This window comes from Apium graveolens, chromosome 1 (genome assembly GCF_009905375.1).
Source record: "Apium graveolens cultivar Ventura chromosome 1, ASM990537v1, whole genome shotgun sequence".
Taxonomy (NCBI): Eukaryota; Viridiplantae; Streptophyta; class Magnoliopsida; order Apiales; family Apiaceae; genus Apium; species Apium graveolens.
The window spans coordinates 111830119-111902207 of NC_133647.1; the positions used below are offsets into that span (position 1 = coordinate 111830119).

The 72089-nt window shown below is 36.7% G+C and overlaps 2 protein-coding genes and 1 pseudogene across 7 annotated transcripts; 2 read left to right on the plus strand and 1 right to left on the minus strand.

Moving 5' to 3' along the window:
- Nucleotides 1-14791: 14791 nt before the first annotated feature.
- LOC141665873 (inorganic pyrophosphatase TTM2-like) lies at nt 14792-18169 on the plus strand. Of its 6 annotated transcripts, none has more exons than XR_012552146.1 (5): nt 14792-14940; nt 15016-16069; nt 16273-16396; nt 16489-16749; nt 17893-18169. XR_012552146.1 is itself a non-coding variant. In XM_074471856.1 (5 exons), exons 1-4 carry the CDS (start codon nt 15219-15221, stop codon nt 16501-16503), a joined length of 270 nt encoding a protein of 89 aa, XP_074327957.1. In that variant the 5' UTR covers nt 14792-15218; the 3' UTR covers nt 16504-16749; nt 17893-18169. The 6 variants fall into 6 exon arrangements, 3 of the variants coding, with proteins under 3 accessions (XP_074327957.1, XP_074327965.1, XP_074327962.1); XR_012552147.1 differs by having other exon boundaries at nt 15059-16069; XM_074471856.1 differs by having other exon boundaries at nt 14792-15242; nt 15963-16069.
- A 35079-nt stretch (nt 18170-53248) lies between these two features.
- LOC141700510 (cyclase-like protein 4) lies at nt 53249-54490 on the plus strand. The gene is made up of 4 exons (XM_074504274.1): nt 53249-53353; nt 53555-53644; nt 54001-54103; nt 54402-54490. Exons 1-4 carry the CDS (start codon nt 53249-53251, stop codon nt 54488-54490), a joined length of 387 nt encoding a protein of 128 aa, XP_074360375.1.
- A 202-nt stretch (nt 54491-54692) lies between these two features.
- On the minus strand, nt 54693-59087 carry LOC141700601 (glucan endo-1,3-beta-glucosidase 8-like; annotated as a pseudogene).
- Nucleotides 59088-72089: the final 13002 nt, after the last annotated feature.

Genomic DNA, 72089 nt, shown 5'->3' on the forward strand with positions numbered 1-72089 from the left:
ATTGTCTTACTAGTTCATTCATTTGTCATACCGATAGTTCTACTACACCATATATGGCCTATCGCAACGCCCCTTTTCAAGAATGTTACCTAATATGTTACCATAGATATGGTACTTGTAATAACCCCCAAAATTTTGAACTTTTTGTAACCCTTGTGAATAGTGTTTTAGCTGAATGAGAAAACTTTTCATGCCACACTATGTAGGGATTCTGTTATGCATTTTCTGAGATTTTATTAGTACTCTACATGGTATATAAGTGTATGTAAAGATCACCAGAATCCAATTCCGAACACTTTGATTTTTCCCGGAAATCCACTAGATACGGAAAGAATTGAGTATAAGGTAACAGGATAAAAAGGATTTAAATTAAAGGATTATAAGAGAGGATCATAAAAGAAATATAATATATTGAGAAAGGTTAAGGGAACCTAAGTAATAAGATTCCGGGTATGATCCCTCAAACGATAAACGAAAATAAAAATTAAGCGAACCGTATAACAGATCAGCGGTCATTAGGCAAACAATTAGGAAGTTAATCAAAGTGATTAGAGAGGATGATGTCACCCAACCAATGAGAAGAGGACAAGGAGGGAAAGATGACATCATAGCATGACATAAGCATGACATGGGAAGGAAGGAAATGTGGTGGAATATTAACCACACAAAATCAAGGTTAAAAAGGTAATTAACTAAAACAAAAAAAAAACCAAATCAACCAAGCCAAACAAATCATTTTCATCAAAACACAAAATCATTTATCTCATTCAACCAAGAACTTGCTCTCGGCTTTTCCACTGTTTAAAGAAAGAAATTTTCAAAATTCAAGTTCAAGGCTTCCTAAATTGGTAAGATAATTCCCTAGTCATCCTTATGCATAGTTATGGCTATATCATGAGTTTAAGCACCCCATTCATTCTCAATCTTCTTCAATAAATCAATGAAGAAGACAATGAATAGTGATTTCAAGGTTTTAACTTGATTTTTTCTTGCTTTTCCTTTAAGATCCAAGCTTTCTTAAGACTCCTCAAGGCATCCTAAGGCTTCCTAGCTACTCACACCACTTCAAGGAAGGTATATCATCTCCAAACCCTAGATTCCTATGTATAATAAGATGATTTTGATTATTATGGTGATATAGTAGCTTAATGCTTGTGGTTTAGAGTTTGGGTTGGAGTGGTAGTGAATTGGAATGGTGAATCTTGTTGTTTTGGTTAAAAGAACTTAAGTATAGTTAAATTCAAGCTTAAGCATAAGTATAAATGTTAATATTGAATTGCTTGGGGCTGTTGTAATGTAGTTTAGATGGAGGTTTGATTGGGTTGTGGGTTGAGGTTGAATTGTGATGGTTTTGAATGGTTTAAATTTGGGAAATCGCGTAAACATAGCCGTCGTAATGTCCGATTTACTTTAGACTGATTTTGTTCATAACATTAGGACCCGAGAACCACCTGCTAGATGTTGACCATTGCCATGTTTAGATAGATCATGTTACGAGCTTCGTTTTGATATGTAGTTCGTTTGATTCCGATATACGGTTTAGGAGAAACGACCGTTTTAAGTAACGGCGTCTCGCGAACGAAACTTTTCCCCTCGCCTTACTTTGAAACATAGGTTAAAGACCAAAAAGGGTTAATTAATGTATGAAACAATTATGGTAAGAGTGTTAGGCAGTTGGTAAGACACTCGCGAAGGAATCGCCTTAAAACTCGTAATGGTTAAATTATTAAAAATGGTGGAGCCGAGGGTACTCGAGTGACTTAAGAGAATCGGTAAGCGCAAAACGAGCGTTAGAGTCTAAGTTAGTTAAAGTATAGATTTACAAGTGACTTTGGTTTAATTCCAACTTACTTGTTGTTTATAGGTTACCAGACTCGTCCCGAGCCTTTTATCACCCCCAGTCGCTCAGGCAAGTTTTCTAACCGTTATACTGTTGTTGTGATGTATATGTGTATATGCATGATCTTGCGATAAATGCATATTTGTTATTAGCAAATTCTTGCGAAATATTGTAGCATGTAATATGGTATATATGCATGCCTGTTTCGTATTCTTGCCATATATATCTGTTGATTCAGTTGATAATACCTATGCTAGAGAATAGCGGTAATTTGCATATACCCTTAGTATAGGGACCCAAAGGTGAAAACGTTTTCTAAAACCGGGAGTCGAGGATCCCGAGTAGATTTTATATATATATATTTATATATATATGGTTATAGTTTTCCAAACTATTAATCGAATAAGATTTATTCGATAACTTTAACTTTATTATATTATTGAATATTATTTCGAATATTCATTCGAGGGTTTATGACTCCTTTTATTTTATTAATTGAATATTACTTGAATATTCATTTGAGGATGTATGACTCTGTTATTTTATTTAATGAATATTATTTATAATATTCATTCGAGGAATTATGACTCCGCTTATTATTTAATAATATTCTTTAATTTATTAAAGAATATTGTTTCGATAATCAAACTTATTTTCGATTATTCAAATAAAGATAGTACTTTTGTATAAGTATATCTTTGATTATTAAATTTTCATTCAAGTAAGAGTTTTTAAAACTTCTACTTCAATGGTTTTGATAAAGATTATTCTTTATGGGAATATTATTTAAACAATAATATTCAGTTATTTCTTTTTTATTGAGACTGATTTACTTCATTAAATCAGCATTATTCCAAACACTCTTTAAAGGGTTTTCAAGTCTTTAAAATGATTTTCAAAAGTTAGAGCGGATCCCAAAACTTATTTTTATATTTAAGATCTTCCTTTTAAAAAGGAGATTTAAATACTCGCTCAAAACCTGGGGAATCCGGTTCGGTGGTGTGTTTTATATTCGCAACAAGGTTGCTGTCTTGATAAAAGAGTTTTTGATTACTTACCCAATATTCAGGAAGTAAAATTCTTGGAACAAGTTAATCCATTAACAGGCATCTCCTGGGAAATATCGGTGAGTTTCCCTTTCCAACTAGATACGACTTCTTGGTGGAGCCGTATCAACAAGTTTCTACTTGGGGAAAGTGGGGACGAGCTTTACGTTTCAGAGTCATGGATTTCATCTGAACTAGGAGTGGCGTAAGTGGCCAAGTAGCGCCGGCCCAGCCTTATTATTATATTGGCCCAAATGGCCTGGAAGTTCCGCTAAGGCGGTCCATTCCTTAGGAGTTCAGTGTTCGGTTGACAAGTAAATCCGACAGGTTCTCCTCTACATGTAGAAAATGGTGGGGTTGTACTACTACGACTGATCATCGTAAGTGGTCTTCCTGGCGCGGCAGACTCCCGTAATGAGTTCATCATCCATTTGGATAATTCTGCAACACTACCCGTAGCATTTCGATCGAAAGGATACTAATGGGTGGTTGCCGAAGCATTGACAGGGTCAAACAGTTTTATTGGTGTATCCATTGAATGAAGTATCTCGTAACTTTATTTCTTTTCAAAATATTTCAAAGATCAAATATTTTCAAGTTTTAATTGTGGTCTCATCTATGGGATGACCTCTTGAATCTTATTATACTTTGAACAGTAGTAGTTCAAGTAGATTTCTAAAAATGGTATAAGTATAGTGAAGTAATTGGTAACTTCATCTTCTTTTAAAACTTATATCCAGTAAGTAATTACCTTACACATGATAAAGGATTCTAGTAAGTATCCATTTAGATACTTGTATTATTGTTATCACTATATATATTATCTTGCGAGCTGTAAGGCTCACTCTTGCTTTATTTCTTCATCACACAACAATAGTTAGGAAAGATGGCAAGACTCCAGCAGACCCAGCGCAAGCGCGTGGGAAGCGTTCCGCGTCTTCCCGTTGATGTTGTAGCTGCTATAGCTGTAGAGGTAGATCTATTGGTAGATCAGGAATTCTACTTTTGAGAATCAATTATGTATAATTATAACTTGTGGCAAATAATGGCAATTAACTGTAAATTTATCAAGTAATCATTTTGGGTTGTAATAACTTTTAATTGTGGATTCAAGGACTTGTACTTATTTCAATTTCATCTCTGAGACTATAACGGGTTGTGGTGTGTGTTAGTGTGGGGTCACAGCATAGGGTTATTTATTATTAATTAAGTGAAGTGATATTGTGGAAAGAAAGACCGTGACGACCCGGATCCCTGACCCCGGATCTGGGGGTGTTACAGAAATGGTATCAGAGCTAAGCGTTATAAACCTCAGAGATGATGCGACGATATAATAACAAACTCACAAAGATAATAAGAACTCTTGCCAAGTTCATGGTCGGACTACTTAAAGTAGTGCTGACAGTTAAAACCCTTACGGGAACCCTTATAAGTATCATGATAGTAACTTAGCTCGTTTAATGTGTAGGCGCCTGAGATAGAGGACCCTGAGATGTTCGAGCGTGAGCATGATGAGGCACTGCTAGATGTTGAGGATCAGGAGGAGCCTCAGATGGAGGAGGATGAGGAGGACCCCTCCGAGGAGTCAGAGACGGAGGTCATTGCTATTTCAGATGAGGAGGACCCCTCAGAGAAGTCAGAGACAGAGGTCATTGTTATTCCAGATGAGGAGGAACGGGATGAGGTCCCAGTAGCTGAGGAGCGTGTCGGACCTATAGTAGTGTATGCTGGTACCCCTTTACCCACACTTCCGGTGGTCAGAGCTCCTACCCCTCCACCACTATCTTGGATCCCCTATGATGACAGCTCAGAGACCCATACTTCCGAGCCTAGGCAGACTGAGGAGGCACCCCCAGCGACTCCGGATTCACCACCTCTTGACCCTGCCCACAGGCAGTCTTCGTTAGCCCACGACTATGTTCAGGATGTACTGAGGACCCGATTGGCTGTTGCTGAGGCCCGACTGGATGAGGCCAGGAGGGAGTTGGATGCGGAGAGGGCGGGTAGGCGTACCCGAGCTTAAGAGACTAGGGCTGCTATACCCCGATCCTTGAGGAGAGAGCTGACGGGGATATAGCTCACATCCCGAGCGAGACTCAGATCTCTCCAGGGGGACAGGCATGGTAGGATCTCCAGGCGGCAGGCCGACTATATCTTCCGTCGTGCGATGGAAAGGGTATGGGAGCTGACCCACTCCGGTATGTGATTTAAGATTGACGATGGAATAGTCTAGTTGTCTAGTTAGCCGAGGCCTTAGTAAGAGCCAATTTTCCGGGATAGTTGACTTGTATATGGCATCCCTTTTTCTGACTAGACAGATAGACTCTTGTGTATCACTTCTGGGGCAGATGGTTGTAGCACTGTTGTACTTTTGACCAGATCAAAATATGTATTTCTCGCATTATGTATATATTTGTTTCCTTTCGGTTCAGTTCCTTAGTGACGAGATCACTGTTTTTATCATTATTATTACTGCACTTCGTATTAAAACTGTCATAAAATAATAGAATTGCGATATACGTTCTCCCCATTATAAGAGCTGTGCAAGGCACAATGTTGTATATGATTGTGACCTAACGTTGATTTTCCCAATAATTTTTTTATTATCAGTATCATGCCGCCAAGAAAGATTGGAACTAGGGCGAACCCTGGATCTGAGGACCAGGGAAGCCATAATCAGGACAATAGGAACCAGGAACACAGTGAAGAGGAAGATGAGGATTATGTGGAACAGGATGACTCCCTGTATGAAGAGGAAGAGGAAACATATGATGTTGAGGGATTTGAGATAGAGGCTGAAGAAGGAGAAACTGAGGTTGAGCAACCAGTACCAAACCCAGGCATGGATCCCATGGGCCAGTTCATGCAACTCCTAAGGCAGAACTTGGAACGTCAACCCAACCCACCCCCTCAAGGAAATAACAATGCTGTAGGAAACTCTTTCAGGGCTTTTAAGTCCCTTAAGCCCCCTAAGTTCCACGGATCAGCCGACCCAGTTGAGGCAAGGGCATGGTTAAAGGAAATGGAGAAATCCTTTGAGATTCTGAGTATCGATGAGGCACAGAAGACTGTATTTGCTACCTACCTTCTGAAAGGAGAGGCTAACTACTGGTGGGAGGCCAAGAAAAACATGGAGACAGATGCTATTATAACCTGGGAGAGATTTATTCAGTTGTTTCTGGGAAAGTATTTCCCGATGTTTATGGAAAACCAGATGGAGCTCAAGTTCTTGGAGCTAAAGCAGAATAATTTATCTGTAGCAGAGTACGAAGCGAAATTTACTGAGTTATCAAGGTTTGTGCCGGAATTTGTGAGCACCGAGGAAAATAAAGCTAGGAGGTTTCAGCAGGGACTGAAACCGTGGATTCGGAATAGGGTGGCAATCCTTGAGCTTACGGACTATGCCACTCTGGTGTAAAAGGCAACGATTGTAGAAGCCGGAAGTGAACAGATGCAGAAGCAAAGGGAGAAGAAGGGAATAAAGAGGAAAAGTATGAGTATGGGTGGAGGTTCCGTATGTAGGAGCTTCCCAACTAGATTTAATCGAGGAGCAGTGTCCTTACCGGGAAAGAACACTGGGTTTAAGCGGCCAATAAGCATGAATGTGAGCCAGAGCGGCCAGAAGTCAAGAATGTCCTATTCCAACCAGTCTCGACCCCCATTGCCAACCTGTAACACTTGTGGAAGAATGCATTCTGGGGAATGTAAAGGAAAGCCAGTAACCTGCTTTAAGTGTGGGCAAGTGGGCCACTATTCTCACAAATGCCCTTCGTCAGCCCCTGCCGTCATTCCAACCACCAATTATCATCAGTGTGGACGCCCGGGTCATTGGAAGAGGGAATGCCCAATGAACAAACCAGCAGCTTCGGGAGCAAGTAGGGCTGCTTCCAATAAGCCACCTACTGCAAGGACTTTCAACATGACAGTCCAGGATGCTATGAAAGATTCAGATGTGATAGCAGGTACCCTTTCTCTAAATACAGTGAGTGCAAACATTTTATTTGATTCGGGAGCCACTAAATCTTTTATATCAAGGGACTTTGCGCGTAAATTAAGACTTAAAGCTGAACCCTTGATAGAACCCTTACAAGTAGAAATAGCCAATCATGAGATTATTCCTGTTAACCAGATTCACCCCGCCTGTGAGATAGGCATAGGGGAGCAATATTTTAGTGTTGATCTGATTCCTTTTAAATTAGGGGAGTTTGATGTAATTTTGGGAATGGACTGGCTATCTAGCAATGATGCTCAGATAGACTGTAAGGGGAAGAAAGTTAAGTTAAATATCCCAGGGAAGAAAGAAGTTATATTTAGAGGAAAGAGGCAGACGCAGAAATTTTTGACTATGGCCCAGGCCAGAAGGATGCTACGAAAAGGGAATGAGGCCTACCTAGCCTATGTGGTGGACACACAGAAGGAGGTGCCCAACTTACAAGATATTCCAGTAGTCAACGAATTTGAAGATGTATTCCCACAAGACCTTCCGGGATTACCACCCGATAGAGTGATTGAATTTGCTGTTGAGTTGGCCCCAGGGATGGCGCCAGTTTCAAAAGCACCTTACCGATTAGCCCCGTTAGAAATGAAGGAATTAGCTATCCAATTGCAGGAACTCTTGGATAAGGGTATGATAAGACCCAGTGTGTCTCCGTGGGGAGCACCAGTTTTATTTGTTAAGAAGAAAGATGGGAGCATGAGGCTGTGCATAGACTATCGAGAGTTGAACAAGCTAACCATAAAGAACAGGTACCCATTACCTAGAATAGACGATCTGTTCGACCAGCTAAAGGATGCTGTTTATTTCTCCAAGATTGACCTGAGAACTGGATATCACCAACTAAAGATTAAACCCGAAGATATTTCCAAGACAGCATTCCGTACCAGGTATGGGCATTATGAGTTCTTGGTAATGTCCTTTGGATTAACCAACGCCCCAACGGCTTTCATGGATTTAATAAATAGAGTATTTAAGAAGTACTTGGACAAGTGTGTGATAGTTTTTATCGATGACATTTTGATCTACTCAAGGACTGAGGCAGAACATGCAGAGCATTTGAGGATAGCTCTAGGAATACTCAGAGAGGAGCAGTTGTATGCCAAATTCTCGAAGTGTGAATTCTGGCGGAATGAAGTACAGTTTTTAGGACATGTGATTAATAAAGAAGGAGTATTGGTCGACCCCTCCAAGATAGAGGCGGTCTCAAATTGGGAAAGGCCAACCACACCCACAGAGGTAAGGAGTTTCATAGGATTGGTCGGCTACTATCGTAGGTTTGTGCAGGACTTTGCGAAGATCGCAGCCCCTTTGACACGACTTACTCGTAAGACAGAGAAGTTTGAATGGACGGAGAAATGTGAGAACAGTTTTCAGGAATTAAAGAAAAGGTTGGTAACGGCCCCGGTGTTGGCATTGCCGGACGTAAAAGGAGATTTTATGATATATAGTGACGCGTCGCACAAAGGATTAGGGTGTGAGCTTATGCAGCACGGTAAAGTGATTGTTTATGCATCAAGACAACTGAAGGAATACGAGATTAGATATCCTACTCATGACCTTGAGCTCGCGGCAATAGTATTTGCCTTAAAAATTTGGAGGCACTACTTGTATGGAGAGAAGTGCGAGATTTTCACAGATCATAAGAGCCTCAAGTACATATTTACGCAGAAAGAGCTCAACATGCGCCAGAGAAGATGGTTAGAACTAATCAAGGTCTATGATTGTGAGATTCTCTATCATCCGGGGAAAGCCAATGTGGTGGCTTACGCCCTTAGTAGAAAGGAAAGACTCAGAATGATAACGACTTCGGAAGAATTGATAAGGGATTTTGAGAGAATGGAAATAGAAGTAAAGGTAACCGGAACCGGAACTGAAAAACTTTTTGAGATCTCAATGCAGCCAGAGTTATTGGAAAAGATTAGATTATGCCAAGAAAGAATGATGAAGGAGGGCAGAGAGTCAATGACTGGAGAGGAGATCCACACTGAGAAAGATGATAAAGGGATAATGAGGTACTCCTATCGGATTTGGGTTCCGAACGTTCAAGAGCTTAAATATGAGATTTTGGATGAAAGCCATAGTTCAAGGTATTCCATTCACCCGGGAAGTACCAAGATGTATAGGGATTTGAAGGAATATTACTGGTGGCCCAACATGAAGAGGGACGTAGCAGAATGGGTAAATAAATGTTTGACTTGCCAAAGAGTAAAGGCAGAGCACCAGAGACCCAGTAGATTTTTACGACCCCTGGAGATTCCCGAGTGGAAATGGGAACCGATAGCGATGGATTTTGTTGTAGGCTTGCCAAGGACGAAAGCCAATCATGACGCCATATGGGTAATTATAGACCGACTGACAAAGTCAGCTCATTTCATTCCTATCAATGAGAGATACACGGTCGATAGACTGGTGGACATTTACCTTAAGGAAATAGTGACGTGACATGGAGTCCCAGCGTCCATTGTCTCAGACCGAGACCCCAGATTCAACTCCAGATTTTGGAGGAGCTTTCAAGAATGTGCGGGGACCAAGTTAAATATGAGTACCGCGTACCATCCCCAGATGGATGGGCAGAGTGGAAGTACCATCCAGACACTAGAGGATATGTTGAGAGTCTGTGCAATAGACCTTAAAGGAAGTTGGGATGACCACTTGCCGTTGATCGAGTTTTCTTATAACAATAGCTTTCATGCTAGCATCGGAATGCCGCCTTATGAGGCCCTGTACGGAAGAAGGTGTCGATCTCCCTTATACTGGGATGAAGTGGGGGAGCGGAAGATGCTCGGACCCGAAGTGGTCCAAAGGACCAAAGATATAGTGGATCTTATCAGAGGGCGACTTGTAGCAGCCCAAGACAGACAGAAGAAATATGCAGACCTAGCCCGAGAGGACAAGGAATATGAAGTAGGGGACTTAGTACTGCTGAAAGTATCCCCTTGGAAGGGATTAATGAGGTTCGGAAAGAAAGGAAAACTAAGCCCAAGATACATTGGACATTTTGAGATATTAAGACGGATTGGAAAGTTAGCTTACGAGCTAGCATTACCCCCTAACTTGCAACAAGTTCATAATGTGTTCCATGTGTCAATGCTAAAGAAGTATCATCGGGATGCCAGACACATAGTGGAGTACGAGCAAGTGGATATGCAACCAGATCTGACTTATGTGGATAAGCCAGTAAGGATTATAGATAAGAAGGAGCAGGTGCTTCGGAACAAAGTGATCAAGCTAGTCAGAGTACTATGGCAGAATTATAATGTGGAAGAATCAACTTGGGAACTAGAGAGCGCAATGCTAGAAAAGTACCCCCATTTATTTTCTATTTGATTCCGGGACGGAATCCTTTTAAGGAGGGGAGACTGTAATAACCTCCAAAATTTTGAACTTTTTGTAACCCTTGTGAATAGTGTTTTAGCTGAATGAGAAAACTTTTCATGCCACACTATGTAGGGATTCTGTTATGGATATTCTGAGATTTTATTAGTACTCTACATGGTATATACGTGTATGTAAAGATCACCAGAATCCAATTCTGAACACTTTGATTTTTCCCGGAAATCCACTAGATACGGAAAGAATTGAGTATAAGGTAACAGGATAAAAAGGATTTAAATAAAAGGATTATAAGAGAGGATCATAAAAGGAATATAATATATTGAGAAAGGTTAAGGGAACCTAAGTAATAAGATCCCGGGTATGATCCCTCAACCGATAAACGAAAATGAAAGTTAAGCGAACCGTATAACAGATCAGCGGTCATTAGGCAAACAATTAGGAAGTTAATCAAAGGGATTAGAGAGGATGATGTCACCCAACCAATGAGAAGAGGATAAGGAGGGAAAGATGATTAACTAAAATAAAAACAAAACCAAATCAACCAAGCCAAACAAATCATTTTCATCAAAACACAAAATCATTTCTCTCATTCAACCAAGAACTTGCTCTCGGCTTTTCCACTTTTTAAAGAAAGAAATTTTCAAAATTCAAGTTCAAGGCTTCCTAAATTGGTAAGATAATTCCCTAGTCATCCTTATGCATAGTTATGGCTATATCATGAGTTTAAGCACCCCATTCATTCTCAATCTTCTTCAATAAATCAATGAAGAAGACAATGAATAGTGATTTCAAGGTTTTAACTTGATTTTTTCTTGCTTTTCCTTTAAGATCCAAGCTTTCTTAAGACTCCTCAAGGCATCCTAAGGCTTCCTAGCTACTCACACCACTTCAAGGAAGGTATATCATCTCCAAACCCTAAATTCCTATGTATAATAAGATGATTTTGATTATTATGGTGATATAGTAGCTTAATGCTTGTGGTTTAGAGTTTGGGTTGGAGTGGTAGTGAATTGGAATGGTGAATCTTGTTGTTTTGGTTAAAAGAACTTAAGTATAGTTAAATTCAAGCTTAGGCATAAGTATAAATGTTAATATTGAATTGTTTGGGGCTGTTGTAATGTAGTTTAGATGGAGGTTTGATTGGGTTGTGGGTTGATGTTGAATTGTGATGGTTTTGAATGGTTTAAATTTGGGAAATCGCGTAAACATAGCCGTTGTAATGTCCGATTTACTTTAGACTGCTTTTGTTCATAACATTAGGACCCGAGAACCCCCTCCTAGATTTTGACCATTGCCATGTTTAGATAGATCATGTTACAAGCTTCGTTTTGATATGTAGTTCGTTTGATTCCGATATACGGTTTAGGAGAAACGACCGTTTTAATTAACGACGTCCCGCGAACAAAACTTTTCCCCTCGCCTTACTTTGAAACATAGGTTAAAGACCAAAAAGGGTTAATTAATGTATAAAACAATTATGGTAAGAGTTTTAGGAAGTTGGTAAGACACTCGCGAAGGAATCGCCTTAAAACTCGTAATGGTTAAATTATTAAAAATGGTGGAGCCGAGGGTACTCGAGTGACTTAAGAGAATCGGTAAGCGCAAAACGAGCGTTAGAGTCTAAGTTAGTTAAAGTATAGATTTACAAGTGACTTTGGTTTAATTCCAACTTACTTGTTGTTTATAGGTTACCAGACTCGTCCCGAGCCTTTTATCACCCCCAGTCGCTCAGGCAAGTTTTCTAACCGTTATACTGTTGTTGTGATGTATATGTGTATATGCATGATCTTGCGATAAATGCATATTTGTTATTAGCAAATTCTTGCGATATATTGTAGCATGTAATATGGTATATATGCATGCCTGTTTTGTATTCTTGCCATATATATCTGTTGATTCAGTTGATAATACCTATGCTAGAGAATAGCGGTAATTTGCATATACCCTTAGTATAGGGACCCAAAGGTGAAAACGTTTTCTAAAACCGGGAGTCGAGGATCCCGAGTAGATTATATATATATATATATATATTTATATATATATGGTTATAGTTTTCCAAACTATTAATCGAATAAGATTTATTCGATAACTTTAACTTTATTATATTATTGAATATTATTTCGAATATTCATTCGAGGGTTTATGACTCATTTTATTTTATTAATTGAATATTACTTGAATATTCATTTGAGGATGTATGACTCCGTTATTTAATTTAATGAATATTATTTATAATATTCATTCGAGGTATTATGACTCCGCTTATTATTTAATAATATTCTTTAATTTATTAAAGAATAATGTTTCGATAATCAAACTTATTTTCGATTATTCAAATAAAGATAGTACTTTTGTATAAGTATATCTTTGATTATTAAATTTTCATTCAAGTAAGAGTTTTTAAAACTTCTACTTCAATGGTTTTGATAAAGATTATTCTTTATGGGAATATTATTTAAACAATAATATTCAGTTATTTCTTTTATATTGAGACTGATTTACTTCATTAAATCAGCATTATTCCAAACACTCTTTAAAGGGTTTTCAAGTCTTTAAAATGATTTTCAAAAGTTAGAGCGGATCCCAAAACTTATTTTTATATTTAAGATCTTCCTTTTAAAAACGGGATTTAAATACTCGCTCAAAACCCGGGGAATCCGGCTCGGTGGTGTGTTTTATATTCGCAACAAGGTTGCTGTCTTGATAAAAGAGTTTTTGATTACTTACCCAATATTCGGGAAGTAAAATTCTTGGAACAAGTTAATCCATTAACAGGCATCGCCTGGGAAATATCGGTGAGTTTCCTTTTCCAACTAGATACGACTTCTTGGTGGAGCCGTATCAACAAGTTTCTACTTGGGGAAAGTGGGGACGAGCTTTACGTTTCAGAGTCATGGATTTCATCTGAACTAGGAGTGGCGTAAGTGGCCGAGTAGCGCCGGCCCAGCCTTATTATTATATTGGCCCAAATGGCCTGGAAGTTCCGCTAAGGCGGTCCATTCCTTAGGAGTTCAGTGTTCGGTTGACAAGTAAATCCGACAGGTTCTCCTCTACATGTAGAAAATGGTGGGGTTGTACTACTACGACTGATCATCGTAAGTGGTCTTCCTGGCGCGGCAAACTCCCGTAATGAGTTCATCATCCATTTGGATAATTCTGCAACACTACCCGTAGCATTTCGATCGAAAGGCTACTAATGGGTGGTTGCCGAAGCATTGACAGGGTCAAACAGTTTTATTGGTGTATCCATTGAATGAAGTATCTCGTAACTTCATTTCTTTTCAAAATATTTCAAAGATCAAATATTTTCAAGTTTTAATTGTGGTCTCATCTATGGGATGACCTCTTGAATCTTATTATACTTTGAACAGTAGTAGTTCAAGTAGATTTCTAAAAATGGTATAAGTATAGTGAAGTAATTGGTAACTTCATCTTCTTTTAAAACTTATATCCAGTAAGTAATTACCTTACACATGATAAAGGATTCTAGTAAGTATCCATTTAGATACTTGTATTATTGTTATCACTATATATATTATCTTGCGAGCTGTAAGGCTCACTCTTGCTTTATTTCTTCATCACACAACAACAGTTAGGAAAGATGGCAAGACTCCAGCAGACCCAGCGCAAGCGCGTGGGAAGCGTTCCGCGTCTTCCCGTTGATGTTGTAGCTGCTATAGCTGCAGAGGTAGATCTATTGGTAGATCAGGCATTCTACTTTTGAGAATCAATTATGTATAATTATAACTTGTGGCAAATAATGGCAATTAACTGTAAATTTATCAAGTAATCATTTTGGGTTGTAATAACTTTTAATTGTGGATTCAAGGACTTGTACTTATTTCAATTTCATCTCTGAGACTATAACGGGTTGTGGTGTGTGTTAGTGTGGGGTCACAGCATAGGGTTATTTATTATTAATTAAGTGAAGTGATATTGTGGAAAGAAAGACCGTGATGACCCGGATCCCTGACCCCGGATCTGGGGGTGTTACAGTACTCATAAGCTAATTTAACATTGTATATTTTGTGTTACCTTAGCCAAAAACGTGATGTTTCACTAGGTAAAAATTGTTCCAACTTATAACATTTTTGTCAAAGTGTTATCTTAGAGTATTAAGACATAAATATAATATTTTTAAAAATTAAATATTAATTTTATAAGCATATTTAAGGTGATATAAAAATTTAATAAATAAGATACTTGTGGATATAAGAAATATTTAATAAAATTTTAAATAGGGACTTTTAAAAGTATCAAATTTAAAAGCTTAAAAATTCAATTTTAAAAGTAATAAAAATTAAAAATAGTTTACATTCCTTGTGTTTTAAGATGAGCACCAATATAGAAGTTTTAAAAATAAAAAGTATATATATACGAATTTTTAAAAGTAAACAAATAGAAATAAGTAATTAATTTTTTTTTCTAAATAATAACTAAATTTTAATTTATTAAAAAATATAACAATAAATATTTTATGAAAATTTTTGAACATTAAAATTTTAATTAAATTGGACAAAATTTTAACAAAAGGCCGCCCAAATTTTGTGTAAATGCCGCCCAAATTTTTAATAACCCTAAAAGTCACCCACTCCTCTCCTCTCCACTCCCAGACAATCTCTCTGGTTCAATATCCCGCCGCCCAAATTTCCAATACACTCAGCTCTCTCATATCTCGATTATTAGCTTTCAAAATCTCTTCAATTTAATTAGCCGATCAGGTATTTAAATTAAACAACAACAACCTATACATATACTTTTTCTCTCTCTCTATATCTTTTTTATATTCTCTCCAGGTGACATGTGTTTTGTGCATCGAATAATCCTCACATTTTCTAGATCTCGATGACGGATCAGAGAGAGAGGAGTGGCGAAATCTCGCCGGAGTCGGTGGTTCCGGAGAGTGATGTGGCAGTTTCGGTGAGGTTTGAGAGAGGTGTGGGGAGTAGTTTTGGGAGTGAATTGTATAGTAAGGAGGCTGTGGTGAGTGATTTGTTGAATGGCGGTGGGAGTAATTCCTCAGGTAATTTTTATTTCAGTGTTTCGTGTTTCGATGTTTATGATGTTTTGTGTTGAGTTTGATTTTGGATTAAAGTTATTTGAGAGTGTGATTGAGTTGAAATGTTTAATTGTGAGAGTTTAGTTGGTTGTTGTTCAGTGTGATTGATGAGATTGAGTTTTCATTTTTTGAAATGGAAGAGAGAGGGGGGGGAGAGAGGGAGGGAGAGGGAGAGGGAGAGTGCAGTTGAGGTTGAGTTCTGTGTTGATGGCTGGGAGGGTGATTTTGCTCGGATTAGGTTGGTGTAGAGAGGTGAGTCTGGATTTGCGTAGTGGTGTTAGGTCGGGTTTTTTGTCGATGGGGGGATTTAGTGGTGTTCTGATGATGTTGATTGGGTGGGTAGGTTTGTCCAGGTGGTGGAGAGGGAGAGTGCAGTTGAGGTTGAGTTTTGGTCAAGCTTCTTAGTGCGCCTGTTTTGTTCTGGGTTTTTTCCTACCTGGCGAGTTGGGTCTGTGGTTTTATGGAATAGGGGAGGGTTTGTTGTCAAGTTCGAGGGTAGTTTTTAGGTTGAGGTCAAACTGGTGGGAGCTCCAGAGTGTTAAGTTAATGTCTGGAGTTGGCTTTAGGGGTTTTTCGGGTGGGATGAGAAGTTGTAGTTGGTCTTGGCAGAGGAGTAGAAAATATACTGACTTATTTCTTTAATTGTTATGCTTATTGACAAGGGCTTACTTTAAAAATATTTAGCTTCCGCCTGGAAGAATTCAGGTTAGAAAATCTATGGTTAAAGTGGAGGTAGATCCTGACTTTAAAGGTGCAACGTCCGTAAACTCATTAGAAGTGGTGAACATAAGGTGTGTATCCCATTAAGCAAGAATCAGATTAAAATTTATATGATTGTTCTATGTTTCAAGCATTAAAGAAGATCCAACTCTGATGGCATGGAACGTGTTTGTGTGTTTGTCTGTCTCTGTTATTTTATAGTCTCAGATGCTTACGTCATTCAGACATTTATTGATTGCTGAATTCATCTGTGTTGTCTGACTTTCATGTACAGTGGGATGTCACATTCTTACTCAACATGGAGGGACAAGAATATATACAAGCTTATTAATTTAGCCTTCAGCGGTCAAAATTTTGATGACAGGGCCACAAAGTCGCCAGCAACCATTAAAAACGAGGTAATTTTAAGGCAAAGTGTATTCCAGGTGCTTGTTCAGTACTTCTTCATGGTGGTACCTCTCTGATATATTGTTTCTTCCTATTCTTGAAGGGGGCCATCACCTAGCTCTCAGAACAAATATCAACACTGAATGATAGGATTGATGAGTTTTCATCTAAGATGGATGAATTAAATTCCAAGTTTAGCATTCAAGGAGCCTTGTCGAGCTCACAACAATCTGAACTCTGTAATGGATCAGCTCCAAACTCCTACCTTATCCCTGGTTTAGGCAACGGTTCCCGCAATGGGTCTGCTTTACTTTCTTCCGCTTCTTCATCTCAGCTAGGAAAGCAATCTGCCTTTATGGAAGAGGTACGACAACCAACCATGTTTGTTGTTTTCTTTTTAATTTATATTTCTCTTACCCTCTTAGGAAACTTGTGAATCTTGATATGCACATGAGTCACCAATCTTTGTGTGGACACCAATCTCCTTTTCCATACAATCTGGAAACCTTTTTGTTGTCATCTTCCTAGATTAATGCCTCGGATAAATTCTAAAACCTAATAACAAACCATGTCTAACTTCTAAGACCTAAAATATAGTTGTTTCTTTTCCCCAAACATTTCCTCTTAACCGAAGGTTGATGTAATCATATGGATAGTATACGGAAGTCATTGTAATGATTTATGGCTATACTTTTATGCCTCTTGTTTTTTGCTTCTGTTAGAGCAAAGGTGATGGCTGGGATCTTACACTTCCCCTCTTTTTGCCTTTTTTAATAATACTAATTTAATTAAACCAACAACATTTAAATGATTTATTCATAAACAATCATTTACGTCCCATACTCTGCCTCTTCTTTGTCTAAACACTCAGATTTCATTTACATATACCAGGACTCATATATTTTGTACTTGTGCAAACAAGCAAACAAATAAACAAAAAAAATCTATGGTTGTAGATTTAGATATGAGTGCTGGTGGATTTTAAATGAAGTCTTTTAGTGCACATTTATAAGCCTGTACATTTTTTTACTTTCTTCTTTCTTAATCTGAACCTAATCTAAAGTTTCTTCTTTGCTATATGAAATAGTAGAAACAAAGACCTTTTACTGAATTCATTTATTTTGAGAATCCCTTTAAGTTTCTCTCATTTTATTGTTGTAAACAAGATTTTTTTCCCCTGGTTCTGAGCTTTTATGCAATTTATGAACTGTTAGTATGAGAGAAGGATAGATTTATAACATGGCATGCCTGATGTCTCAAATCAGTTCAAAGGAGGATTTGCATGTAAGTATTTTAAAATTTTCCTTGTTTAAGTGTTATATGGAAATTTCCTTGTTTAAGTTTTGGATATTAAATTAGTTGGTTTAATTAGTTATATTTACTGTTATTTTTGAGGTTGTAAACTTGAGATGGTTGTAGTTGGTAAATTAATTGGTTTAATTAGTTATGTTTACTGTTATTTGCTGGTTCGATTTCTTGCTTGCAAATAATTTAGTTAATATTTCAGGGAATAAAGAAAGCTTACAAGAGAAAGCTTCGCATGCATAAAAAGGGAAAGGGCCGGATGACGGTGGAGTCAAGGAGAAAGTGAAGCAAATTCAACGATTAGCTTCTAGTATTACTTTTTAAAATTTATAATCTTTGGCTGTTGTTAAATAAAGAATGTGAACTAGTTTATAGTTAGTTTGGACGTTTAATTTGGTTGTATATTTGGATGTTTAATGTTTCAGTTGAATGCATTATTTTGCAGTTATGAAATTGTATAATTGGGATTCTTCAGTTTACAGATAAGCATTTCAATTTGTTTGTGCTAAAGTGTTACAATAGCATCCTAAACTGTTACCATATTATGTTTAAAATGTTTTATTAGGCTAGTTATAATGTTACAACAGCTTCTCAAAGTGTTACATTAGGTTCTATGGGCCCACTTACCACGTGATCAAGACAACTCAGCACTGTGGTCACACACTTGCCATGTCAGCTAGTGGGCCACCGTGGGGCCCACTTAAAAACATTTTAAAACTCTAAGGTAACATAAAAAACAAGTTACAACTGATCTATCTTTCTGTTGCATTAGCAAGCTAAGGCAACATATAAATATGTTAAAACACGATGTTGCCTTAGACACCAAAGATGTTACCTTAGACCCCTAAGGCAACATGGAAAAACCTATCTTTAAGAAAATGATACTTTAGCTTAAAAATGGGGCAAGAGCAACATATTTACCTCCTAATGCAACATTTTTTTGGTGTTACAGTAGGCATTTTATGGTGTAGTGACGTTCTACCAGCTGTTGGGATTGTCTTGCTAGCTCAACGGATTGTCTTTCCAATTCAGTTAAATTCTGTTGAATGAATATAAAAGAAAAATCTCAGACAGAAGCCAATTGATTACAGAACAACAACCTGAAGAACAAACAGCAGAAGCATTTCATCTCTCTCAACTGCATTCAGAGCCTATTAATTTCTAGTCATTAATGTTAAATTCAAACCACTAGAAATCATTATCTTGTTGTTGTGTAACTATCTAGCGGATCAAAATCCCTAGAACTTAATCTCAAATTGCTTTTAGCATTTAATCTTTTTATTTCAAAAATAGAAAAAGTTCATGTCGAATTTATTCTAGATTTGGAATAATTTATTTGAGATTAATCCCTTGTAAATGATACCGTTGTTTTAAAACCTTTCAAGTTTAATAATAGTTTTATTTAACTTGAATTTTGTTTCACTTTTTTATTCCGCATTTTATTCGATTAAACGGTATAGTTTGTATTCAACCCCCCTTCTACAAATATATTGGGACCTAACAATTGGTATCAGAGCCTTCTGAATAACGAACAAATCAAGATCCTAGACTTTTGTGATTCTTCCACTCCTTGAATTTTTATTTACTCAAAAATTCGTAATGACTACACAAAAAGTTGGAACCGTTAAAATTCCACTGTTCGATAAAGAAAATTATATTATGTGGAAGAAGAAGATGCTCTTGTTTTTACAAGTTGCAAATCCCAAATATCTGGACGTGTTAAAGAAGGGTCCAAAAATTCCAATGGTTATTGAACCAGAGGTTATAGAAGATGATGTTGTAATTACCAAAGCTAGAACCTATGTTAAGGATCCTGAGGATTTTTCTCCTGCTGAAAAAGAAGAAGCCTCCTTGGATGCCAGCCTTCAATTAATTTTAGTTGATTCCCTTGATCCCTTGATGAACAGACATGTGATGAACTGTAAAAATTCTAAACACATCTGGAAAATTATTGAGGTGATTAATGAAGGCACAGAGGAAGTTCGGGAGAACAAGTTAGAGATCCTAACCTCGGAGTATGAACATTTTAAATCCAATCCAGGAGAAGGAATTACTGAAGTGTTTGAGAGGTACAATGCATTGATTAACAACCTGAACATAAATGGAAAATATTATTCAATCAGGGAGGTCAACAAAAAGTTCCTTTTAATATTGCCAACTCATCTTGAACATAGAATCACTCCCATAAGAGAAGCGAGAGATCTGAATGAGATTTCTTTGGAAAGGCTCTATGGTGTGCTAAAAACCTATGAGTTAGAGCAGATTCAGCAGAAGGAAGTCTACGGGAAAGGAAGAGTGGTCAGCACGTCTACTGCTCTAGTAGCTGAACAACAACAACAACAACAACAACAACAACAACAACAACAACAACAACAATCTCAACAGTCAGAGAGAATGGTACAGTCTTCCAAGGCTGAAGAAAATGTGATAGTAGCAAAATTTCATCCTCCTACTACAAATCAATCAGGAGATGATTTTTACTCCTTGGAAGAACTGGAGCAATTGGAAGATGAGTCAATGGCCCTGATTGTCAAGAGATTCTCCAATGTCAGATTCAAGAGGAATCCCAAGTTCAAGTACAAGTCCAACTACAACAGATTCCAGAAAAGTGGATCTTCATCCTCTAACACCAGCAGTGGTGGATACAAAATAGGGATGGTTGATCGAAGCACCATTCAATGCTTTAACTGCAATGAGTTGGGACACTTTGTCATAGAATGCAGAAAGCCAAAGCAAGTTAGGAAGAACTCTTATGATTCTAATCAGAAGAGTAAATCTGAAAGGGCTTACCTGGCAAAGGGAAGAAGCTGGGATGATACTAACAGTGAAGATGAAGAAGTTGGGAATCTTGCTTTTATGGCTAGTGATGCAAACACCTTATCGTCAAGAAAAGAGGTAAAATTTACTGATGCTGAATTAGTTTATCATCTAGGAGGCTCCTTAGATTGTGCTCGTCGTGATAATGAAATGTTAACTCAACAAATCAAAGACCTTGAGAAAGAGGTCAATGAATTAAGACTTGTGCACATTAATCAAGACAAATTAAAAGAACAAGTATCTTTTCTAAAGAATAGAGTTGACTGTTATAGACAACTCGAAACTATTCTCAAAGACAAGATCACCGGTCTTGAGACTAAGGTCAAAGCTTACTTTAATTCTTGCTCTAAGGCTAAAGAGTTCTACAATAAGCAAGCTATTAATCAAACATCTGGAGTAGGTTATGATTACAATGTTGCTATTGGAGAATTAGGCATAAACTCCCCTCCTCTTGTTTGTGCTAAAGGTAGGGAAGTACCACATGTGCTTAAGGGTGTTGATAAACCCCTCTATAAAAAAATCAATTGTTGAACCATTTGATGAGACCTCCTTTATTATTCAAGAAGAAATACGTGCTGAAGATCTTGCTAATGAGAAGGTTGTTTCCAAGTCAAGTGTGTCGAAAGTTCCAGTCAAAGTTGTGAAAGCAACTAAGACTAACTCAGACACACCTGAGTTGGATAACAAAAATGCCATGCCTACCATGCATAATTTTCCTGTTGCTAATTCCTCTCATAAAGTATGTGGTGTTCCTAATTGCATGTCTTGTGCTTTTAATTTGATGGTTGCTTATTTTAATGGTAAGCATGTTTCTAGTGATAAGACTACTCCTCATCAGCATGTGAATAATAAGAAGCATAATATGTCTAAGACTGCTAGTCCTCCTAAAGCTAGAAAGGAGACATTTGTGCCTAAGCCTAAACAAAAATTTGTCAAGGCTGCTTACAAGGTCAAATGTCCAGTCGTTGAGAAAGTTGAGAACATAAAAGTTAAGAATGTTGTTTTGCCTGATAAAGGCCAATTCTACAAGTATGTCGGACCCAACCAAGTTTGGGTTCCGAAGAAGGTCTAATCTATTTGTATTGCAGGGCATTAAACAGGTGGAACCGGTAGTATGGATTATTGACAGCGGATCATCGAGACATATGACCGGAGATAGAGCCCTGCTATCAAATATGGTTGAGAAAGCTGGCCCAGTGGTTACCTTTGGAGATAACAGCAAAGGTTTAACTGAGGGATATGGCTGTTTGCAAGCTGGTAATGTTATCATTGAAAATGTGTATGTTGTGCAAGGACTTGAACACAATCTGCTTAGTATTAGTCAGTTCTGTGACAACGGCTACAATGTTTTATTCGACAAGCTGAAGTGTCAGATTCTGCACAAGAAAAGTGAAAAACCCTCCTTGATGGGAATCCGGAAAGGAAATCTGTTCGTAGCTGACATGAACTCTGGAAGCAATCCTGAAGTCAATTATTTCTATGCAAAGGCATCTTCAGATGAGAGTTGGCTATGGAACAAGAGACTTTCCCATCTCAATTTCAAATCAATGAATTCTCTTGTCAAGAGAGAACTGGTCAGAGGTCTGCCTCAGCTGGAATTCTCTCCAGAAGGACTGTGTGAGGCTTGCCAGAAAGGAAAGTCAAAGAAAGCAAGTCACAAAGACACTGACACATCCTCCATAACTGGTGTTCTTCAATTATTGCACATGGATTTGTTTGGTCCAGTTAATGTTCTTTCGATGTCAAAGAAGTGTTACTGTCTTGTGATAGTTGATGACTATTCCAAGTATACGTGGGTTTTATTCCTTCACTCTAAGGATGAAACACCACAAGTTGTGATTGATCATATCAAGTTGATCGAGTAGATTCTAATGTCCCTGTTAGAGCAATAAGGTCAGATAATGGAACAGAATTCAAGAATTCACTTCTCAATGGATTCTGTACAGACAAAGGGATTACCAGATAATTTTCAGCTCCTAGAACCCCTCAGCAAAATAGAGTGGTAGAAAGGAAGAATCGTACATTGATTGAAGCTGCAAGAACTATGTTAAGTGAATCAGGTCTTCCAATGTACTTTTGGGCTGAAGCTGTCAATACTGCATGTTATACTCAGAATCGAACTCTAATCAACAAAGACTTCATAAAGACTCCTTATGAGATTATGAATGAACAGAAACCTTCTATCAAATACTTTCATGTATTTGGTGCCGGATGCTTCATGCTCAAGGATGGAGATGATCGTCGTGGTAAATTCGAGGCAAAGGCATATGAGGGTATTTTTGTTGGATATGGAAGAAGATCATACAGGGTGTATATCATTGATCAACACAAAGTAACTGAAAGTGTAAATGTTACATTTGATGACACTAAACTCCCTAGTATCCAAACTGAAGATCCTTCTGAGAAACTGAAGTTTGATGATATGTCAGATTCAGAATCAAAACATGATCAAGAACCTGAGGTTGTTGCTGGTGAAGAACCTGTTAATCATGATGATACTCAAGGTAATGGTGATGGAAACATTGGCAACAATGGAGATACCACTGCTACTGACGAAGAATCATCAAGTCAACCTGGCAACAACTCAGGGGGAGATGCTGAAGGATCAACTAGTAGGACACAACATCCCAATGAATTTCAAGGCAAATCATCAAGATCAAATCTTCCAAGACAGACTGTCTGGAATAAAGCTCATCCTTTTGAGTTGATTATATTGGTGATCCAGATGTTGGAGTCAGAACTAGACGTGCTACTCAAAATGAATATTTGTTCTCAGGATTTCTTTGTGAGATGGAACCTAAGAAGATTGAAGAAGCACTAACTGATCCAGATTGGGTGATTTTTATGCAAGATGAACTCAATCAGTTTGAACATCAACAAGTCTGGAAACTGGTACCTAGACCTACACACAAGAAAGTTGTTGGTACTCGGTGGAAATTCAGGAATAAACTAGATGAAGATGGTATGGTTACATGAAATAAAGCAAGACTGGTAGCTAAAGGGTATTCTCAAGCTGAAGGCATTGATTATGATGAAACCTATGCTCTAGTGGCTAGACTAGAGGCCATCAGGATATTTCTGGCATTCGCAGCATTCTCGAACTTTAAAGTTTATCAAATGGATGTCAAGAGTGCTTTTCTGAATGGAAAGCTGGATGAAGAGGTGTATGTAGAGCAACCTCCTGGTTTTGAAGATCCAGATCATTTGGATTTTGTCTACTTTCTTTTCAAGGCTATCTATGGTCTCAAACAGTCTCCGAGAAAATGGTATGACACTCTCTCTGAATTTCTTATTAAAAATAGCTTTATTAGAGGTGTCATAGATAAAACTCTCTTTTCTAAAAAGCTTAAGAATGATACTATATTAGTCCAAGTCTATGTGGATGATATAATATTTGGGTCTACTAATGATAATCTCTGTAAGAGATTTGCTAAGTTAATGCACAACAAATTTGAAATGAGCATGATGGGAGAGTTAAAGTTCTTTCTTGGATTACAAGTAAATCAAAGGTTAGATGGAACTTTTATTTTTCAATCCAAGTATCTCAAAGAACTCCTCAAAAAGTACAATCTAGAGGATTCTGCATCAGCAAGGACTCCGTCAACTACAGCTGTCAAGCTCGGACCATATGAAAACTCCATTAAGGTAGATGTCACAAGCTACAGAGGTATGATTGGCTCTTTACTCTATCTTACTGCAAGTAGACCAGATATTATGTATGCTACATGCTTATGTTCAAGGTTCCAAGCGGATCCTAGAGATATTCATCTCGTTGCTCTTAAACGAATCTTGAGATATCTTAAGGGAACACCAAATCTAGGTATTTGGTACCCTAAAGAATCTGGTTTTAACCTTGTTGGATATACAGATTCAGAGTACGCAGGAAGTATTGTTGATAGGAAAAGCACCTCAGGGGTTGTCAATTCCTAGGTAGCAGACTAGTCTCATGGTACAGCAAGAAACAGCAAACAGTTTCCAATTCAACGGCCGAGGCTGAATATATTGCTGCTGGAAGCTGCTGTGCTCAGATCTTGTGGATTAGGAATCAGCTACGGGACTATGGCTCTGTATTAAACAAAATCCCTATTCTATGTGACAATACAAGTGCAATAGCCATCACCAACAACCCTGTGCAGCACACAAGGACCAAGCACATTGACATCAAGTATCATTTTATTAGAGAGCACGTCATGAATGGTACTGCTGAACTATTTTTTGTTCCAACAGAAGAAAATATAGCAGATATTTTCACTAAACCACTTGATGAATCCACATTTACTAGATTAGTTGGTAAATTGGGTATGTTGAATAGCTTTAGTGATTAAACTAGTTAATATCTGAGATCTGTTCTTGAATGAATTTTCAAATGAATTTTTCATGAATAAAAAATTCATTTGCAAATTTATTTTATCATATTTACCATATTTCCTGCTTAATTCTATGTAATTGTTATTATCTTATCTTATTTATTTATTCAACTTATTAATTAAAATATCTCGGAATAGTTTATTTTCTCTAAAAATATTTTTCTATGAATTTTATTTGCTAAAATTCAACAGAAATCTGTTTTTGGAATAAAATATAATTATTTCTGAATATTTTAATTTTGTAAATATATTCTGTAAGTGTAAATTCTGTTTTATTTGTTTTTTTTAACTGCAATGACAATCAGCAAGACTTTTGAAATTGTCTTGCTGAAAGTCATTCCAGTTTATATGTGTTTAATTTATATTTTTAGTATCGTTTTATACTGGCAGGACAATCGGTATGACTATCAATAGTCTTGCCAGTAATAAAATTTATATCATATATATTTCTTCTATTTTGTACTAGAATGACAATCGGTATGACTATCAATTGTCTTTCTAGTTTATTCGGTTAAATTCATGTATTTTATACTGGTATGACAATCGGTATGACTATCAGATTGTCATACCAGTTATTTTTATTTTCTTTAAAAAATCCAACCGTTTGCCTGGTATGACAATCGGTATGACAATCCCGGATTGTTATACCAGTTGTAGTACTTAGGCTTTTGTATATAGTTTTTAAAATCATTTCATCACTGTTTTTTTCTTCTCTCTTCTAACCGCTGTGTCTTTCTCTCTCTCTTCGATCAAATCAACAGTCACCATTGTTCTTGCTAGAGTTTTTACTCAGCACACTTAACTGTTATATATACATATACGTGTGTATACATACAGTGAGGAAGTGCTGCCCATTTTTTTTAACTATTTCACTTCATTTTTTTCTTTCCAAAATCAGTTTTTTTGTATTTCAATTTGGTTTTGTGTCTTCTGAGTTTGCAGATCTAATTTTGTGAGTTAAGAACATTAACGAGATACATTTCTTTCTAAATTTTTCGGATATAATTGATTTAATTCGAATTATTAAATTTTTTTTAATTCGAATTTTCTTAATATTATTCTTAAAATTCTGAAAGTGTGTGTTTTATTATATTTTTAATGGCTCTCAATTTCCAATTTTTCTCGCATAATCATGTTGGTTATTTTAATCCAGAAAAGTGTGATGTGGAAAAATTTAAGCCGTGGATTAGATTTTTAAATGACCATTCGATTGTTAGCTCTGCTATTAAATCAAATGTGCTATTAAATATCGATCTGCTTAGACTGATTTGCATAACCTCTACTGTGGCCGATGATTCTAAATCTTTTTCATTCACCGTGGCAAACACACAGTATGTAGTTGATGAAACAGTCATCAATCGAGCATTAAATTTTCCAATGGATAATTTCTATAATTTACCCTCTGAAAATGAGATTTCAAATTTTTTTTCATGCCATTCACTATCAGGGGGTGATTAATTTAACCAAGCTGTCTAAATCCAATTTGGTTTCTTAATGGGATATTTTCTTCGATAAACTTTCCAAAGTGTTTGCCAACTGCACTAAATCCAACTTTCACAACATCACTTCCACTCTACAGTATATTGGTCTTGCAGTTATTTTCAATCAAAGGATCAATTTTGGCAAACTACTTTTACTCATTATTCTGAGACGTCTCACTTCAGCTTTGCGTGATCATTCTACGAATCGTAGGGTTTCGTGCTACTATGCTCATTTTCTTATGCTTATAGCAGAACATCTTCTCACACCTGAGCATAAGGCTCTTTTTGCTAACTCATCAGTAGCTGAACCCCCTCCGGTAAGCAAAAAGATCTACACACGCCAAGGCACAACCTTCAAATTCATGCAAGTTCCAGTACTTGTATCTACTTTCATGGCCACTTTCATTCCTTTACCAATTTTCAATCTTCCCGGTCATGAACAGCAAGCTCAACCTCCAATGGTTCAAGCCACCCAGGCACAAACATCTGATGCTCTTCCACTGCAGGTAATAATTCCTCACTCTCAAACTATTCCTACTTCTGTTGAAAGACCCCCGGTGGTTGATAGGGCTGACCATGAAGTTGTAGAACCGCAGCTTCAATCCCAGGTCATAGAGCCAAACACAGAGTCACAACCTATCTCAAACTCTCCCCCACTGTCTAAAATGTTACCGAGAAGGTTAGTAGGAAGTAGTGTGTTTCTGGATGTGAATGAACCCTCAGCTCTGCCTCCTCCCAAGAAAAGAAAAACACTTACTGAGGCATCTGAAAGCCCATCCTTGTCCTCCCAACAGGACATGGACTTTGAAATGACCGATGAACAGTTACTAGAGACATTCTCTCAACAAGATGAATCTATTGAAATTTGCCATAGGGCCATGGCATCTTGTACTGAGTCAAGCACACCTCCATTACTTACAATGGAAGCATACAGACCAATAGATGATACTCAGGACACAGAGAGAGGAGTTCACATTGAGTCGGTTACAGTGCCTGCCATAGTTACGGCAGAAGAGCAGTCACATGCTTCAGAGGGAAAATTTGACTCTCAGCCACCTCTAATAGAGTCATTTTCTCCCCTCCCAGATCCAACACCTCTGGCTCCCTCACGGGATTCTCCACTTGCAGATTTATCTGGAGAAAGTGGAGGGCAACTCGGTCAATCTATCCCTGAAGCAATTCAGACATCTATTTCACATGAAAAGATAGCTTTGACTGAGGATCGGGACTCGCGAATTCCCATTGCACCACCACTGACCTCTCTTGAAGAGGCTAGGGTGATTTCAATTGCAGGTATAGAAGACCAGCTACAGGATGGCTCCTCACGAGCACTTATATTGAGAGAAACACAAGCACGTGAGTTGAGTGAACCAAACAGGAGAGATATTCAGGTGAGTGCACACACAGACACAAACACTGAAAATATGTTAGCTCAAATTGCTGCTCTGAAAGAACAACTTGCTAAAAGTCAGGTTGAGGCTCAAACATTCAAAGCACAAATGGTTGAACGGTCTTCTTCTTCCACCTCTGTCAACAATCAGCTGGTATTTATTAGAAATGATATCTCAGCTTTCAAGACCACTGTGATACCAAAGCTTAATTCCATTCAGGAATCTCCAACTTTATCAGCCGACGATATTGCAAACTTCTGCTCTCTCCATACTAGAATGAATTCTCTTGAAGACCTAGTTGAAATGAATCATTCACTGGACTCTTCCAGATTTGTGAAGATAGAAAAGGGCATGGAACATCTCAATGAAGGGATGAAGCACTTGTATTTCATGATCAAAAATTCTCACTGCCCTAATGAAGAACAAAGGACTTTCTTTGAAGGGCCGTCTGGTGGAGGCTCAGGCTCTGGAGGTAATGGAGGTCAGGGAGGGTCTAAAGGAAAATCTGTAGAGGATTCCTCAACTAAGGGGGAGAAGTAAGGGAGAAGTGAAAAGGGCAAAGAAAAAGATTCTTCTGCTGGAGACACAAGGAAGGCTGATGATGTCTACTATAGTGGAGAACAAGATGACTTCGATATTTTTGATATTCCCACTGAACCAACAGCAGAAGCATTTCATCTCTCTCAACAGCATTTAGAGCCTATTAATTTCTAGTCATTAATGTTAAATTCAAACCACTAGAAATCATTATCTTGTTGTTGTGTAACTATCTAGCGGATCAAAATCCATAGAACTTAATCTCAAATTGCTTTTAGCATTTGATCTTTTTATTTCAAAAATAGAAAAAGTTCATGTTGAATTTAATCTAGATTTGGAATAATTTATTTGAGATTAATCCCTTGTAAACGATACCGTTGTTGTAACACCTTTCAAGTTTAATAATAGTTTTATTTAACTTGAATTGTGTTTCACTTTTTTATTCCGCATTTTATTCGATTAAACGGCATAGTTTGTATTCAACCCCCCTTCTACAAACATATTGGGACCTAACATCTTATTTTAAAATTCCTAAGACTAACTCTTACTATGTGCAGAACACGCAGTACTGGGCTATTGCCCCACTTGCTGAGAGGGAACACCTGCTACCAATGATATGTCAAGGGTTTACATACTACATATCCGATTTTAAAGTCGTTGTTGCGCAACCATTTTTGAAGCAAATGGAAGCCTGTTGAAACTAATTTAACCATGGTTTTTGGAAAACATAATATGATCGTCAACTATCTATTTAGAACCTCAATACCACGATATAAATTCAGTTTATGTTCATGGCCAATAATTCTTTCAAGGGCTAACAATAACGCTGTTCTTAGCGGTATTCATTTTGATATATGTCTTGAAGGTCATTTACTTTTATTATGTGCCTAACATTCACTCTGTTGATCGCATCTTCAGACATTGGTGGAGTTATCATGGATGTGGGGGATATAGAATACAAGCATAATGATGTCAAGAGCCTAAATCTAACTCTGCTTGATAAAGGTGAAACAAACTATTTCATTCTCATACCTTTCATTCAAATTTTTATATACAAACTTGTTTTATATTATACATACACATGCATCCATACCAAATTTGAAATATCTTTATGGGGAACAAATGCGACAATCTTTAAAATTGATTTTGAGCACTATCGGAACAAAAATGTCATCCTTGTGGTTACGGGCTTATTGGTAAAAAACAAAAATTGTAAGCCTCATCAAATAAATAAAAATATTATATTAATTTCAAAGATATATCGGCTTGAATATTTTCATTTTACACTTTATATAATATAGTAACCAGTTTTGCAGGAACAATTAATTTAACATCAACACAAGCCATAAGTCTATTTTTTAATCCGGAATGTGAGGAGGTGCACAATCTTGCAAGTTATATCAGATTGACATATGGTGAGTTTACATGCCAATTACCTCAATAAGCCAAATATAAATACCAATATTTCCCCGAACCAGATTGTAGCATATCATACTTAACATTACACGAACTTTTGGGGGAGCCGCTTTGGGTTTACCTCTAATTCAACAAACAATCCCTTAAACACTACTAATATGATTGCTCCTAACATTTAATACATAAGTTCTGTTGTAATGTCACAATCATTGATCTTATTATGTGTGATTACCACAATACCGACACATGCCTTGATTGCAAAGAAAACATCCTCCTACATGAATATATAAGGTGTGCCACACGTGGGAGGAATTTCTTCACACCTATAAGCAGATAGTATTGTTAATCAATTTTTTCACAATTATCTGTATCTCTAAGCGTAACATTTAAATTTACACTCCTACAAATTTCTCAATAGCACGAACATTGTTCTCCTTGTCATGGACCAAACTGGAGTGAACAAGTTCTCAATCAAGCCAACTGAGATTGAACAGCTGACAGGCTACTCTAAAGAAATCCTCTTATGACATCGCAGATTGGTAATCTTACTTTTGATATGAAGTAATATTACACACACTGTTAATCTCCTCTGAATGCATAAAAAGTGGTTCACACACTGTTAATTATTCTTGTATTTTCGTATTTCAGGTTAATGAGACTTATACTTTCCCAATTGCTCGACCAATTATAGAAGGTGCAAAGTGTATATTTGAGGTGGTGTTAAACCCTTCCTCCTATTCAAATACATTTGGGACAATTATGCTTGAAAATTTTATCAAGTACGCAAAAAGCCGCTGAAGCATGAACCAAGCTACTGTGTTATTTAATACGAATAAGGTACTTGCTCTGACCCAGCTTGTGGACTGCCTGTATCAAATTTAATTGATTTACTTTCTGGTTGTCTATTCTAATTTCCTAGCCTCTTTTGATTATTTTATGTAGTGTCATTCCTTCTGCAAAGAATCCATATCCATTTGAATAATTTATGTTGTGTAGGCATGTTGCAGTGATGTGCAGTATATGTTATTTTGCGACATCCAATTTATATAAGGCCCTTTATCGTCAAATACTTAATCGGTCCTTTTACCGGAAAATCAAAAAAACAATCATGATAAAAGAATACCATTACAACTAGAAATTCTTTTTCTTTATTCTATTTTAAATCCTCCAATGAATTAATACTAATTTCCTTACTATACATAAAGGTTCCATAATTTTTTTTAAAATATAATACAAGTGAGACAAAATATTTTTGGTTATTTTTGACATAATTTGACTATTGTCATATGGTCAAAATTAAATTTTTTAATTTCAATACTGAACATATACAATAAAAATTTTAATTTCAAAAATTAAACAGCTCTAACTAAAATATGTATTACTTTTTGGGTATAATTCTAACTACACGGCAACAATGGGCAGTTATATATATAATAACAAGAACAAGACAAATAACCAAATAACCAACTAACAAAACAAAACATGAAGGCAATAACAAACTATAAAGACTGTAATTGACAAAGAAAGTAAAGAAAACTTATCTCTTATCGTTTTCCAAATTCTGATAAGAAGAAGAACACAACAGCTGAGTCGCCAAACCCTTCAAGAGGACTTGACTGTTCTTAAAAAGATTATTACCCCCCACTTAAGCTGTGATGGAATGCAGCAATATCGCTTCCAGGATAAAACAACAACATATCAATCTGGCCACAGAACCAACAATGATCAACGGCGACTCGCACCTCAGTTTGCCCATAAAACCTATGCAACTCATATATGTTTACGAGGTAAGCACAGAGACTTGTGTCATATTTATCTCAAGTGTACCTCTCAATATATAGGCATCTCAAGTTACTCTTCTTCTATTTTACTCGATATGGTACAGCAAGTAATAAAACAGAAAAAGTAAACAAAATGGGTTTTCCTTATTATTTATATTATATCCTGATTAATTAATATTAATATTACAAAATACATTCAGAGTATGATTAAAATAATCCTTACTCAATATATTTTATATTAATAATTAAATAATCAATATAAATAATTAAACTTGTAATATAAAAGAAAAATATAAGAGTTCCCACTAGCACTAGGCCACACAAGCATTCCACTTATGCTAGTAGTTGTAAACAACACTAACACAAGATGCTATATAAACTCAATATCTTTCTTTGACAATATCAATGTGGGACAAAATCCCCATAACCCATTTCAAACAAGCAACTTTGTCGCAATATATTCATGGATTCCACTAAGAAAATATCTTAGATCCAAATATGAAAGTTTAAGTCCTCATGTCAAGGAACAGCCTCCAAGTGTTAGCTTCCGGAAATCATATCAAGAACATATATAAAATATGCCTCAAACTTTCTATTTTCTAACAATCCCCCACAAATCCATAATCAAATTGCATACCAGATTTTATACATGACATGTTTTTCAGAGTCGGTACCCTTCCGGGTTGAACCCTCCTAAGTCCTCTACTTCGATGGCTACCAGATATAGATGGAATGTTTCACCTTGAATCTTTATCTGTTGGGTGTAACCACACTCCATAGACGATGACAAGTCAAAGGCTTTGGTGCCAATCTACGGCTTTGAGACGTTAATGGTCATGTATCGATCCTGTTCGTCGAATATGTCGAAGAATAACCCTTTCCTCTAATTGCGACCACACAATTACATTCGCTTAGCTGGGCATCTCCAGAGATGTACTGTTATCATCTCATCAAACGACTTGACCTCATTCTGAGTTCAAATAACTCTTGCTAACTAGCAATTCAAGTACCTCTTAAGGTTTATAGGGGATAGCAGATACATAAGTATCTAAATGTATATGGTAGAGGTACTACCAATTCATCCTTACAACTTGTTATTACCACATTGAATACACTTCGAGGGATCTCCTCTCAGGTGTATTGGGTTCCCGCTGTTGATGAATTATGATGGGTTACCAGTCCCATCCCCAACCTCGACTTAAGGACTATAGCATGTTCAAGCCCTTTAGGCAGCGGATCAGCTATATTATCCTGAGTTCTTATGAACTATATAGCAATAATCCTATCAGAAACAAGACCCCTTATAGACTTTAGTCTAACTTGGATGTGTCTCTTTGTTTTAGCATTATACTTTACACTTCCGACTTTGTCGATAGTTGTACGGCTATCATAATGAACAGAAATGGCAGGAAGCGGCTTGCTTACTACAGGTAACATACTCATGAGTCCATGTAACCATTCATCCTCCGTCCCCATGGCATCAAGTGCACACAACTCAACCTCAAAAGTAGACCGAGTAATCAAAGTCTGTCTAGAAGACTTCCAGGACACTGCTCCACCCGTAAGGGTAAACACATATCCAGTCACTCCATTGGAACCAGATTTCTTAGCTATCCAACTTGCATCACTGTACCCCTCGAGTACCCCCGGAAATCTCCGGTAATGCAAGCCAAGGGAAATAGTTCCCTTCAGATATCTAAGAACTCTATCCAGTGTAACTACCTTCAGTTGTCTTTTTGGATAACTTGTATATCTAGCCAACTTAGAAACAGAATAAGAAATATCTGGCCTAGTCACATTAGCAAGATATTGCAAACTCCCAATAATCTGAGAATACCTTAACTGAGACACAGAAACTCCTGAACTATTCTTGACTAAGGCAACTTTTGAATCATATGGTGTACTAGTGATTCTACAATTTGAATAACCGTACTTCTCAAGTATAGATTTCTCTATATAATGAGACTGTGATAAAGTTATTCCATCAGTTGACTGAGTCAACTTGATCCCAAGAATCACACTAGCCTCACCCATATCCTTCATCTCAAAATGCCTCTTCAAGAAACTCTTTGTCTCATTAATATTCTCAATATTGGTTCCAAACAACAAGATATCATCTACATATAAGCACACGATCACATAATCATTACCTCTAACCTTATAGTAGACACACTTGTCACTTCCATTAACTAAAAACTCGAAGTCTAAAATAGTTTCATCAAACTTTTTATGCCAGTCTATTGGTGCTTGTTTAAGGCCATAGATGGACTTGACGAGTCTACATACTTTCCTCTCATTACCAGAAGCAACAAATCCCTCAGGCTGATCCATATAAATCTCTTCTTCAAGGTCACCATGAAGAAAAGCTGTCTTTACATCTATTTGATGGATGATAAGACCATGTACAGAAGCCAATGCAATAAGCATTATGATTGTTGTCATTCGGGCAATTAGAGAATATGTATCAAAATAATTGATGCCTTCCCTTTGCCTAAAGCCCTTAGCAACTAGCCTGGCCTTGTACTTATCTATTGAGCCATCAGGGTTTATCTTCCTCTTGAAGATCCATTTACATCCAATAGTAGAACACCCAAGAAGGAGATCAACTAACTCCCATGTTCCGTTTGAAATAATTGAGTCAATTTCACTTTTTACAGCGCCTTTCTAATGCCTTGACTCCGAAGAATCCATGGCTTGACGGAAAGTTAAAGGCTCATCCTCGATATTGTAAGTGATAAAGTCACTTCCAAAGTCCTTGACTACCTTTGCATGCTTACTCCTTCTAGGTTCCTCTACTTCGTTAGGATTAGAGCTACTACCAGGATCCACCCCCACATTTGTCATCTTTTCCACATGATCAGGAATAAAAATCGATGTGTGAGTGGGATCATCCTCAGAACTACCCAAAGGTATACCAGTCTTCATTGGGAATACTTCCTCAAAGAAAGTTGCATCACGAAACTCAACTATCGTATTCGCCACAATACCATCTATGTCTGATTTTAATACTAAAAATCTCATAGCAGTTGTGGTTTCAAGATAGCCCAGAAAGATACAATCAACAGTTTTCGGACCCGATTTCTTTCTCTTGTGTTCAGGGACAAGCACCTTAGCAAGGCACCCCCACACACGAAGATAACTCAAACTTGTCCTACGCTTTCTTCATAATTCATATGGTGTCTTGTCCATATATTTTAGAGGGACTCTATACAGAATATGGCAAGCCGTATTCAGAGCCTCTCCCCACATGTACTTAGGCAACCCAGAATTAATTAGCATAATGTCAATCATGCCTTTAAAAGTTCTGTTCTTTCGTTCTGCCACCCCATTAGACTCAGGTATGTATGGTGGAATAACCTCATGAACTATACCATTGATTGCGCAAAATTCATTAAACAAGGTACTCGTATACTCACCACCTCTATCAGACCTCAAACGTTAAAGTACTTTGCCAGTTTGTGTTTCAGCTTCATTTTTTATACATAATGAATTTATCTAATGCTTCATCCTTATGTTTAAGCAAATAAACATAACAATATCTACTACAATCATCTATAAAGGTAATGAAATATCTACAGTGATCCTTAGTCAACACACCACCAAATTCACATACTGTATGTCTGAGTGCACTAAATCTAACAAGTCTGAATCCCTAACAATATTATGAAAAGGTTTCCTTGTTTGTTTAGCAGTTACACACACTTGACACTTAGATTTCTTATCAATGGCGTACTTTGGAATCAACTCTAAATTCATCAAATTCTTTAGAGCACCAAAATTTAAATGACCAAGTCGTAAGTGCCACAAATCAGATGATTCTACACAATTAACAGAAGGTGCAACACTATCATTAATAAAACCACCCAAAACGGGCTCAACATTTATTAAAAACAAACCATTAGACAAGTAACCCTTGCCAAAGAATGTACCAGTATGAGTAATAACTACTTTATTACATTTTAAAGAAAGTTCAAAGCCGTTCTTAACCAAACAAATTCAACTTATAATATTTCTACAAATAGAGGGAATATGATGCACTCTAGTCAGAGATAGAATCCGCCCAAGCAAACTTCAGGTCCACGTTTCCTATTCCAAGCACTTGTGCAGCACTAGCATTCCCCATCGTCACTGTCACTCCATGACTCTGTTGATACGATATAAGCAAGCTAATATCAGCATAAATATGTACATTAGCTCCAGTATCAATCAACCATTCATGTGACAGATAAGTGGAAAGTAATATAGGTTGTAAGTAACATACCCGTCATCGGTTCCAGAGGCAACAACCTCACCAACGACCATGTTAGCTACAAGCCCACTTGTGGTTCCAAGTCCAAGCACAGTATTTGCTTGAGCTACCACAACAACTTTCTTAGCTTTCTTAATTGGACAGTCCTTACTTGGACAGTCCTTACTCCAATGACCAACCTATCCACAAGACCAACATGGTTTGTTCGCCTTTAGTTTCTTAGCCTTGTTCTTGTCAGGTTTAGTGTTAGCCTTCTTAGTGACTACCTTTCTTTTCTGTCCTACAGTCACTACATTCACCTTCGAGCTCCCATGTTCCACATGCAACACATGTCCTTGTTTGGACTTGTGCTGCTCTTGTACAGAGATGTCCAACATCAAGTTAGTCCATGTGATCTCTCCTTTTTATCTTTTCAAGGAGAGAGCAAACTCTTCCCAAGACTTAGGGAGCTTTTCAATCACAGACATCACTCGAAACTTCTCATGTAAGACCATATCAGACTCACCCAAAGCATGAACCAACATCTCAAACTCATGAACCTGTTCGGTCATGGATTTCCCATCCACCAACTTGAAATCAAGAAACCTAGCCACAGAATACTTCTCAAGACCTTGAGAATCAGTATTATGGGTTTGGTCCAGCTTATCCCATAAGACTTTAGCAGTATAGGCATCTGATGAATAAAAATCAAACAAGATGTTCTCCAAGGCTGCCAAAATGGCTGCCCTGGCCACCCCATCCTTTTCAGCCCATAAAGCATAAACCTTAACAGATTCAGCTTTCTCTTTATCCAACCTAGGAGGATCATACTGCATCACTAACCATAGACCCTTAACCTTTAACTAGAGCTTCATTTTTTCTGCCAACGAGAAAAAGAAGCTCCACCACTGAATTTATTAAGCATACCCGATAAATCAATTGGCTGGGGAAATGATACGTGGTCCAGTCAATGGTAGTAGTACCACCAAAACCTGAACCAGTCTCAACAGTTTTAGGAACATCACCAGTTTCGTTAACCATCTTGTTAATTAACTATATATAACTATAATCTTTTCAAGATTGTTAGGTATAATTCTAACTACACAGCAACAATGGGCAGTTATATATATATATATATATATATATAATAACAAGAACAAGGCAAATAACCAAATAACCATCTAACGAAACAAAACACGAAGGCAATAACAAACTATAAATACTATAATTGACAAAGAAAGTAAAGAAAACTTATCTCTTATCGCTTTCCAAATTCTGATAAGAAGAAGAACACAACAGCTGAGTCGCCAAACCGTTCAAGAGGACTTGACTGTTCTTGAAGAGATTATTGCCCCCCACTTAAGTTGTGATGGAATGCAGCAATATCGCTTCCAGGATTAAAAACAACAGATCAATCTGACCACAGAACCAACAATGATCAACGGCGACTCGCACCTCAGTTTGCCGATAAAACCTATGCAACTCATATATGTTTGCGAGGTAGGCACAGAGACTTGTGTCATATTTATCTCAAGTGTACCTCTCAATATATAGGCATCTCAAGTTACTCTTCTTCTATTTTATTCGATGTGGTACACCAAGTAACAAAACAGAAAAAGTAAACAAAATGGGTTTTCCTTATTATTTATATTATATCCTGATTAATTAATATTAATATTACAAAATATATTCAAAGTATGATTAAAATAATCCTTACTCAATATATTTTATATTAATAATTAAATAATCAATATAAATAATTAAACTTGTAATATAAAAGAAAATTATAAGAGTTCCCACTAGCACTAGGTCATACAAGCATTCCACTTATGCTAGTAGTTGTAAACAACACTAACATAAGATGCTATATAGACTCAATATCTTTCTTTTACAATATCAATGTGGGACAAAATACCCTTAACCCATTTCAAACAAGCAACTTTGTCGCATTATATTCATGGATTCCACTAAGAAAATGTTTTAGATCCAAATATGAAAGTTTAAATCCTCATGTCAAGGAACAACCTACAAGTGTTAGCTTCCGGAAATCATATCAAGAACATATATAAAATATGTCTCAAACTTTCCATTTTCTAACATTACTCAATTCCAAAAGTTGAACACATAATGCACTTAAAAGGGATAAAAATGAAATATCAAAAAATATTTATCCACACATAGTAAATGTTACTATTTAAATAAAATATTTAAAATATTCAAAAAAAATTCTCCTCACATAGCAAATGTTACTATTAATATAAAATAATTATATTATTTTTCCTAACTTTCAGGCTTTTGTCTACAAATCTTCTGAATATTATCAGAACAAACAACATAAAAGAAATATGGAGAACTAAGGTCTAAAAATGGTTGCACTTTCAGACTCTCTAAAAATCGTCACCTCAAACAAATTTTTTATTCACTTGGTTAAAAAAACAACTAATATGAGTGTTAAAAGGTTAAAAACAAATAATTAGCCAAAAATACGGTTTAAAAAAAAGAAATGAAACGTAATTCTACAATTTTAAACCGTATTTCTAGGGATGGTATGAGACGTAATTCTAGGGATGGGGTGCATGATGGAGCAATTATCTCGGTGACAGGTGTGGAAAAAGATATGGTCAAAGACAGCGCGACAATTTTAAAAAATAAAGATGCTATTGGGCCTTCTGAAGATGAGTTGGTTGGGCTTAATATCGAAGAAAGAAAGAGAAGGCGTAGTGGGCCGAGTATCTCTGATAATATGGATATTGAAAAAAATAATGACAGTGCTATCTCTGAAACTGTGTTTTCTAAAGCTGATTATACTGTTTCTTCTGATTCTATTTTGGCTACGTCTGCAAGGCAGACTAGCCACTCGTCATGAAACTCTTAGGATGGAACTGCAGAGGGCTTGGGAACCCTCGTGCAGTTCGAGTTTTAAGTGACCTTCTTAAGGCACGCAGTCCTGATTTTGTTTTTTTGTCTGAAACTATTTCTAGTGCAAGTAGAATTGAGGATTTTAGAGTTAAATTTGGGTTTAGTCAATGTTTCTCTGTGGATTGTATTGGGAGGAGTGGTGGCTTAGCAGTTTTCTGGAAAAGACAAGTTGATTGTGAGATTGTAAGTTATTCTCAAAACCATGTGGACGTAGTTTTTAAAGTTAATAATGTTCATGACTGGAGGTTGTCTTGTTTTTATGGTTTTCCTGAGAGGAGTAGGCGTAATGCTTCTTGGGATTTTATTCGTATGTTGGCTAATAAGTCTCCGTTGCCTTGGTGCATCTTTGGTGATTTTAATGATCTCCTAAGTGTGACAGATAAAGAGGGAACGAGTCCTCATCCTTCTAATTTGTTGGATGGTTTTCGTGGTGTTATAGATGATTGTTTGCTTACTGAGCTGGGTTTGGAGGGTGGTAAGTTTACATGGGAAAGAGGTCGAGGTACGACCAATTGGGTTAGGGAGAAGCTGGACAGAGCGTTTGCAGGGTATTCTTGGTGGCAGAAGTTTCCGCTGTGTAATCTCTCCACTTGGCATGTTACGTACTCTGATCATGATCCTATTATGGTGGATTTGTATAATGTTCCTCGTTCGATCAAAGAGTTCAGGTTTAAATTTGAGAATGTCTGGCTTGAAGAGGCGAGCTTCAGGAAGGAAGTAACTGATTACTGGCTTGATCTTCCTCGTGTGCATATTCTTCCGAAGCTTTTCTCAGTGTCGGCGTTTATGGCTAGATGGGGACGGAAGTTTTTTCATAAGTTTCGTGATAAAATTAAGAAGCAAAAGGAGGAGATTGCGAAGCTAGTGGATCGTACTGATGAGGCTGGGTTGAGACAGTATTTTATGGCAAGAGATAGGTTGAATGAGCTCTTGCTACATGAAGAGGTTTATTGGAAACAGCGAGCTAAAACCTTTTGGTTGGCTGAAGGAGATGAGAACACGAAATTTTTTCATGCAACTGCTAGTGCAAGAAGGAAGACTAATCGTATTACTCATCTAGACACTGATGATGGCACGAGAGTTGAGAAACAGGATGACATGTGTAAGGTGGTGTTTGAGTATTTTAGTAAGGTCTTTACAGGTTCTCAGAGTATTGGGATGAGTCAGAATTTAGAGGATGAAGGACATGTGACAGCTGAGCAGAATAGAAGGCTGGTAGCTGATGTCTCGTTTGCAGAGTTTACTCTTGCTATCAAACAAATGCACCCCGACAAAGCATCGGGCCCAGATGGGCTTAACCCTGCGTTCTTTCAACAGTTTTGGAAGATCTTAGGCCATGAGGTGTTTGATCAGTGTAAGGAATGGCTGTCTACAAGTTTATTTCCAGCTTATCTTAATGAAACAAATGTGGTGTTGATACCCAAAAAGGAGAACGCTTCTTGTATGAAAGATTTACGACCGATTGCACTCTGCAATGTGTTGTATAAAATTCTTGCTAAAGTGCTTGCGAATCGCTTGAAGACTGTTTTACCTGGTTTGATTTCGGAGTATCAGTCAGCGTTTGTTCCTGGGAGGAGCATTTCTGATAATGTTCTAGTGGCTTTTGAGATCATTCACCATATGAACACGAAAAGAAGGGGTAGAGAGGGAGAGGTGGCTTTGAAATTAGATATAAGCAAGGCGTATGATAGAGTGGACTGGGCATTTTTGAAGAGGAGACTGCAGCAACTGGGTTTTTGTAGCAAATGGATTGATTGGATTATGATGTGTGTTACGACAGTTTCGTATAATTTTTGTCTAAATGGGGATGCTATAGGTCCAATCTTTCCGTCTCGTGGAATTCGTCAAGGAGACCCATTGTCCCCGTATCTGTTTATCCTTTGTGTGGAAGGTTTATCTAACTCCCTCAGTAGTGCAGCTGCTGCTGGTCGTATCCATGGTGCTCAAATATCTCCAGCTGCTCCTATAGTCACCCATTTATTGTTTGCGGACGATAGTTTCTTGTTTTTTCGTGCTGATATTGAGGAGGCTAATACGGTTAAGACGCTGTTGAATGAGTATGAGAAGGCTTCTGGACAGTCGGTCAATTATCAAAAATCTGGGGTATTTTTCAGTGCTAATGTCAGCCAGGAAACCCGAAGTGGCATCTCAGAGGTGCTGGAAGTGCATAATGATATTAGAGAAGGTAAGTATTTGGGTTTGCCTTCGTTGGTAGGGCGTTCTAAAAAACGGGTGTTTAGTTTTGTAAAGGAGAAAGTGTGGAAGAGGGTGCAGGGTTGGCAAGCTAAGCCTATCTCTCGTGCGGGGAAAGTGGTGCTGATCAAGAATGTCGCGCAATCTATCCCTTCCTATTGTATGTCATGTTTTTTGTTGCCCAAATCGCTCTGTCAGGAAATGGAGCGTATGTTGAATAAATTTTGGTGGAATTCGGGGTCTGGGGATAGAAGGGGTCTTAATTGGTTAGCTTGGGATGGTATGAGTATGGCTAAGAGTAAAGGAGGTCTGGGGTTTCGAAGTTTGTACGGTTTTAATATTGCTATGATAGGGAAACTTTGCTGGAATTTCATGTCTAATCCGTTATCATTGGTGGCCAGGTTGTTCAAGGCGCGTTATTATCCAAATTCAAACTTGCTTAATGCAGGTGGGAGTCCTGGGGCGAGCTTTATTTGGTCGGGTATTCTCACTGCCAAGGAAGAGCTTAAGGAGGGGTTCAGGTGGATTGTAGGAGATGGTAAATCTATTCAAGCGAATAAGGATCCATGGCTAAAGCAAAAACCTGGTTTCTGTGTTGACTCGTCTGTCAGTAACGAGGTGGGTAATGCTACAGTGTCGAAGCTGTTTATTCCAGGTACGAAAATTTGGGATAGTGGTAAAGTTCGAGCAAATTTTAGCAATACAGATGCAAACCATATTCTGGATGTTCAAGTTCCGCAAAACGATGTTAGTGATAGGCTGGCATGGTGTAAAACATCGAATGGGAAGTACAATGTTAAAACAGGTTACCATCTTTGGCATAATAGGAATGTGGGAGTGCATAGGGTTTCTCAATCTGTAGGATGGGGTAAGCTTTGGAGGCTATCGATACCTCACAAGGTGAAGGTGTTTATGTGGAGGTTTTGTCGAAATAATATCCCAGTTCGAAACAGGCTGAGGCTGAAGGGAGTTGCTGTTCCTATTATTTGTCCGATGTGTGGGATTGACATTGAGCATTTAGGTCATGTTTTCTTTGACTGTGTTTTTGCTAATCAATGTTGGCATTATACTGGTGGGGTGTATGACATGTCCCAGGTGGAGGATGTTTCGAGCTGGCTTCTATATAAGATCAACAATGCTAGTGAGGATGAAGTAATAAGGATTGCTAAAGTCTTGTGGGGTGTATGGTTTTTTCGAAATAAAAAGGTCTGGGAGCAGAAGGTTGTTGGGCATGTTTTAGCTATGGACTGGAGCAACAATTTTTTTGCAGAATGGAAAAATGCCATAGTTATTAGACGTAGCAAACAAGACACTGAGTCTGGTAGTAGTGATCATTGTTCTCAGAAGTGGAAACCTCCTGATAGTGGCTGTTTGAAGCTCAATGTGGATGCCTCTGTGCGTGTTGAAGCTGCGGACTTCTCTGTTGGTCTTGTTATCAGAGATCATGGTGGGAATTTTGTGGTGGGAAAGGTTATGCGGATTGCTCGGTCTGGGACGGTTTTGGAGGCAGAAGCAACAGCCATCCTTGAGAGTCTTAAATGGATTGTGGAGTTGCAGTTCAACAAGGTCGAGGTCGAGTCTGATTCGCTTGTCTCAGTCAATGCGATTTGCGATCGGAGTGAAAATCTTCTTGAAGTGGGGCATTTGTTTGATGATTGTCGAGCTTATTTTCAATCTAGAGACGATCTATCAATCTCTTTTGTTAAAAGACAGGCAAATAAAGTAGCTCATCTAGTAGCTAGGTACCCTTGTTTGCCAGATTGTCAAAACATATTTTGGTCTCCTCCTGTTCAATTGATGGAGACTTTGGTGTATGATGTTTCAGGTTAATGGAAGTTTGATTTGTTTTCAAAAAAAAAACACATACACAAAGTATAGCTGCAACCACACTATAATATATCAAAACTTATGACACCTAGCTACACGATAATTTCTGCTCTAAATCCCCACTCTCACTCTCCCAAGGCAACCCTCCTCGTCCGGGCAACTCACATATGGGAAGCAACCAAAATGGATACACAAGCACAACCAAAATGGACACACAAGCACTGCTGCATACGGCTGTGGTGTTCGTCGATGAGGAGGTAAATTCCTCCGTCCTTTTAAAAAAAAAAACTAAAGTCATCTTACTTATTATCATTCTGAGAAAATTTATTACAAGACCTTCATATATTATCCCATCTCAATTTTCGCGAATAACAGATTTCTCAAATCGCTGTTACAATTTGGAACAACCAAAAAGAAGATTATATTCCACTACTCAAAGAAGATGGTGTCTACACAATAACAACCTTCAGGGTTGTACCTGCTCATAAAAAGTACAGGGCAATCAAAATGGACAAATTAATAAGTTTCGACCATAAAACAAAGGTAGTGTTGGTCGAGGACACGGGGCGCATACCTCGATTCAAATTTGATCTAACCAGCTTTGAGAGTACAGCCTCCCTACTATGGGCCACCACAAATTTCATAGGTAACAAACCAAAAAAATAGGTGAAATTATATATTTACATACACACATGTCAATGCAAGAATCACATATCACATTTCTGCATATGTTATTAGTATGGTTAAAAGCTTCAGTAATTTGGAACAAGCCTCACATGGGGCTAGAAAAATGGATGTTCTATCAGTTGATGACATGTCATGTGTTCACCGCCGCACTATCCCTTTTTAAATACTGTACACACATTTTGAAAATCCATGAGTATGCAAAAAAATTGAAATGATTGTGTCCTTACGGGAAGACAAGGCGATTCAGTTCAATGAAGCATTGACTTCTACAGATGGGAAAGCAGCCTTTGTCATCATAACTACACTACTCACCAAAAAATACTCAGGTAGCTGTTTTAACTCAATATTACAAACAAATTATATAAACAAGTTCGGAATATTGGAAATATTACTATATGCAATAAAATTGATGCACATTCCGTATTTCAGTTTGTTGTAAGTTGGTTCCCCTAACACAACCCTACTAATTTTCATCCTCACTTTCTAAGTCTCTACAAAAATTGTTTTGGTAAAGAATTTTATAACTAATTTCAACAACCTGTAATTCTGAATATATTTTTAAATGTGGTACTGTATATCATACTTAACATTTTATGTACACGTTAAGTGTGGCGTGTAAACTTCACAAAAAATCTTCATTTTTAGTTTGATTCAAACTTTATTTTAGGGACTCATCTCAAATGAGACTTTAATCTTCACATGGTTTAATTTTATAAGTAATAGTTAGTACTTTAGACTTCCCCTTGACTGCTAATGCAACCTCTTTCTTACAAGAAAATTAAATTTTGGCTCCATAATTACGAAACCTCAATTCTAATCAAGTACGACCGGATCAGTGAATGGTTATAACATAGATAATTACAACATAAGGTCCTCAGTTTTAACATGGAAACTAAAACTTAGCTCACCAAAGTGCGCAAGATCATCATTTGACTGTTTTCAATGTCTTCTAAATTTCTTAGATTTATGAAACTTAGTTTAGCCAAATTCACAAATATAAATGTTAACAAACCTTTTTACTGGAGTACTCATGTTTCACATTACAAGTAGGATCGAAAAATTAGGCCAAACACAGGTTCTCTGGTGCCAACTCAGTCTCTCAAACAATATAGAATATCATGTACCTAGAAACAATCACATTAAAAATACCAATTTAAGTGATATAGCTCTACCGATTCTGTTACATTAGCAACATTCAATAAAACCTAGCTAACATTTTCAATCCCATGAATAATGGACCCCATAAAGAAGACTAGCTGGGAAAAAAACCAATATAACTAAAATAGAAGGCTACTGACATGATATCTGGAACACATTATTTAGGCCATCAGGTAGCATAAACCAATAAGTTTTACATCTACAAGAATATTTTGTCACCTCAGGCACTAATATAATCTTGTCAAGCGGGGATGGTACAAAATCATACTTCAACATGGAGTACGAACCTGTCAAAGACCTCATGAACAAAATGCTAGCATCAACAGGGAATGGCCCAACAACTCTGCTGGTACTACAATTCATGCCCAGAGTGCCCGCATAAAATAAGGATTGATAATAGAATACTATACTGTGATACTTGCACCAAAGAAACCACTTCCTACAAACCACGGTATTCCCATAAATTATATCTATTAGTATGTAACTTTCAATGACAAATACTTGAAGCTCATTGCCTTCCCCTTATATGTTTACAAAAAATCCACAAAACTTCTTTCCATTCAACATACTTTTTAGCTTACACACAATGAAAATGTAAATCGTGTGTTACAGCTATAGGATAATTGTAGTCATGAGAGAGATGACACAGCCAAGACTACTTTAAGACTCTTCAACAAAGAAGTGGAGCGCCTCATAAGCATCCCTGTTCAAACCATCATAGACGAAATTGGAAAGGTTAAGTTGCATTCTTTATATTAATATTATTAATTTGCTAAACATCAATTCTATAAATACACCAAAGATTAAACGTTAATTCAATAGTTACACCAAAGATTTTAACCTCGCTACCCACGTGTAGGACAACCTAACATCAGAAATTCCTTACACTGTCAGAAATGTCATAGGCAAAAGGTGCGCCTTTGAAGTCAAGCTTACCTCATTCAATAAAGACGGGCGTGAGGGTTACATAATGCTACAAGCAAAGGTTTTGTAGGAGCAGAGAACAGTAATTCTGCAAACACGGACAAGAGGAAAAAATTGGTGTGACATAAACAAAGCTACAACCACAGGACACCCTGGACTACGACTTAAATAAACTTTCATCCTTTTATTTCAAAGTACCGCTGAACTCCTCTCTTTCCTTCATATTGTTCTCCCAGACCTTAGTACCGAATTTTAACACAAATATTGGTTTACATCTACAATGAATGCCCCTTATTCTACTATATTTTAACACCAGCCATAACTCTTTGTATTAATACAATTATTGGTTTGCATCTCCAATGAATACCCCTTATTCTGCTATATTTTTGCACCAGGCATAACTCTCTGTACTAACACATCCACTAGATCTTGCACAAAAGTATCTTATAGACCTAATATCAATTGACAGGCATTTCAAATATATCTTTTTAAATATATCTATCATAACCACTTTCATATCATCAGGAAGCAGTCATATACTTTCCGGACCAAATATTGATTCTTCATAAATCCAGTCTAAGTGAAGATTTAAATTGTTTGTATTTAACGGAATGTTCAAGTGTTAAGAGGAATCCTTTTTCAATGGAGTTTAAAAAGGACGGAGAAATTTAGTTGCGTAATGACGTTCCAACATATGTGATACGGGTGTTTTCTTGTCCCAATTATGTAAACACTGTGGGAACAACAATTTTTTTCCATTACTGGAACAAGGAGAGCTTGCTTTAGTAATATTAATTTTAGACTACAACTGTTGTCATTGTAATCGTTTACATTTTTAGTAGAAATCCCTAAACAGAGCTTTTTATGCTCCAAAATTATATATTATCCTCCCTGGTTGCTATGCAAACTTAGCTAAGCTTCACCCCGGGCAAGGATACTAGCACAAACTAGTTCTTCGGCAACAATAAGATTTGCAGCAATAGTGTTCATCATGCTTCTCACATCAATTCAGTTGCAATTGATATAAAAGGCGTGAACCTAAAAATACAATCCATTTAGTGTTTGCTTAAGGGTTTGATATTCTACAAAACACAGGATACGACAATCAGCTCGGTAAAACATAATGGTAACCGAACTTATGACCAGTATTCCGTCGGTATTCTTAAGAATTTGCAACAAATTTGATCCGTAAACCAGATGCTCACAAGTACTTTATAATATTTTATGTGCCATAACATAAGACGTGTATGCGGAACGAGGCATGTAAATACTTGCATCTCAGTTTGTGGATCAATACTGTTTACATGCTCCAGTTGAGGGAACTTATATCCCATGTTGCCACATGGTTGGATGCATGTCATGTCTAAATGATATCAACGGCAAAAAATGGGGTTCTCCTGCTTGCCGCGCAAAAATAGATCAAGTGATACAGTAATATGCTCTTTGAATTTTGAAACGTAATCAGGTGAGGCTGCAAATGGTATATTTTTCTTGCTGTATGTAAAGTTAACACCATGATATTATAATGACTTCGACATCAGACCTCCATTAATATCTTTTTACTTTTATTTCTAAGTGTCCCATGGGGCATCGGCAAATGAAAAGCAATATCATTAAAAAACTTGAGCTATACTTTGTTGGCACATAACTCGAGCTTTTATGTGCACAGGCTTTGAGATAAACACAGGCTCCCTGTACACAAGTCTACAGCTCCCAAAACAAATATTATTTTTTCACTTGGTTCCTCCAGCTTCTCAATGATTTTACAACAGCTTTACCTATTAACCAACAACGTGGCCGCTAAATCTTTCTCCCATGTGTTCTCAAACATTAAGATAGCTTTTACCTTCAACATCTGGAAAATATAGCAGCTGTACATTTCAGTTTGATGGGTATCAGTGCTACTACAGATGCACATTGCAGATGCATTAACATGCCAATGCAGCTCACATTATCACAAAAATAGCATACTAACATCCTATTGCAACCGATCCTAACAACCACCAAGATAAACCTCAACATATAGAGCACCGATTTGTGAATACTAGAGCAAGCCCGTACTAGTTAGTTTTAAAAGTTAACTTTTAAATATATTTAATCTTTTATTCTGAATACTCCTTCCAAGTATTGTGAATTAAACTGTTACTCTTGACTCCCAAAACTCATTAGGTCAAACATAATTAAAATGAATTATGATTTTTAAAAAATAAATCCAAATAAATTAAAAAGAAATATTTAATTTTATAAAAAAATATAAATTATGAAAATTAACAAAATAATTTATATAATTAATGTGTATGTGTTTACTTAAATAACATAGTCACATAAATAATAAGCCAATATTTTATTCTATCAAAAATCAAAGTTATAAAAAGAGAATTTGATAACAAGATAGAATGTGACTTATCAAATAAGAATTTTAAAGATAATTGAAAAACTATGTAGCACATGTGGTAGGGACTTGAAGTTTGTAAGTAGGAGGTGTGAAGTTCAATTTCTATTGAATAAAAAATAGTATTTAATTTTAACAATAATTTTGTAAGAATGACATAATTTTTCAATATAAAAGGGTAAAATTATAATTTCACAACCATTAAAATGACTCTTTTTACCCTTGTGTTGCCATTTAATATATAGTATATTATAATAATCGGAATGAGAATTAATCAGGAGCCAACGTGGGTTGGGGGCAGCCAGTCAACCCACAGCAATGAAACATTGCGGGAGGAAGCAATGTTTCAATGCGGGTCTTGACTTCCGCAATGAAACATTGCGGGATGTCGCCATGCACAGGAAACATTGCGCACTCCGCAATGTTTCATTGTTGGGCAGGCTCTCAGTTTTTAATATCCAAACTGTCCCTCTCTTTAGCTTATTCTAATATTTAACTTATTTATATAGGTATAAAAATAATATTAATGTTCAACAGTTATTAATTTTTTTAAAATATGTTAACATTAAATATAAGTAGTAGTAATATTTTAAAATATTATCAATTTTAATAATAAATTTATCAATTTTATTTTTTTCTGTACTTTTTCTTTAAATTATCGTATGAATAATTTTAGTTTTAAAAAATAATATTATTAATTTTATACTTTTTAGTGAATTGAGTTATTTTAGTTTAAAAAATTTATCAACAGTCAAACTTATTTTTTGTGCAAAACTTATTTTATGTGCCAATATTAATAAGAATTGACTGGTCACACACCGCAATGAAACAATGCGGCAGTTATAAGTAGTAGTAATATTTTAAAATATTATCAATTTTAATAATAAATGTATCAATTTTATTTTTTTCTGTACTTTTTCTTTAAATTATCGTATGAATAATTTTAGTTTAAAAAATAATATTATTAATTTTATACTTTTTAGTGAATTGAGTTATTTTAGTTTAAAAAATTTATCAACAGTCAAACTTATTTTTTGTGCAAAACTTATTTTATGTGCCAATATCAATAAGAATTGACTGGTCACACACCGCAATGAAGCATTGTGGGGTGTTAAACAGTCAAATATTAATAAGAGTTGACTGGTCAACAGAGCAGAAGCTTGACCGACACACCGCAATGAAACAATGCGGCAGTTTGGACACCCCGCAATGCTTCATTGCGGCAATTTCAACAGTCAAATGAAATTTTTTCAGCAAAAATTTTTTTGTGCCAAATTTAATTTTGTGAATTTTAAAATTCAGATTTTCACCTATAAATAGTCCTGCCTCATCTCATTTTTTTTAACATTCTCTTCTCTATTTTCATTCTACATTTTCTCTTCAACATTATCTTCTCTAATTTCCGAAAAATGGTTTTCTACTACGATTTTGACAATAATAAGGTAATTATCGATGGTGTGGCTTACGACGGGCCCGAAGGAGAAGAAGACATGGAAATAGCTCTCCGCCGTATTCAAATGGCGCTTGAGCGCAAGAAAAAAAAAAGAAAATGAAGCTAATGCGAAAGCGGAAAAGTCGAAGAAAAAGAAAGACGACGATAAGGGTGATAAAGGCGGTTCTTCCAACACCGTTAAAGTTTGATCATTCCCGTCGACATAAAATGTTATTATGTATTTTTTTTGAAAAAATATTTGAATGTACTCCATTTATATTTGAATGAAACATTGCGGGGGTAAACTGGGCTTTGCCGAATTTTGCAGATTGGTCACTGCACTTGCAAATGATTTATTTTTTATATAATACTTTTTCTGTTTTACAGAAAACTTTCTGCCCAATTTTGGAAAAAAAATCTTCAAAAATAACTTTTTTTTCAAATTTTTTTTGGAGTCACTTCTTTTTTTGGGATTATTAATAATGACAACAAGTACTAACATTAACAACATTGAAAATATTTAATTAAAATTCATTAATATTTCAAAGTACATATAACAAATTCGGCATGACCTCTTTGTTTTTAAGTTAAACTTTACCTGTAAAATAAAAAAATCGGCATGACCTATTTATTTTTAAGTCAACCAAAAACCTGTAAAATTTCAAACTAAACCAAACTAAACTTAAAAATGAATGGCCTTGAAATGCCAACTATAAACAAACCAAACCAAACTAAACTTAAAAATGAATGGCCTTGACATGCCAACTATAAACAAACCAAACCAAACTAAACTTAAAAATGAATGGCCTTAACATGCCAACTATAAACAAACCAAACCAAACTAAACTTAAAAATGAATGGCCTTGACATGCCAACTATAAACAAACCAACCCAAACCAAACTAAACTTTAAAAAAATGGCCTTGATATGCCAACTACAAACAAATCAACTAAAATAAATACATCTAACCAACAAAAATAAATACAACCAATCTAAATAAAATACAACCGAGCAAAATATGTACAACTAACTAAAGTAACTACAAGTCACTAATCAAATAACAAACTAGTGTCCCGCCTCTCTTTGTCGAATGCCCCACTCAGAAATGTGTCTAGCAACCCCTTTTGATAACTCGTGCGCCATCCGATAGCGAAAAGTCTGTACATCAACTTTAGGGTTCCACACAGCTGATGGCAAAGAGATCCGGTTGAGCATAGCGTCCATGTATTTGGAGACATATACACCACAATCATTGCCACCATCTTGCTTAGGTCGAGCATCAAGACCTTGAACCCGGGTATATTTCAATGGAAATCGAGATGGATGCAAATAATTGAGCATATGTGGGATCAACTTTTCCTGCAAATAACGGGAAATGAACCTAACAAGTCATTATTTTATTATTAATCTATTTAAAACTACTGGTAGGGAATTAAAGAATGATATTTCACTAGAAATGAACCTAACAAGTCATTATTTAATTATTAATCTATTTAAAACTACTGGTAGGGAATTAAAAAATGATATTTCACGGGAAATGAACCTAACAAGTCATTATTTCATTATTAATCTATTTAAAACTACTGGTAGGTAATTAAAGAATGATATTTCACGGGAAATGAACCTAACAAGTCATTATTTAATTATTAATCTATTTAAAACTACTGGTAGGGAATTAAAAAATGATATTTCACGGGAAATGAACCTAACAAGTCATTATTTCATTATTAATCTATTTAAAACTACTGGTAGGGAATTAAAGAATGATATTTCACGGGGAATGAACCTAACAAGTCATTATTTCATTATTAATTTATTTAAAACTACTGGTAGGGAATTAAAAAATGATATTTCACGGGAAATGAACCTAACAAGTCATTATTTCATTATTAATCTATTTAAAACTACTGGTAGGGAATTAAAGAATGATATTTCACGAGAAAAGAACCTAACAAGTCATTATTTCATATTAATCTATTTAAAACTAGTGGTAGGGAATTAAAGAATGATATAGTTACCATAATGTAATACTGGAAGGGGTGAGCGATGTTCCCTGTTGTGTCTTTGTCATCCCTAAGAGGATCAATGTTTAGCACTCTCATTTTGTTGAGATTAACAACAAACAAGAACCAATGAGAGCTATCACACGTGGGGAAAAATGTTAAGTCACAAAACTGAAGAGGCAAGCTACCCCCCTGTTAGCATAATCTCTAAAGAACCTCTCCATTGACTTCTTGGCATCACCTTTTAGGGTACTCGGAGAAGCCTACAATTACAAGTCAAAAAATAGGTTAACATTTATACAGCATAATTGATATCTGTTTATAGAAAAGCAGGTTGGAGCATTGGTATTTGTTTAATAGAGTACCTTCAAGTTAGGACAATACTCAAGTGCCATCGCCATGAAAAAGCTAGGAGCAATGAAACACCGCCTGGGCTTGAAACTTTCAGTTCGGGGAATTTTTTCCCATTTTTCCCAGAGTTTATCCTCTCTAAGTCTCAAGAGCTCACCATAGGCATTGAGAACATCATCCTCCACCCAATACTCTGGTCGCAAAGTTGTTACTTGGCTATGTGTAAGAGGATAAGTAACGCCCCGGTCACTGTGATCACGTCAAATGTAATTAACCTCTAAACTCCAGAAATGCCGATACAACCACCTCACTTTCTGATTTTTTAGTGGCCTTGTCATATCACCACGCCGCTCAGGACCACCTCGTTTCGCCGCATCCACCGCCAAATCTTCAATTGAGTCCATCTACAAAATAAACAAAAACAAAATTAGCACATTTGGAACTAGTTAATCTAAGTCCATTTACTTTAAAAAAGAGTTAAGAGTTATTACATCAAACATGTCCCGTAGCTCACTATGAACAGAAGACTCGCCTATGCCCAAATGTACATATGGAGTGACAAGGGAGGAAGAGGCCTCTAAAGATTCTGGAGTAATAGGCATCTGCAATCCATAAATTAAGTACACATTTAACACTTAGTTTAATCCATATATAACTAGTTGTAAGGAATTAATCCATTTCAATCCCATTTAGTTGACATAGTAGGGAACAAATAATACCTTTAGTGGAAGAGGTTGAATTGTCATAAATCTGTGGAATGGTGTTGGAGTAGTATAATCAACCTGCAATTGGAAGCCGATACATAAACATATTCAACACATGAAGCTAAAATATTTTAGGAGCATAGAATGATAATATTTGTTAAATATTTGTACCTGAGGGGGAATGGATACAGGTGTCGGAGCAGTCACTACACCATAGATGGCCTATCGCAATGGTTTAATCATGTGTGTTACAAAATTATGTTACCTTAGCTATGCTCATTTTAGCCTACCGCAACGTAATATTTTTGATGTTACCATAGCCTTTGTAACATGTTACTATAACTTCAAAGTGTTGCATACGGTAACATGTGGAAACTTATGTTACAATAGGGCGTTAATGGGTAAAAAAATAACATTTAACAAAAAATAAAATATATATAATTATTTGACTTCAAAATTAATCAATTTTGACAATATAATTAAGAAATAATATTAATATTAGCTAAGATTGATAAAATAATTTTTTTGTTAAATTTTGTAAATTATACTAATTAGTTACTGATAATTTTTTATTTATAAAAAATTTGAACAATATTTATACTTAAAAATTTACTAAAAAATAAAAATAAAATGAAATTAGCATTGTTGGTTATCATTGGGCTCTCGACCAGGCGGGGAGAGTAGACTCAAAATATTTGGAGAAGCGTTTGAACAGCCCGGGTAAAATTTGGACAAGTCAAATTTTTCCAATCTAAATACCTCTCGGTCTCTCTCTCTCTAAACAGCTCTCAGACAAGGGTTTTATATTCTTCCTCTCAACTTTCAGTTGAACCGAATCTAATCATCTACCTCAGCTTTTAGTTGAACTGAATCTAATCATCTTACGGATTGGAGATTCAAATAAATTGGGGGTTTACATCAATTGACATCAATTGAATCCATAATCTGAAATGGTTGGTAGATTAAACCACGTCGCTTCTCGTATTATGGCAGCAAATGGTGTCGGCGTCGGCATGGGTCTCCCCGTCGACAAACGCATCATCTCCGATAAGCCCGTAATCTCCTCTCTCTCTGTCTCCACCATCTCTCTCTCTCCCCCTCCCTCCCCCTCTCCCCCCCCCCTCCCCCTCTCCCCCCTCTCTCCCCCTCTAATAATGTATATTTCTGTTTAATTAATACGATCTAATTAGAAAACTGAAATTGGGCATTTTTGAAATCCTAATTAGAAATATTTTTTTCCCGTTGTTGGAAGGCAGCCACAAATTGAACGCGTTGCTCAAATTCTGGTGCATTCAGACCTGGTTAATTCTCTTTTGCTTGCGGATTCTGATGAAAGACGGAATGATGTAAGTTTAGTTAATTTGATTTTAGATTAGATGCCTTCAGATATATCAATCGACACAAGGATAGAACAACCTACTTTCGGAAAGGTGCTTTTGGGGAGTAGAGGGATGTTTGTGGATAGATATATGTACTCAATATGTGTAGTATTATTATTTGCCTATACATTTTTCTTAAATATCCTCTTTATCCTGGCACTGACATGCTTGAATCTTAAGAATTAACTTTTCTTAATAGCATCATTTATGAGAATTTAATTGAGATTGGACTAGCCATTAGATATGGTTTATTTGATCATTTGTATTCGGTACAATTATGTACAAATTATCAGGTGCAATTTTATTTATGATCTCTGCGTTAGTTCAGGGGACTAATGTGGAAGGAGGAGTTGGAATTAAGCTTTGTGGACTTCATGAAGGATGGGGCACAGTGGCTGGTGGATAACACTGACATAAAACTTGTTGGTAAGTAGAGATGCCATCAAATCATTTCATCACTTTGGTAAACGTTTGCGGTTTAATAAAATTATCCAGTACTTGGTTATTTAAAGATATTTCAATTCATATATATATAGTTCGTATCTGAAGTTTTTCTCTTTTTCGCATTAAGTTCTTATCTGAGCTAAACAATTATGTGGCTTACAGTCTTATCTCGTATAGTGCACAGTACAAAATATACGTCTTCTGCTAACAATGCATACTTATGTTGAAAAAGAGTGGTGTTACTTGTGTAATAACACAATTCTTCTGTTCTGGAACTCAGGGATTGATTATTTATCTGTTGCTGCTTTTGATGATATTATTTCTGCTCACATTGTTTACCTTGAAAGAAGATCTTTATTGCTGGTATAAATTTGGGCAAACTACACATCACTTTACTATATGAATAATAGACTTGCATTGTTCCCTGTCTCTGTTTAACACACACAAACACAAAGTTGTGATACACATTTTCTTTTATACAAGTAAAAAGTATTTGTAGCTGGCACAATTTATCTTTAAATATGTATCTATATGCTATGGGGACTCTGATTCCATCACTTTGTAAAGCTAATTAGAAAAGACAACCACCGGTAGATGCATTATGCTTCACTATCTTTGATGTGCCCTTGAAGTCACAAGCTTCCATATCTTCATTTTGAATCTGAAAATAATTGTTAAATGTATACGATGCCTTATGCGCTTCATCCAAATTGCTGCATGATCCTCCATCCTTCAAGCTGGTATAATCACCCATTGTACATGCATATTGTACATTGGATTCTGCATCCTTAGGATTCTTGACTTTGTCGGTGTCCAACACACACCATTGCTGCTCAAGATACTGCACATTCTTTGCTGGCATTTTATCGTTCCCGTTTCCTGTAAAGTCTAGTGAGTACTTTGGTTGTCCGTCGTATCTAAAAATCCCCCAATGGCGCTCAAATGGGCCCAGGGCTACACTTTTTAGATTTTCATCCATTAGACTGAAAAGGTAGCACTCAATGTAGCCAGGATAGAGAGGAGTTCCTTTGTTAGTTGCCATTTTTTCTGAAAAATCGGTCGTAGAATTTTTTAGCCATCTTGGCATTAGCAGTTGGCTTTTTTCAAAGACCAATAAAGAGTGTCAATATTTGCATCAAACATGTTGTTGTAGCTAATGTTTTTGTCTTGAACAGGTTTGGCCCCTCCATCGAAGAAAGCAAATTGGACAGGAAAATCTGGGTTCTGGTAAAGACTCAGAAAAGGGTAGATGTTAACAAGGAACATAGAGTCATTGTCACTGAGAAATTTTGCAATTTTACCTATAATGTCTTTGATGTCGCTGCGAAAATGACCATCACATGGAACACCTGAACCTCATTCATATACATCAACATTTTGTGGGGTGGTTACTTTTATATTGTTATGGCCAGCTTCATTCAAAGCCTTTTGAATGTTTTCCATAGCAGGTAACAATGTCTTTAGGTTAGAACCATTATAGGCTTTTAAGAACAGTTCATTTCCTACAGCAACAGACCTGGAAAATCATTGAAATAGATTCATCAGATTTCTATATGACAGAAGATATATAGCTCATATCCGCTAGGAGAATGTTTTATTTAATGATCTTTGGAGTTTATCCTGATTCTTAAATTCATTTCGGTTCTTGTGGTCATTTTTTTGATTGATTTGATACTTGATTAAATGTCCTGTGATTATTCTTCAATTCAGTGTATGTGTGTAAATTCTGGGTACACTACACTGTATAAAGATTCTCAAAATATTAATGCTTTATTTTTACACCCCTTTTTCTTGATTTTCTTGATATTTGTTTAGTGCCCATTTGTTTTTGTTTTTAATTATTATTGAAATTTGTTTGTGATATTGATGAGTTTGTGTAGGTCTCCAGATGGGTCTGGCTTTCTTACCTCTACTGATAATAACACTTTTCATGGCTTCACCTTGTAAGTACACTTGTAGCCTCTTTCATATGAACTGAACACACACAATTGGGTATCAACACGAATGATCTTGTCAATTTTCAGGGTCCAAAGTTATTTTACATTTCTGTTACGCAGCATCCTTCATTTAAATAAATTTTCTATGCATAGCAGACCGGGGCTGTGCATCCGGACCAAATGCATTTCTAGCCGTGTTGGGAATTATGAAAAATGTGGACAAGATACGCGAACAAAGAGGCTTTAGGTCACCAGGGTTTTGGGTCTAATTAAATGATCTCTCCCGGGAAATAATTTTAACACCCTTTTCGGGGCCTTGCCATAGTTCATAATAATATGAGAACACATATATTGTGTGTCTTGATTGTTTTTATATGTTCATATATATTTGGATTTGCTGGATAGATGTAAACTGAACTTAACATCATTGACTCACAGGAAGGCAGAGGTAACTTGGAGTTAAAATTAGAGAAGCAGATGAGACGCAACATGATGTTAGCGGTTCAAAGCCAGTTACTGAGATTTTGATGATTAGTTAAAAGTCGGTGCTTTTAATTGTAGTGATAAGGGTGCATTTGTATTAGCCAGTTAGCTTGTCTTGTTATTTATACCTAGTTAGAGGTACAAGGTTGTATTATTTTTGGTTATTTTGTTGACTTGTATAAAAAACAGGTTTGTGGCATGTTCAATTTACAAACAAATTTTGTCAATTTTTTTTTAGAAATTTGTTATATTAGGTACTTCAATGTTACAAACAAATTGGTATAATATAATACCAATCATTATAAAACTCTTACAGTAGGAAAAAAATGTTACAATGCTTTTGTGGCCCGCGTGTGGGGCCCACAGGTGGGGTCCACATGTAGGGTCCATTTTTTTTACAAATTCTAAGTACAAAGGTAACATACATAGTATGATACTATAGACATACTTTGATGTTACCTTTGAAGCCTATTGTAACATAAAATTCAATGTTGTAGCAGGGTAAAGGGGATGTTACCTTAGGGGCCAAAGGTAACTCGAAAAAAAGCAACTTAATTTTTATGTTACCTTAGGGCTTTTTCTGGCTGTGGTAACACTTTTTTGGGCCTGTTGTAACATTTTCTTGGTGTTGCTGTAGGCCATTTATGGTGTAGTGGTGGGTGGAACATCAGCAGGAGACTGAACCTCAACATGCAATTAGAAGCCGATACATAAACATATTCAACACACGAAGCTAAAATATTTTAGGAGCATAGAATGACAATATTTGTTAAATATTTATACCTGAGGGGGAATGGATACAGGTGTCGGAGCTGTGGTGGGTGGAACATCAGCAGGAGACTGAATCTCAACCTACAATTAGAAGCCGATACATAAACATATTCAACACACGAAGCTAAAAATGTATAAGTGCATAGGAGGACAATATTTGTCAAAGATTTGTACCTGAGAGGCAATGGATACAGGTGTAGGAGCAGTGGCGGGTGGAACATCACCAGTAGACTGAACCTCAACCTGCAATTACAAGCCAATACATAAACATTATTCAACACAGGAACCTGTAAATATGTAAGTGCACAAGAGGACAATAATTATAAAATATTTGTACCTGAGGGGGAATAGATACATGTGTAGGAGCATGGGTGGCTGGAACATCACCAGTAGACTGAACCTCCTGCAATTACAGCCGACACAGACATATTAATTGAAGTTCTACGATGCATGAAATGAAAGCTTTTGTTCGAAATTTATACCTCACGTGGACGTTTAGGGGGGACAAGTACTGCGGTATCCTCCTTAGGACCACCAGTCTCATCCTGCCATTAATGTAAATTAAAGACACACATGTCATTTACATATTCAATAGATGACATAAAAAAGATCACAAGTTCGTGAATGATAGTTATTAGTACCTCACGAGGACGCTTCTGAGAGATAGGGGGCGCTGTCTGTTGCGAGGTACTAGGAGCTGTATCATGAATGTCTACCTCACGTGCATCTCCAGCAGGATGCTGACGCTCAACAAGAGGCTGCTAAATATCTTTCGGTCTGATGAAAGCGGGCCTACTGTATCCAAGACCCTTCCACTCAGTCATTACCCGATCATAATGTGCGAGAAAATCGGGAATGACATCATAGAACCAGCTAGGAGGGCCGTGCATGTGGATCATGTATGTCATCTTCATAGCACTCTCTAACTACAAATAAATAAACAAGTAGTTGTAGGGAATTAATGATAATTCACGGGAAATTAACCTAAATAAGTCCTTATTTTCATTTTTAATCCATTTTACAAGTAGTTGTAGGGAATTAACGATAATTCACGGGAAATTAACCTAAATAAGTCCTTATTTTCATTTTTAATCCATTTTACAAGTAGTTGTAGGGAATTAACGATAATTCACGGGAAATTAACCTAAATAAGTCCTTATTTTCATTTTTAATCCATTTTACAAGTAGTTATAGGGAATTAATGATAATTCACGGGAAATTAACCTAAATAAGTCCTTATTTTCATTAAAGGGAATTAACGATAATTCACGGAAAATTAACCTAAATAAGTCCTTATTTTCATTTTTAATCCATTTTACAAGTAGTTGTAGGGAATTAACGATAATTCACGGGAAATTAACCTAAATAAGTCCTTATTTTCATTTTTAATCCATTTTACAAGTAGTTATAGGGAATTAATGATAATTCACGGGAAATTAACCTAAATAAGTCCTTATTTTCATTAAAGGGAATTAACGATAATTCACGGGAAATTAACCGAAATAAGTCTTTATTTTCATTTTTAATCCATTTTACAAGGAGTTATAGGGAATTAACGATAATTCACGGGAAGATAACCTAAATAGTTGTAGGAAAATAGGTAAAGACTGCAATTGGAAACAAGTAAAGAATACCATACCGCATCACCCATCATCTGCTGAGGGTACCAGTCACGGGGCTGTATGATATCGCCCTCAGGGGGTACACAACGAGCGATCCTCATTTTACTTACCCGTCTATACCACTGCATATACTCGGCGAGAGATACAAACCCGCCCTCAACAATCTCCGGCTCGCCCGTAGCCACATAACTCTCCCACTCGGCAACATACTGTTGATGCATAGCAAGACGGTGAGGCCGCTGAAAAGAAGACTGTCTCTCTGACCTCAGAACAGCGTGGTCAAACGGATCATCCGGTATATGCTGGCACATCCCAAACTGTCTCAGTACCCTATCAGAATACTGGTACTCAATGATCTCAAATGCCACCAGCGGGATACGACCAAGAGCCATATGACGGCACACCGGGAAATGAGTAGCATCAATATCATCAGGATCAGCCTCTCTCTCATAAAGTCTGGCATACGGCTGCCATGTCACCCAGTATAGCTGTAAACTGTCCAAATCACCCCGGTAGTTACGTGTATGGTGGTGGGGGTTTACTCTACTAACCTTCACTGGCTCGGCCCACGCGCACGCCCTCGGCCACCGAATCTCCTGCTGAGGGGCAATCTCCGGCCTTCCGGGTGCCAATCTCTCGTAAGCCCACAACATCAATAGCAGACTACACTCGTTAAAGGTGCGAACAGACCTATCAGCCGACAAAGTCAGTGATCTGTACAAGTGTGCCAAAACAGCTGCACCCCATGCATAATCACGAATCTCTGACTCCTCCATCAACAGCTGCATATACTGGGGATGCACCACGTCCCGCGAAGATGTAGGGAAAAACACGCCTCCAATAATAAATAACATATAGGCCCGTGTATGCACTCTGCACTGCACCTCAATCTAAGCAGCATCCATATCTCTGGTATCAGCTCTCGCCCCGTACCGGTTCCTCAACTGGTTAAAATGCAGCCCATCCTTATAGAACTCCCTGCGCTCCTGCTCTGACATAGACGGATCCTCCCAGTTCTTCATGAACCACGCCTTCGGGTGCTCAAGCTCGCCCGGGGTGAGAGGACGGCCAGTAACCGGTAATCCCAGAATCATATAAACATCCTCCAAAGTAATAGTCATCTCCCCACACGGCAGATGGAATGTGTTAGTCTCTGGCCTCCACCTCTCAATCAAGGCCGTAATGAGTCTGATGTCATTCTGCCGAACCACCCGGGGGTTGCCGAACGCCCCAAAACCATATGCATCCAACAGAGCCTGCTGATCTGGAAGTATATGCCACTCACCCATCCTCGCTGTCAGCTGTCTAACATCTACGGTATTCTTGTCCCCGCCCTCCCAGATCAGACTGCTAATATGGCGGTCCTGCATAGTCAGTAAGGATCGATCAAGAGGTCCACACTCCATGTCCATAGTATCTGTAATATTTTAAACCAAAAAGCACATCAGTACAACTCCAAACAAACAGTATATGCACACTTTAAATAATAATGGTCAATGCCCTTGAAGCAAACATATCTCCGCAGTCATCATATAATAAATACATACATCCACTCACAAATCAAAATCAAATCATAATACATGATGGATCCATTTTGACAATATATCATAAATTTGTCTGACATAAATTCGAAATAAAACAAGAGCACTAGATAACTCCTTAATCAAAAAATTTAAATTAATCACATATCTCAGCAAATTAAGCGACATACGATAAACTCATACAACCATACACGTAGTTATAAATATATGGCATATAAGCAACAAAAACAAACAGTTGTATAAGTAGAATTAAACAAGTCCATCAATCTCACAATAAAATTCACAATTACACAAACAATACCGAATGCTAAAAATATACCTACAATCAACAGTGATACAAGCTAATCCTCATAAACAAAGCTAATTGATTAGCCTCTTGATAGATACTAAGCTAATCGATTAGCTAATCCTCGTATACTAAGCTAATCGATTAGCTAATCCTCGTATACTAAGCTAGTTGAAGTCAGTGTGTCTTCTCAGAAACAAAGGTAATCCTTGGCCTACTTGGTACAAGCATTTTTGATTTGACAACCATTCACTTAGCTTAATTTTGGTCTCTCGACTTGCTAATGTAAGATTAGCCTAGCACAATGTAGAAATGGTAATTAAGGTCAATACCTTTGCCATTATCAGAATTCGCCAATTTCTGGTTCTTTATTGTGATAGAGAGGGACAAAATTAACAAACATTTCACATAGGACTTTCATCAAACAGTTTGCATACATCATTTTAAACTTAAAAAAATCAAACAAAAACAACATCTAAATTGTGGGTATTATAATTTGACCTTAAACACTATAAATTCGACAAAATAATGAATCACTGTAGATGTATAAGAAACAAAGGAGCATTTTTTTCTTACCCTCAAAGAGAAAGAGAGAGAAACAGTAGCAGTAACAAGATGAGTGTAATTTACTAGTAGGGCAGACTTTGATTTACTATGAATAATTTGTTACTGGGATATCTGTGTAATTGCAGCAAGATGAGTGTAATTTAGTTCCAAAAATCGCATCTGTTATGTGTAATTTTGAGTTGAAGGTTAGTTTCTGCAAGTATCTGTGTGTAAGGAAAAACGACTACCGCAATACTTCATTGCGGCTACCGCAATGAAGCATTGCGGGGGTATATTAATTTTATTTTATATTCAATATAATATTTAACATTATTAATATTTTCAAATATTCAAATATTTTCATTTATTATTAAAAATATTGAATAATTAAAATATTTAAATATCAAAAAAATTTCCTTTATTATTTTAATATTTATTATTAAATCTTTGAATATATTAATTTCATTTAATGTTTCAATACTTTTAAAATATTGTATATTAAATATAATATTTAATTTATTATAAAAATATTTTATAGTATTTTTTAATATACAATCTTTAATCAGAAATATTAAGAATAATATTTTATTAAATTAATATTTATGTAGATAAAAAAGTATTAATAAATGAATTAATATAGATAAAGGGCAAAAAGGGAAACGGAGTATGTGGGTCATGCCGCAATGAAATATTGCGGAAGCCGCAATGAAACATAGCGGCAGTAGCGGATCCCAGCCATCCGTTTTTTGCTTTAACGGTTCTGATTTGTTGGCTGTAAGTGGTCCCTATCCAACTATGGCTGTGGATAGGGACCCAATCGGAATTGAGTATAATTTGGTATGTCTTTTTGGTTTGTTTGGTTATATACATTTATTACCATCAGATCTTTTTTACTCAAGTAATCAGGACCGTTAGATTCAAATATTAACATAATATACACTCCTCAAGCTCCCAAGTTTGAACCCCGCCAAAAACAAATATTTATATTATTATTTATACACTACTAAAACTCTCAAGTTTGAACCCCACCAACAACAAATATTTATAATTATTATTTATATACTACCCAAGATTCTGGTTCGAATTCCATCAACAACAAATATTTATTTTATTATTTATAGATATATTAATAAGGTAATGATCTAAAAAGAAAGTAATTATTATTTTAAATAATTTAAAAATATGAATGAGGATGCACGGGTTTCAAAGCTAGTATATAGTAGTAGATGATAGATTTTTAAATTATATTGAGCATGTAACCTAATAATGGATTCCTAACCAAGGTCTTCATTAATAAGATATAAATTTTTTTCACAACATATTATACATTTTAATTATATGGTATAAGTGTGTATAGTCTTATTCATGCATTTGTATTTTAATCCAACTGTAAGTTTTGATCCAATATTTTTTATATGTTATCATAATTTTAACTTAACTATATTTATTTATTTATGAATATAAAATATCTAATTATTTAAGGCAAAATTAATATGTAGCCAAAAACTCAGATATCATCTCGATTAATCTGATTATAAATTTCAACTCAAACAACCTTAACTCACACTATTTTATTTTCGAAAAAGAACTTATAGATCCTTGTTGAATATGGTAGACGATTCAATCTATTATCATTATATACTTAAATAATATAATTAAATAAATCTCTATTAAAAAAGATATTGATATAATTTTAGCCATTTTATAATATTTTGTGTATCTACTTATTTTACGAGGAGGTGTTCTCCATTGTGGCCAAATTTGAAAAAAAGAATCGCTACATATATGGTTTTAAGGTATTTGTACAGACAGAATGTTAGGTACTTGCGAATATTGATTATGAATTTTATTTCTATTCAAATTGAATGTCTAGTTTAAGTGGATGATAGTTTTACTTTTGAATTTGAGGTGTTGAGTTCGACTCCCACCACCAACTAATATTTTTCTAAATTAAACTCTTAATGACTTTTTTTAATTATTGGATAAATAAGAGTATACTGGTAATTTTTATAGTTATTAAAATGGAATTTTTAGCCCTTGTGATTAAACTCTTAATGACTTTTTGTAATTATTGGATAAATAAGAGTATACTGGTAATTTTATAGTTATTAAAATGGAATTTTTAGCCCTTGTGTCCTCATTTAATATATATTAATAGAAGTAATAGATAGATACATAAGTACTTATCTTTATAATATTTCATAGGTTAAAAATTAAAGGAAACAATTTATTAAAATATAATGGGAAAAAAGATCCTAAAGGAACCTGGAGTACCAAAACTAGGTAGTTTTGTTGTTTTTAGCCAATTATTTTAGACTAGCCAATCAGCTGAACTAAATTCCTGTGCCTTTATCGACTAATAATCTTTACTTCTGATACGTACTCTTTTATTCCTTTTTTAGATCCCTTGGATATCCTTTTGACAGCAACATAAGAGTCCAAATGACTCAAGAAACCTTTATAAACACTTCCAAAACCCCCTTGTCCCAGCTTCTTTGATTCAGCGAAATTCTTTGTTGCCTCGGACAGTGTTTTGTACGAATACTTCTTTAGTCCAGTTTCATATTTATATCGATAAGAAACCACGTTTTATTTGTTCTCAAGTGCTTCATGCTTCTTTATGGACTTGAACAGGCCAACCCAGTGACCGAAATGCAGGTTGAGGAACCCACTTAAGTTCTTGGCAGAAGATTCATTTAGAAATCCATTTGGAATACCACTTCTCCGTCGCATTTCTTTAACAGATGCCATTGACTTATTATCTATACCTACATGATCATATGATGGGTCCCAATCATTCATAAAACTATCAAACTCCTCTGTAATAAATTGATTCGGATACGAGTTGAGTATCTTTTTACCCCTTAAAAGACAAGGGCCACCGCCTAACAACAATCCTTGAGTTTTGATCAAGTCAGACCTTATCTCCTAAATATACGTCTGGACATGTACTTATATATACCTCCTGTTTATCAATAATATTACAAAGCCTTTCACTCCTTGAAATCACTACTGATACTAATCTATTATGGTATCAGAGCCACTCTTGGTTTAACAACCATTTGATCCAGTACGAAAGCAACTATCATATCTGAAAACAAATACATCTCGCCTTAATCCCAAATAGTTTCAATGGCATCGTCAACTGAAATTACTGTTGCCGCACATACCCAAATCATTCATCTTAATGCTCCTACGCATTGTTAGAATAATATAAGATCCTGGAAATGGTCATTCTCTAACAGCTTGAGGTTTTAGAGTAACTGGTTCCTTGATATGGTATCAGAGCTCAGGCTGGCAGAGGACTCAGGTTCGATTCCTGCCACCCCTAACATTTCTCACAATTTATGAGGGACACGAATGACAAATTTATGCGCCAAATATGGGCGCCCGTGATCCACTCTTCGACCCATAAATGGGCTTTCGAGTGAGGGGGAGTGTTAGAATAATATAAGATCCTGGAAAGGGTCATTCTCTAACATCTTGAGGTTTTAGAGTAACTGGCTCCTTGACACACAAGTTATTCAGGTAAATGCACCTACTCATCTCCCCACAAAATTGACCCAGAGGAATTTCCTGGTGTAGCGCACTCAACTCCAATCTGCATTAATCGGACTGGGCGTCATATGCTATATTGATGGCATAAGTACTCCTCCTAACAAACTTCAAAAAGATGGAACATTGAATCCGGCATTCGCAATTTAGAATCGCCAAGACAAAATTATTTTGAGTGCAATTCTTGGAAGCTGCCATGAATCGATCCAGCCACTTATTTCTACTGCAGAGACATCAAAAGAGATGTGGGATCGTCTTTTAACACTCTTTGCAAACAAATCAAGGTCTCGAATCATTTTCCTCAAAAGTCATCTTCATGACAATACATGCAACTCTAGAACTATTTCAGAATATCTTCAAGATGTTCGATCCACCGCTGATGAGCTCGCCCTTGCTGGTCATCCAATTGCTGACGATGATTTAGTTCTTCATGTTCTTGCGGGACTTGGAGACGACTACAAGGACATCCGTGCTGCAATAAAGATGCGTGATTCTCCCATGTCATTCACTGAACTTCATGAAAAGCTAACTGATTTTGAAAGAGGGCTTAAAAATCAAACAACCTGAGCCCGTAGTCATTACTACAAATTTCACTCACAAAAATGGTAACAATTCACGAGGCACGAATCATCATATATACACTGGCTCTCGTCAAAACACAAACTTCAGCTCGTCAAATCGTCAAAGTGGAAATCGTTTTCAAAATAATTGGGGGAGCCGCCAACAACCGTTGTCCTTTAACAATCGACCAGCGACCTATTGTCAGTTTTGTCAACGACCTAATCATAGCACCAAGGCATGCCGACAACTTGCTAAATTTCTCAAAGATAATGATATTCAAGCTCCATCTCCAACGGCAAATAATACTGTTGTACACTCTCAACCTTCTCAACAGTGGCTTTTTGATACTGGTGCATCTCATCACATCACCAATGACCCTGCTGCATACACAAACTTCACTGATTATGGTGGTCCAGATGAAATTTTGATCGGCATAGTTCAGGTTTGAAAATCACACATACAGGCACATCACAATTATGTTCCACAAAAAAATCACTTCAATTGAACAATGTTCTTTGTGTTCCTTCATTAAATCAAAACTTGATTTCTGTTGCTAAGCTTTGCTCCACTAATCATGTATCTGTTGAACTCGTTCCTACTAAATTTCAGGTCAAAGATCTCAAAACGGGGGAGACTCTACTGCAAGGGGAAAATAAGAATGATGTATATTATGCATTGAATCCTATCCTTCCGCAAATAAACATCACAAAATTGTCACAAATTGCATCATGGCACAACCGTCTTGGTCATCCATCCTTCTCTGTTCTTAGGTCAACTTTACTTTCCAATAAATTAGTGGAACATATTCCTTCAAATTTTAATTTTTCCTGTAATGCATGCCTTTGTAATAAAAGCCATAAGCTACCATTTGGTACTTCTTCATTAACTAGTTCCAAGCCTCTTGAATTAATTTATACTGATGTATGGGGACCTACATCTGCTTCTATTGATAATTACAAATATTATATTTTATTTGTTGATCATTTTACCAAATACATTTGGCTTTACCCTCTTAAACAAAAATCTGATGTTAGACAAGTGTTCTTGTAATTTAAAAATTTCATGGAAAAATTCTTTCATCTGCCAATTATCTCAGTTTACTCAGATAATGGGGGGGAATATGTTGCTCTTCGAAACATTTTTACTTCCCTTGGGATATCTCATTTTACTACACCAGCACACACACCTGAGCATAATGGACATGCTGAGCGTCGTCATTGCCATATTGTGGAAACTGGTTTGACTTTACTTCATCATGCTTCTTTACCACTACATTTTTGGTCTCATGCTTTTCTTGCGGCTGTTTATTTAATCAACAGGATGCCCCTTAAGTCGCATAATTTTTGCAGCTCATTTGAGAGCCTTTTTGGTCGATCACCTAATTATAATCGACTTAAAGTGTTCGGATGTTTATGTTACCCCTGGTTGCATCCATATGCACCTTCCAAAATTCATCCAAATTCCACTTCTTGCTTATCCCTGGGCTACTCTCCTGACAAGTCAGCTTACAAATGTTTTGATACTAAAACTAACCGGCTTTATTTTTCTAGGCATGTTCGTTTTGTTGAAAACATTTTTCCAATGCAGAATACATCAACATGTTCTTCTCTTGCAGCGGCTAATTCCACCAGAGATCTCTTGGCTGCCAGTACATTAACAGATAACCAATATTCTTATACACCTCCACCTCATATTGAGAATTCAATGCTTCCACCATCTCCTCCAAATTCTCAAATAACATTTTCTGACCCTAACAATGATGTCCCCTCTCCGATAACTGAGCGCTCCACACCAACCTCCCCAGTTATAATCTCTGAACCTTCATCAGATATACACTCTTCTAATACTCCTACTCCAGCTTTGCACCAACAAGATATTCCTAAACCGGCTCGACTTAGAAGGCCAAACTCTCGTTATTTCAATAACTCATTTGTCAATTACACCACATCTCACCCAATGCCAACATCACTTGAACCAACATGTATCTCTCAAGCATTAAAAGACCCCAAATGGCGCCTTGCTATGTCCTCTGAGTTTGACGCGCTAATTCGTAATGGTACTTGGGATCTTGTGCCATATAACAATCAGAATGTTGTTGCCTCTAAATGGGTCTTTCGAATTAAAAGAAAACCAGATGGATCTCTGCAGAAGTTTAAAGCAAGGTTAGTTGCGAAAGGATTCCAACAGAGACCTGGGGTTGATTATTCTAAAACTTTCAGTCCAGTTACAAAACCTGCCACAGTTCGTATTATTCTTAGCATTGCATTGTCTCGTGGTTGGGATCTCCAGCAACTTGATATAAATAATGTGTTTCTGAATGGCACGCTTGAAGATGAAGTTTACATGTTACAACCTCCTGGGTTTATTCACACTTCTTATCCACATCATATATATCGATTGCGCAAGGCAATATATAGTCTCAAACAAGCATCTCGTGCTTGGTACAAAGAACTCAGGAGTTTCTTGCTCGAAATTGGCTTCCGGAATTTCATAGCTGATGCATCACTCTTTATATACTCCTTGAATGGTACAACAATTTTTCTCCTTGTGTATGTGGATAATATTGTGATTACGGGGAACAATTCATCATTCATTAACAACTTTATTCAGCAGCTGGATAAAATATTCTCTCTGAAAGATCTAGGAACTCTCAACAACTTTCTCGGAGTTGAAGTCATTTCCACAAATGATGGCATATTTTTATCTCAGGCCAGACATATATCTGATCTTCTCTCTCAACACCAAATGGCCGGTGCAAAAGAAACCACAACGCCCATGTGTTCTTCTGCCACTCTTGTTCATTGTGATGGTACTGCATCTGTCGACCCAACACCATATCGTCAGCTTGTAGGTAGACTACAATACCTTTCAATCACACGTCCAGATGTCAGCAATGCTGTCAACAGATTATCACAATTCATGCATGCTCCAACTGAAATGCACTGGAGTGCTCTGAAACGTGTGCTTCGCTATCTAAAAGATACCATTCACTATGGTCTTTACTTGCATAAAAACTCCAGTCTTAATTTAAGTGCTTTTAGTGATTCTGATTGGGGGGGAGAACGGGACACTGGAAGGTCTACTGCTGGCTATATACTTTATTTGGGAGCCAATCCAATCTCTTGGAACTCATCTAAACAGAAGTCTATTTCTCGTTCATCATCAGAGGCTGAATATAAAGCCATTGCAAATGCTGCTTCTGAAATCTTATAGATCGGAAACTTACTCAAGGAATTAAATGTTTCCCTCAAATCTCCTCCTACCATCTATTGCGATAATACAAGAGCTACGTACTTAAGCTCCAATCCAGTTTTTCATTCCCGCATGAAACATATTTCACTGGATTATCATTTTGTTCGTGAACGGGTAGCAGATGGAACTCTTAAAGTGAATCATGTGAATACAAAAGATCAATGGGATGACATTCTTACTAAGCCTCTTCCTCGTCAAGGTTTTACTTTCATACGATCCAAGCTTGGAGTCACCAATGAAGCCTCCATCTTGAGGGGGCGTAACAGTTGAATATCCGCAGACTACATTAACAAAGACAAGGTCTAAACTACTGGCCCGTATTGTAGCTATTAGATGTATATCCAAGTTGTTGTAACGCAAATCTTCTTATCAGATAAATACTACCCACGTCCGTAGGATCAGATATAGCAATACTAGATTTAATTATAATCTGTAAAATTCTATCTGTACTTCTCCTGGCCTATTTAATTTTGGCTGACACACTCAATATATAAAAAGCAAATTATTTACATGAGATAGTATCTCCTATCTTTTCCTGTTATGGTATCAGAGCTCAGGCTGGCAGAGGACTCAGGTTCGATTCCTGCCACCCCCAACATTTCTTACAATTTATGAGAGACACGAATGGCAAATTTATGCCCCAAATATGGGCGCCCGTGATCCACTATTCGACCCATAAATGGGCTTTCGAGTGAGGGGGAGTGTTAGAATAATATAAGATCCTGGAAAGGGCCATTCTCTAACAACTTGAGGTTTTAGAGTAACTGGTTCCTTGATACGCATTTACCAACGAAACTAACCCAAACAATTTTGTTGTGTGGGGCACCCAAGTAAAATCAACTCTAATCAGTCTTGGAGTAATAAGCTACATTGATGGGACTATCCAAGTTCCAACACAATTTCTGAAAGACAATATGCCAAATCCTGCCTTTGCGGTATGGAATAGACAAGATAAAATTATATTGAGTGCACTCCTAGGAAGCTGTCACGAGAACATTCAGCCACTTGTCTCAACTGCTGATTCTGCAAAAGAGATGTGGGAACACATTATTATAATTTGCAAAAAAATCGAGGTCACGGGTGATGTCCTTGAAGAGTCATCTCCTTTCAAATCCATGCGGCTCTAGGCCCATTACAGAGTATCTCAGAGACATACGCACAACTATTGATGAACTTGCCATTGCAGGTCACACAATGGCGGATGACGACCTTGTATTACTAACTCTAAATGTCCTTGGTGATGAGTACAACAACATTCGATCAACTATTAAAGTACGCAAGGCACCTATGACATTTGCAACACTTCATGAACAATAGGTTGATCATGTGCGAGGACTGAAAAAAAAAGTTCCTGAGCCCACTATTGTGACTGCAAACTTCACACAAAAAGGTAATTATAGAAGTATGCACTCAAACTCTTCATTTAATCCTCGTACAAATTCATCTTGGAACCAATCATCACATGGACGCTTTTATGGTCCACAATATGGTCGAAACAGCCAACCTCACTTCAACAAACAACAATCATGGCACAGTCAACCTCATGCCAAAAATAATCATCCCTATTATCAATACTGTCGATGATCAGGACATGCCACCAAAGAATGCCGACAACTTGCTCGATTTCTGAAAGATAATGATATCCGGACTTCGACACCAGCAATTGATAATACCATGCTGCAATCAAATCAGAAACAACAATGGTTATTTGACACAAGGGCTTCTCATCATATCAGGAATGATCCAACAAAATACACTTCATTTTCTGATTATTGAGGTCCGGAAGAAGTCTTGATTGGCAACGGTTCGGGTCTTTCAATTACACACACCAGAATACCTCAATTTAATTCTCGTGAAAAAGAGTTCACATTAAATGATGTTTTATGTGTTCCTTCTTTAAATAAAAATCTTGTATCAGTGGCCAAATTTTGTGGTACTAACAAAGTTTCAATTGAATTTTTTCCTTTACAGTTCCTGGTCAAGGAACTCAAAACGGGGGCGGTGCTACTGCGTGGGGAGAATCACAATGATGTCTAGTATGCTCCTTCTCTTCCACAAAATCTTAGATCTCCACAAATAAATGTCTCAAACTCCACAATAATTGAATTTTGGCACAATCGTTTAGGCCACCCTGTTTTTCCTGTTCTTAGGCATCTACTTCTTTCAAATAATTTAGTTAGTTTTGTTCCATCTGATTCGATGTTTTCATGTAATTCATGTAACTGTAAGAAGAGTTATAAGCAACCTTTTGGTGTTTCATCAATGACAGGCTCTCGACCTTTAGAATTATTATATACAGATGTTTAGGGTCCTTCTGTCACTTCTATTGATCAATTTAAATATTACCTTTTATTTGTTGATCACTATACCAAATATATATGGTTTTATCCTATTAATAAAAATCAGTTGTGCACAATGTATTTGTTCAATTTAAAAGGATTGTGGAAAAATTCTTTAATTTATCCATTAAATTTATCTTTTCAGACAATGGTGGTGAATTTGTTATGCTAGCCTCCTTCTTGAATTCTCATGGCATCTCACACTTTACCACTCCACCACACACTCCTGAGCACAACGGTATAGCTGAGCGTGGTCATGGTCATATTGTTCAAACAGGTCTCCCCCTTTCATATTATGCGTCACTATCTTTAACATTCTGGTCTCATGCTTTTCAAGCAGCAGCTTATCTAATTAACCGTATGCCTTCCAAAACATGTTAGTCTCACACCCCGTTTGAGTCACTTTTTGGAAAATAACCAAATTACTCTCGGTTGAAGGTGTTTGGCTGTTTGTGTTATGCATGGATTCGTCCTTACAATAACTTGAATTTACAACCTAAGTCTATACCTTGTATTTTCTTAGGATAATCTCCATTAAAATCCTCGTATAAGTACCTTGATCTCACAAATAATCGTTTGTATCACTCATGTCATGTTCACTTTGTGGAGTCTCATTTTCCTATGCATAATAAGGCATGTGATTCTGCTCTCCTAGTTTCTCCAGACTCCCTTGATCATCCTCTTGTAAGTTCTACCCCTTTAACTTTTAATACTTTACCACCTGTATCTACCACACATTCACCACAAATAAGACAAACTCTAGATATTATTACCTTTGAAAACTCACCGGTCTCACCTCAACGATCCATCTCTACATGTTCTAGTCCAATAAATTCATCCATCTTATCATCACCTCCCTCATTTTCATCACCTGTTTAGTCTAGTTCGGAAACTCAACCACCTTCATCCACCCCCACCTTATTCCCAGCCCGTGCGAGAAGACCTAATCCAAAGTACTTCAACTCCCAATTTTATAAACCATACACTCTTTATCCAATTTCTCCCTCTTTGGAGCCTAAATCAGCCTCACATGCCTTCCAAGATCCTCACTGGCGGCAAGAAATGTGTCTTGAAT

Coding starts and splice junctions, on each gene's coding strand:
- LOC141700510 (XM_074504274.1), top strand. CDS start 53,249: ATGGTTGGTAGATTAAACCACGTCGCTTCTCGTATTATGGCAGCAAAT. Junction 53,645..54,000: donor CTGATGAAAGACGGAATGAT/GTAAGTTTAGTT, acceptor TCTCTGCGTTAG/TTCAGGGGACTAATGTGGAA. Junction 54,104..54,401: donor CACTGACATAAAACTTGTTG/GTAAGTAGAGAT, acceptor TCTGGAACTCAG/GGATTGATTATTTATCTGTT.
- LOC141665873 (XM_074471856.1), top strand. CDS start 15,219: ATGGCGGTGGGAGTAATTCCTCAG. Junction 15,243..15,962: donor CGGTGGGAGTAATTCCTCAG/GTAATTTTTATT, acceptor AAAAATATTTAG/CTTCCGCCTGGAAGAATTCA. Junction 16,070..16,272: donor TTAGAAGTGGTGAACATAAG/GTGTGTATCCCA, acceptor TTTCATGTACAG/TGGGATGTCACATTCTTACT.